Genomic DNA, 72,089 nt, shown 5'->3' with positions numbered 1-72,089 from the left:
ACGGTGATGACGGCGACAAACGTTTTGAGTAATGACCGTGCCGTTTATATATCCTCCGTAAGTGCCGCATTAAAAAAAAAAACTTGAATCATCACAAAACTTAGCAAAGCCACAAAACACATGACCTAATTTGACTATATTTTCGACTTAAAAGCTGTGTCTGCTCACGACAATACAGCTTTAAAGTACGATGTCATTTATTTACAGATATCCACAGTGCATTTAATTTTGGTTGTGTGTGTGTCGGGGTAGACATGGGATTTGAAACTTGGAATTGTAATAAGGACACTTAGAAGTGGTAACAAAAAGAAAATTCCAAGGAGCATAAGGAAAATTAAAACCAAAGCGTTTGCTGAAGCATCCCTTAAAAGAGGGCGTCATTCTTAAGGACAGGTGCGGAAATAGTTTGTGATTTGCGAGCAAAGGAATGTCAGAATACATCGGCTGGACAAACGGCATCTGATTGAGATGTCATGAGCTTCTCATGGGGGTGAAGAAAGCCAAGGGAAAGGCGCTATCCTCATCCCAGAGATTGATATCGGATGTGCATATGGTTCCATTATACCCCCTGGATTATTTTCCCCTGCATAGTCAAACCAAAGTTGGGGGGGGGGGTACGTTTTAACAGCCGATATGTGGGGGGGGGGGGGAGCGGTAGTGCAGCGGCCAACACCAGTTACGATCACCTGAATCCGTCCTGGGCTTCCCCTAGGTCTACTCGGCCTCCAATGAGTAGCTGGCGCGGTGTATACACAACGCCACTCAGGAGGCAAATATCGGCCGGGCGTGGTGTTGCACCCCCCCCCCCGCCCCCCTCTCGTGTGCCGTGCTGGCTTTCGTAGGTGCTCGCTGACAGCACTTGCTCAGACAGTCTGTTGAGGCTATACGGAGGATCTTTGTCTTGGGAGCAGATTTGTTTAAATTTATGGTCACCAGCCACAAAGTTTGGGATGCGGTTTTCTTTCCCGAAGCATCTGATCATAATGCAAAGTCATGATGCGTTACATGAGGTATTATGGGTACAATACGCATACATAGAAATTATTTGTTTTAGTCCATTACCCTATCGCCTTTTCAGAAGAATATTATCGAACCGCATTTGTGTCAGCAAGCAAACGCTGCACAGGTTTTGACCGCCTGGATCTCATCAGCAGCGTCAGACTTGTCAAACTAATCCTGCTTAATTACAATATGTTATTGGCAAGAGTGCAATTATTACATCTGGAGAATACGGTGAGAGGAAAAGACCCTGAAATGTCTCAAGAGTAACATTTTGGTTGGAATTACTTCATCATCATCATCAATTAGCCATGATCGATCCACTGCTGGATGAAGGCCCTATCCATTCCTTATTTACAATGATTGATGGGGGAGGTTGCAGAATGTTAAATATGGCTGGATACTGATATGTCTCAATATTGATTTTGTTTCGCATGACTTCATCTGTATCTGCGTCAGAAGCATCAGCAGCAGTCACGACCAATCTACTGCCGGATGAAGGCCCTGTCAATTATTCAAGCTATTGAAAAAGAGGACTTTACAGACGGTTTGACATGATCGGACGCTGAAATCTCTCGATATGAATGCTCGGTTGGAATGACACCATCGTCAGCAGCACGCAGCATCCGTGATCGATCCACTGCTGGACAAAGGCCCTGCCCAATTGTTGCAGTGCAGGTAAAAGGTGAGCCGATGGCTCTGATGACTGTCAAGAGTTTCACTCTCAATTGATCCATCTCGTGGCCCGGCATCTTAAGGACACTGGGCGCCACGGGCGCCACTCTGCCATCGGTTTGATGTTTGCCCACGGGGGACTGCTTTGAACTGAAGAAGTCTTCTTTTGATAGTCATGTGTGATTACATCAACTCAATGCAATGCATGAAGCCCACACACGTGAATGTGTGTGTGTGTAGAGAGAGAGGGGGGGAGGCAACGTAGACGTTCAGCACACTCCACTACGAACCCAGTGATCCGAGTTCGTTTCCCGCTCACGGCCAGCACCAGTGACGATTATCTGAACCGGTCGTCTAGGTCGACTCGGCAGCAAATGGATACCTGGGGTGGTGTGGAACAACATCGCCACTTAGGGAGACAAAGGCGGTCGGGCGCCGTGCTGGCCACCCACTCCCTCGTGTGCCGTGCCGGCCTTCATTGGTGCTCGCTAACAGCACTTGCCCCAACAGTCCTTTAAGGTTATACAGGGGGTCTTTGTCTTTATATATGTAGAGAGGGGAGCGGCACACTGCGCCACAAAACCGACGACCCGAGTTCGATTCCCGCTCACGGCCATCATCCGTGACGATTATCTAGATGGGTCGACTCATCCTTAAATAAGTACCTGGTGCGGTGTGTAAAAATATCAGCACTGGGGAGACAAAGGCGGCCTGGCGGGCGTGGTCCCAGCCAAACCACCTCTCGCGTGCTGTGCCGGCCTTCATGCGTGCTACCCCGCAAACAGCACTTGTCCCAACAGGCTATTAAAGGCTATATGGGGGATCTTTGCCTGTGTGTATATATATAGAGAGATGGACACATTCTAGAAGAGCCGGTTGTCAAAGTTCACAAGTATATACGCATGTAGAACATGTGCGCGCGCGTGTGTGTGTGTGCACTGGTACCTTAATTTTTAATTACAATTTTTGCCAGTGACCTTTTCTCGGCGAGTGCCGCGAAAAAGGTGACCGCGAAAGGATAAAAGAAAACGATGCGTCGGAGTCGTTGTCAACGTGCGGTTTGCTCAAAATAAATATAAAATAAACGTGAAATAAATGTTGGACATCGTTAATACTCTGGCCGGATGAAGGCCCCCCCCTCCTACCCCCGCTGAATGAGACGTTGGTTATGGTGGGGTTTTTTGTGTGTGTTTTAATGACCATACTTCACCACGCTGGTGAGTGTGGGTTGGTGAGAAGGGCTGGGAGAGGTGGGGAGGGGCTGACACCGCCGATGTGATATCGCTTGCCATAGATGTCAGCCGTGGCTGCCATTCGCAGTGCGCACTGCCTCCTCCGCCCCTGTTAAATCGGGAATCTTGACACGAAGCCGTTAAAGCCATCGATGCGCAGTGTTCATATCACGAGCGCGGCAAAGCAAGAATGATTCGGCGATGCACCGTTCACCCCCCCCCCCCCCGATCGTAATTTTGCTCTGCCCGCCCGCAAATGCTGGCGATGATTGCGAGCGGGATGGAGGTAGTGGGGCAATCTGTGACTCGTCGTCGGATTTCCCCAGGATGAATGAAGATTGTTGCGTCTGTACGCATTGGGGCGTACAGACGAAGCGAATTTGTGAGCTGTAAAATATATGCCGTCTTATTGCGGGAATACAATGTTTACAATGAATTTAAGATGCACATTTGAGATACTTTTTAATGATACATCACTGTACGGTGCAATGCACCCACAATTTAGGCCCTTAAATCTTCTGAGCAATTGCCTAAAAACTCCTAATATTTTGCAATGCAGTTAAACTAGCGTGCCCTTGCTATAAAACGTGTTATAATTTGTATATATAATGCATTAAAACACGTTGCTGTGTGCACTACAGTGTATAAACATAGGGTTGTGTATGCTGTACACTGAAGGTAGGGCTAAACGTTTGATGAAATTATATATACACAAAGTCTATTTTAAATCCTCAATCATGACCATGTACCCGTAACACATATATGCCGTGTATTTTACTCGCACAATTCTACTGAGAGATGTTTTTTTTTCGGGACAAATTATAGCCACTCTATTTGTTCGTCGTGTATCAAGTCTGAAAGGCCGTGCAGGGTAAAACGACGACTTGTTCGTCACTGAATTTGGAAGCCAAGGGGGTAGCCCGCGGAAGAGGACTACCGCGGCACAGATGGATTCTTGCACGGCGAGACGACCACAGTTATTGCGACTGTGGGGTGAGAGGAGGAGGGGTGGGGGGAGGCGACCTTCATCCAGCAGTGGAGAGAGCGTGACCAACGACGACGATGATGGTGGTGGCGGTGGCGATGCCTGGTCAGCGATGTTGCTGCCACATCTCGATTCTCCCCATTCCGTTGTGTAAGACGCGGAAGAACGTCATCGGAATTAAACGACAGGGGGGCAGTCACGATCGACTCTTTAAGTCTGCACTGTTAGATTAATAACGGACGGATCCTGTGCGTGCTACGATTACAAAGCACGCTGTTCATCGACTCTGGACGCCTTTGGGGACCGACAGTGACACAGCGTTAGTTCCCCGCAACGTTGAAGAGAAGTGAAACTCTGAAGCGCGGGTTGGACTTGTGAGTCTCATCAGCCGGGTTCGCTATAAGCCTGCGTTTAAAACAAATGCCCCTTCGGTTAGCCTGATGATGTCCTCAGGAGGTAAGAGCTTTAAACTACCCCACCAACGCCGTGAGGGGGCCGATGTGTAGTGCAGTAACAACAGCAAAGTGGTCCAGCGAGTGCATTGGATGTTTATTTAGCGAAATTGAATTTAAACTACCAAGACCTCGCCATTTAGCTTCGGAATATATTGCTGCCCTACGCTTGAATAGAGTTCTAGGCCTATCGTATATTCAATCATAGCGCAGTATACAAAAGAACTGAACATTGGCAATTTGCAAAACGTATTTGTTTTCGTCTGCAGAAATGTCGACACACTTATTATTCCCTACCTTTGGTTTCTGCAATTGACATTCCAAATGGTATTTTCTTAACTGCACCGATCACAGCAGCAGCAGCAATATATTTCGTCAGAGTAACAGACAACATAATTACTGTCATGTATACTGACTGCTCGCATCGCACACGCACGCACACACGCACGCACAACTACAAATATTCTCCGTGTAGCCTTCAACAGAATGTTGGGGGGCAAGTTCCTCTTCGAGAGCACCTTAACAGAGACCAGCAACGGCACAGGGGCTTGGTGATGGGTGGCCAACACCATGCCCAGCCGCCTTTGTCTCCCCAATGGTGATGTTTTACTACACACACCGCACCAGGCACTCATTTGAGGCCGAGTCGACCGCGGGAGAGGCCCAGGACCGGTTCGGATAATCGTCACCGGGGTTTGGCCGTGAGCCGGAATCGAACTCGGCTCTGCCGGGTTCGTAGTGCTGCGCGCTAACCGCTGCACCACCGCTCCACACACACAAAGTAAAAAGATCCCCGTATAGCCTTCTAAACTGTTGGGGGTAAGTGTTGACAGCGAGCATCGATTAAGACCAGCACGGCGCACGAGAAGGGCGATGATGTTTTACGCACCCACCCGGGCAATAATTCAAGGCTGAAATCGACCTAGGGCAGAGAGACCGAGGATTGATCCGGATACCGCTCGCCACCGATGGCGAGACGAGTCGGAGCGCTCACCGTTGTTGGCCACCGCTCTCCGCCGAACGCACGCAAACGCACACACACACACACGCGTGCGGGACGCATATCGCACCCCCGCTCCCCTGTACACGAAGACGATCGCGCGCACCCGCAGGGGTCCGCAAGAGCCGGAGCGCCAACCACGGCGTCACTGTTCCCCGAACGCCAACGCAGAACGCCCGCACCGCCGATGAGCACGGTTGGCTAGGTAAGGTGCGATAGAAGGTCCGCAATACATGCGAAGGCCATCGCGTTAGGGGGCGCGCTTACCAACTGCGCCACCGCTCCCCAATACACAAATACGCAAACTCATCACGCCGCCGGGTTCGTAGTACAGTGCACTAACCACTTGCGCCACCGCTCCCTGAACAAACAAATGCACATCGCACGACAGGGTTCGTACCGCAGCGCGCCGACCACTGCGCCACCGCTCCTTAAACTGAACACGCACACACGGGAAGGCGCCGCTCACACATCACAACGCAGAGTCCACGCGGCAGCGCGCCAACCACCGCTCCCCACACAGCAAGCATGCACGGGGACACGAGCGGCGCACCGCTAAATGGTATGCGCAGCAGGGATTCTATAGCCCACAGCAGCAGGGATCCTATAGCCCACAGCAGCAGGGATCCTATAGCCCACAGCAGCAGGGATCCTATAGCCCACAGCAGCAGGGATCCTATAGCCCACAGCAGCAGGGATCCTATAGCCCACAGCAGCAGGGATCCTATAGCCCACGCAGCAGGGATCCTATAGCCCACAGCTGTAGGGATCCTATAGCCCACGCAGCAGGGATCCTATAGCCCACAGCAGCACGGATCCTATAGCCCACGCAGCACGGATCCTATAGCCCACGCAGCAAGGATCCTATAGCCCGCAGCAGCAGGGATCCTATAGCCCACAGCAGCAGGGATCCTATAGCCCACAGCAGCAGGGATCCTATAGCCCACAGCAGCAGGGATCCTACATCCCACACAGCAGGGATCCTATAGCCCACAGCAGCACGGATCCTATAGCCCACAGCAGCAGGGATCCTATAGCCCACAGCAGCAGGGATCCTATAGCCCACAGCAGCAGGGATCCTATAGCCCACGCAGCACGGATCCTATAGCCCACAGCAGCACGGATCCTATAGCCCCGTTGCGTCGTGCAATCTGAATCTCCGTAAACTCAAATTCGGTTCTTTAAGCTCGCATTTTTATAGCAGCAATTTAATTGGCTGTTGTCCGAACGCCTTCTCCTTAATTGCCTCTGCACCCGACAAAGCACGCACGGTTGGTCGCCGCCGTGTCCGCAAATAACGGGATAATTATATAATTAAACTGATCGCGGTCATTAAAGGGTAGTTGGTGGGGTGGGGGTGGGGGGAAGAAGTTGTTGGGGGGGTGGGAGAAGCAGTTGTTGGGGGGGGTAGGGGGAAGCAGTTGTTGGGGGGGGGGGGTGGGAGAAGCAGTTGTTGGGGGGGTAGGGGGAAGCAGTTGTTGGGTGGGGGGAAGCAGTTGTTGGTGGGGTAGGGGGAAGCAGTTGTTGGGTGGGGGGGTAGGGGGAAGCAGTTGTTGGGGGGGGGGGTGAGAGAAGCAGTTGTTGGGGGGGGGGTAGGGGGAAGCAGTTGTTGGGGTTGTGGGAGAAGCAGTTGTTGGGGGGGGGGGTGGGAGAAGCAGTTGTTGGTGGGGTAGGGGGAAGCAGTTGTTGGTGGAGTGGGGATAGGAGAAGCAGTTGTTGGGGGGGGGTAGGGGGAAGCAGTTGTTGGTGGGGGGGGGGAGCAGTTTTGGGGGGGGTTAGGGGGAAGGGGGGGCGAATGAATGAATTGGGGGAATGTGCGCTGCGTTAGGAGAAGCGTGGTTCTGTGAATACAGACCGCGGACTCGACACGCAGCCGCTTAGGAACTTCACTCGTGGATGAAGGCCTCTTCTACCGTTGTTTTTTTTTGCGTTCAACCGAGTGCCATCGTTCATATCGAGTGCTCTCGCCAAACACATACTAAGGCACGTGTTCATCCTGCGGGTCCTTCAACGGAGGAGGAGGAACAGCAAGACGACGCGAACAGCAAGACTACGCGAAGCAGTTGTTGCGAACTCTCTCTCCTCTATAGGGAGCGGCAGTGTGGCGTTTAGCGCGCTGCGCTTCGACTCCCGGCCAACCCGAGTTCGACTCCCCGTGTCACGGGCCAACAGCGGTGACGATTTTCTCTGACCGGTTCTGGGCCTTCTCTTAGTCGACTCGGCCTCAAATGATGGCCTGGTGTTGATGTGTACAAGCATCGTTGCTCGGGAGACGAAGGCGACCCGGGCGTAGTGTTGGCCACCCATCCCCTCTCGCGAACAGCACTTGCCCCAAAAAGTCCGTAACACAGGCTATACGGGGGATCTTTGTCTTTGTAGGGCAAGTGAAAGAAGAGAACACGCAGTCGGTCGTCACGTGTTCCTCGGAAGTTGTTCGTTGGCAGATTTTCCTTCAGAGAAACCAAACATCTGTGGTTGCTAAGATGTTTGGTTTAACAATATTTTATGTAATATATTTTTTGTTTTAATCCAATTAAAAATAACATCCGTTTGGATCATGCCACGTTTGCAACTCAATGCCCCGTTGTTGCACCGCTTAAAGTGCCCGCACTTTACAAGTTTATTTCTGGATAGAAATATTAGCCAGCATAAAAGCGTCAAAATTAAATAATCAAGTCAGCACAGACGTATAAAAGTGAGACCAAATTAAATCTAATTTCCATGATGTTATTGCAGCAGCGTACTCAAATATGTGTGTTCATTATATAACTCGTTAATAAATAATGATCTACAAAAAAAATCTTCCATGAATTTCCAGCCCATGTGTCAATCCACTGCTAGATGAAGGCCCTCCCTATACCTTGTCCGCTCACAGGCATTGCAACTCGGCAAGCCTGGTTCAAAAGTGCAGTGCGCTAACCACTGCGCCACCACTCCACACCTTTAAAGATAAAAAATAATGGACATTACCAGACGTAATGTATAAACTAGCAGGATTGCAAACTATGTAACTCTGTAATTCATTTTGATTTAAAGCTGGTGATTGCTTGTGATGCAGTCGAAACGTCGTGATAATTGTATTGCTTTATATTTTTATTATTTTATTGTTTCCCTTCTACGTGACTTTACCGAAAGAACCAAAAATATCTGTAATTCATGTAAACTATTTGTTTTCGCGCGTGAGTCATTTGATGTCGGGCATATATGTAACACGTCCTTGTTTTTCGCGACTATTGTTTGGATACATTAATTATATTTGTGGTCGGCCACGTTTTGATCTGACTGAAATTGTGCCGGCCTTCATAGGTGCTCGCTAACAGCACTTGCCCCAACAGTCTGTTCGGGCTATACGGGGGATCGTTATCTTTGTAACTACGTGTGTGTGTATATGACTCTGTATTTTGTGTGTGTATCGACGCTATGTAAATCAAAACTTTATTGTGAGCAGTGTAGACTACATGTATGTATGCTGTATAGGTGTACTATGTTACTATGTAAATATGCATCTACTGTGTGTATATGTAACTGACATTTATGAACAATGCGTATGTATGTTCAGGATTCCCATGCCTTATGCGGCTTCAGGTTGCGCTAATTCGCGTTACACGCGGCACAACTATTGCTCCCCAAAATTCGCTATATGCGGGTTTAATTCGACCATGCTATGCGGTCGGACGTGGTAACGGCATTGTGTAGTGTGTGCACTGCGGCGCGATGCGGCAGGAAGCTGTCTTGTGCCGTTTCGCTTTGTGCGACCCTTTTTTTGGAACGCGGCTGCTACCGCATACGGCGAGGGCATCCTGTGTATATACTAGACGCAGTGCCGGATTCAGCTAGTGCGGGGCCTGTAGCACATGTTATAAAGGGGCCCCAAATAAAAACAACGTAAATATTAAAACACACATTTTTTTTACTTGCATAGTAAAGTAATTCTATTTTTATTTGCTATACAGCCAGATAATACGACACATCGATAACCTTAAACACATCGATAGCCTTAAACACCCAGTCGTTCATCAAAGTTGAAGGCACTATAGTACTATAGTAATAGAGCAAGTGCAGAATCACTGAACCGGAATTGATAGCTTGAAAGCGTTTAGCGTTGGGCCCTTGAATGTGCGGGGCCCGTAGCATGTGTAGCTACTTTTACTACTAGGACAATTCGGCACTCACTCGACAGTGATGCTCAAGCGAAGATAACAACACATTCAACACATTCGTAAAACATAACTTTGGCCTTAAAATTACAACGTTTCGGGGCATCATCCTTCTGCATAGCACATGTATTTACTTGGGTTGTTAAATGTTTTTTTACATAATGTATGCGTGTTGAACTTGTGCAGTATTAAACCGTAGCAGTAGCGTTATAAAGGTTATACAGATGCGACTGACCGCTGGCGAGCGAGCGACTTGAGTGAACGGGCGCGCGTTTCTATGTACGCACGTTGAACTTCTTTCGCACCGTACGTAGCCAACCGTCCTAATCGGAGGTGCGGTGGACGGACAAGAGACTAAACAGCAACTGCAATAATCGATGAGCGCAGCGCGCTCAACTGCCGGGCCACCTGCTCCCCCAAATGTGTGTACACAATACTGTAAACGCGTGTTATAAGACGCCACACGGGACAAGCTTCTGTCTCTCCGCGTCCAGCTCTGGGCAGCCCACGTGTGTTTGTGCAATGCAGAGCCACCTGCCTGTACACACACACGCACACACGCTCGGACACTCGCCTCGGGAGAGAGCCAGCACAAGACCTAATAACGCACTCGCGCGCGTGTGTGAGTGTGCGTGTGTATTGGGCAGCTGTGGTGTAGCGGTTAGCGCGCTGCGCTACGAACCTGGCGAGCCGGGTTCGATTCCAGCTCACGGCCAACACCCAGTGACAATTATCGGAACCAGTCCTGGGCCTCTCCTAGGTCGACTCGGCCTCAAATGAGTACCTGGTGCGGTGTGTAAACATCGACCACTGGGGAGACAAAGGCGGCCGGGCGTGGTGCTGGCCACCTACCCAATCTCGTGTGCCGTGCCGGCCTTCATAGGTGCTACTCGCTAACAGCACTTGCCCCAGCCGTCTGTTACAGGCTACACGGGGGATCATTGTCTTCCTCTTGGTGTGTGTGTGTAGCCCCAAGCTAACACGACTTTAACTACTACGACGACGTGTCGACACGGCCGTTTATCTTGTTAAGTCCTCCACGCTTGTCTAAAAATGAGACAAATGTGATCTCTTTATTTGTATTCGCGGTGGATGATGTAGAGGCTGCCACGTGCGTGATGGGTGTTGTGGTGAGGCTACGAACCCGGCTTACCCGAGTTCGATTTCCGATCACGGCCACCAACCAATCACCGGTGACGATTATCTGAACCGATCCTGGACCTCCCCCTAGGTCGACTCAGCCTCAAATGAGTAGCCTGGTGCGGTGTGTAAACATCGATAACCTGGGAGACAAAGTCTGTTAAAGATTTTCCCAGGGCGATCTTTGTAGATAATTTCCAGGACGTCTGCAAAAGGAGATGGAGCGGTGCAATCAGCTCGTGCGACGGCACCGCTGTAGATGCATCCTTAATTCGCACGTGTTTTTTATTGTATAACTCGGGATTGATTGTATTAGTCGATTCGCTAAGTTATGCTTTACGCGTCATTCCGTACAGATGCGTTCTTACACAACTGACCGTGTACTTCATATTAACGAATCGACGTATATATCCTGCGTTGTTTTTTTCTCTCCAAATATTAAATTCAGCCACGTTATTGCTGGTGACCGACTGAATTGAATAATAAACGAACAAAGATGAAGTGCCACAGGCTTCTTTGCGCACTTTGCAGCGTCACCACCACCCCCTCCCCTTCAGCAAGCACCTCACTCCATTCACGTTGTCTGAGTCGATATTTCTCAACCACAGTTTTGTGAAAGCGGACGACAACACGCCTGAGGGCAATGTGTACAAACCAGTGTATATATAGAGAGAGATAGAGGTGCGTGTTGCATTCAAGAACGTTCGTGAAAGTTAGAGACGTCGACGCATCAACCGCGAGTCACGACTGGTCATTGGCAGTCGGAAAAATCCGCCCCCCCCCCCCCCTCCGTAGGCAGGTGACGTAGGTACGTCGAACTTCTTTTGCACCGTACGTAGCCAACCGTGCTCGACTCCGCCGAGCAGATGGGGGTGGTTAGAGCAGTGGTTCTTTACCTGGGGGTGCGAGATGCCCTTTCTGGGGGTGCAAGACGTGGCCAGCTTTTGTTGGAAAATGCAAATCATCGCAACAACAAATTAAGCACGGACACGTAAGTAACAACTACTTTGTTTCATCAAGCTTATATTAAGATTGTACTTTTTGTTTACGATTGAGAGCCAAAGGGGGGGGGGGGGGGCAGGCTGCAGTGTACGGGTTACGAACCAACGTATGAGATCTAGTCGCTTGCAGGGAGCTATGGTTGGATTGTCGCTACCTGCGTGATCGTGAATGACGGTGCCGGATAAGGGGAAGGCAATCGTCCAGCAGTGGATCGGTCGTGGCGAATGACGCTGAGGATGTTTGAGAAAAGGCTGTGTCGATCGCTCGGTCAAACTGACAGAAAAACAACAACCCCAAACACAAACACCCTCTTGTCTTTAATATAAACACACACACACCTTCTATAGGCTGGGTGTCTGAGGCTGTTGGAGACTTTCAAATGACTTTCAGAAGTGTCCCTGTGACATCACTAGAGCTCTTATTCTGGCCCGCGTGGTCACAACATGAAAGTAGTTTACAGCAATTCACTTGATGAAGAATTAGACCAAATGCATGATGGAATCAGCCAACTCCATTGCTCAATAAGGTCGGGAATTAAGGTCGAAGGATCAGCCTGAGACTCACGTTCCTTTGGTGCCATCTGCAATATAACAACTGTTTTTCTTCGGGTAGTGAATTTATTGCACTGCACCAGCCACTCGCTCACCTCCTTATCACTCTTCTATCGCTACTGCTGCAAGGGTTACTGTCCCCGTGAAAGCCACTCATTGATTGCTCCACCAATGTTGAAAACTCGGTTCTTACCAAACCACTTGCTGTTTCGTCTCATCTATCACACTGTGTTCGGCCACCACACTGCAGATTACAACAAGACTCACTCACCCATTCACACACGCACACACTCGGCCACTCACTCCCACAATCACTAACTCAAGACACCCGCTCGTTCATTCGCTCACCCGATTACTTACTCACCCATCACCACACTGCAGGTCGCAACACTTTCTCTTCCTGATTTATTTTTTTCCCGACCACTCTCCTTCGCTATGGAATTCCCTTCTCGTCATCTTTCCCACCCGAGTTTTGTGCAGCCTTGTTCAGCTAAGGAAACGCGTTAAACTCTTCTCGATTACAACCTTCAAAGGGCGCTGATTGTTGCTGCCCGCTGACCCTTTTGCTCAGATCTCGTGATCTTTTTTTCACGGGAAAAATATATAAATAACTAACACCACTTGTGGGATTTCTCAGGGCAAGCACGCTGAAATATTCCCACAGACACACACGACAACAAAAAAATGCAAATGAATCTCCCGACAGAAACTGGACAAAGATCCACAGCAGGATTAGTCCTGCTAAATAAATATCAAATAATTCGTGAGACTCGGGGCTTTCCTGGATGAATAAAGACATTATCTCGACATTGTTATTGAGACCGCTGCCAAACAAATGTCTCGTGTAATAAATCACATGCTTCATTTCGTTGGCAGGGGCACATCCGCTGAAAGAAAATGAAAAAACTCTCCCCCTCCCCCCCTCCGATTGAGACGAAAGATTTACAGACGTCTCTTCCTGCCAGAGATGGGGGTGCGTGACCATTTTTTGGGCCCTCCAGTTTCGCTCCGGATGACGCTGCAAAGTATTATCTGTATTTTGATTTAGTGTGCTGATCTTAAAGGTGCATTGAAAAATGTGATACTCCGACTGATGCTCCTGTTGTTGTGGAGTGACTCATGCAGCCAGCTATGGCTCTAGGGTTTGGTGTTACATGTTATTTATGTAGTTTATTGTTAAAAATTTGGTCACAGTTCCTATGATCACTGTTACATTGCATTTATGCCTTTATTTTGGTGATTTCTAAACGTTTTTTGGTTTAGCCATGTTTTTGTTTATTGTAGTACGGAGTTAGACTGATGGCCTTAATCTAAGTTTTCTTGTTGTTGTTGTTGTTTGACTTGCATCCCACTGGGATTTTTGCACACAGCATTGGTGTACGGTGTTATTTCAGGAATATTTTGATGTTATTTCCTGGCTTTTCTGTTTGCACAGTCACGTAGTCACTTTAAGATGTTTTCTTGTTCATGTTTTTGTTTTTGTTTGTTGCGGTTGCACCCGATTCAAGAGCCGAATGGCTCACAGGGCTATACCAAATAAATGAAACTATGAACTACGAAACTATGAAAAATGCGTATCAAGTACGGCACAACCAAGAGTGCAACGCTTCGCAGGGTCGAGCGCAACTTCCGCGGTAACAACAACAACAAAGGAGGGCGAACATGTGCGGTTCTTTTTTTGTATCATCGCTCCCTCTCCTACACCTCACCTACACCTCACCGATGTCGCGTGACGCCATAACCCGCTCCATCTCCCTTCACAACTCACGCGTCTCTTGACCTCATCAATCCCTGCCGTGCAACTCACCCTGTGTCGCGTGACGTCATCGACCCCTCCCCTCACCACCCCCCGCGCCTGGTGACGTCACCCCCCTCTCCACACCAACGCTCTCCAAAATCTAGCGTGACGTCATGACCCCTATGCTCACAACTCACCTGTGTCGCGTGACGTCATCTACCCCTCCCCTCACCACCCCCCGCGCCTGGTGACGTCACCCCCCTCGCCTCTCCAACGCACCCAAAAATCTAGCGTGACGTCATGACACCTCTGCTCACAACTCACCAGTGTCGCGTGACGTCATCACCCCCCGTCCTCCTCACATCATCCCAGTGTCTGTGAGGTCATCAACCCGCCCCCCCTCTTCCACCGCAGTCCTATCAACCCCTCCCCTCGACCTTACCAGCGTGGCGTCATAAGCGCCTCTCCACACTACTGGACATCTGTAAAAAAAAGAGCTGTATAGCTCATCGAATTCCTCCGGTAAAAATTTATATTCTGATAGAAATTTCCAACAAGAAACACCAAAAAAAAATTGCATTGTGGGTAATGTTGTCTGAGATCACCTTCGTTTGTTTGTGTGTGTTAAGTCGTCCTTCCCCCGCACCTCCGCTGAGCACGGTTGTCTACGTACGGCACGAAAGAAGTTCAACATACGTACATCGAAATAAAATGGGATCAAATGTGAACGACGGCCAGCGGCAGTGATGCAGTGAGAGCCACACACATTGGAGAGGTTCGAGTTCAGGACAAGAACTCCCCAATTAGTTATTTTTTTTTGCATATGTACAAATGGATGTGTTCCCTTTTACACAGTTTTGCGTCTTGCTTGAAACGCTCTGGCTTTCTGGCGTGCACTATTATTTTGTCATGATGGAGTTTCCTCGTTATTTGCAGATCTGCGATTTGCCGATGGCGTTTAGATTTAAAAATCGATTGTTTCCACAAGAATCGATTATGCATCGACCTCAAAATGCGTTGGACATCAAATTTAATACAAATGAGTTCGTGGAGTAATACCTTTTTTTATTACAAACGGTTTGTCTGTTACTCGATATCCACTAATGGTATTCATATGTCTATTTAAGAACTGTTTTATCAGAAAACACATTAAAATGTAATTCTCATCAGGCCCCATGGTGTAAAGTGCAGTCTCCAACTCTTAGTACCCACTCTATTTCTCTGGCCTCTCGGTATATGTGCTCTTAAGATGGGTCATTGCCCGAAACGTCGCCTATTCCAAGTGTTTTGCTTTGCAGAGTTATTGACGAATGTGTTGACTTTTTTTACGTCACATGATATCGGCGCACGTACACACACGTAATCTATAGCTTCATTTGAATCAACGCTCTCTTTGATACGTGACACTTCTGTAGCAATCATCAGACAAGTGCAGCGTGTACCGCCTTAATTCCTATTTGAACGGAGGAGACTTGAGGCCGTGGGAAGGTGTTCCGCGGAGGATCGCGTGGACTGATGTTTTAGCATAACCCTGAAATATATCCAGGGTCTCTTGTCAGCTGGGAGAATCCGCAATGCTGTTCCTGTAATTGTCTGTACGCCACAATCGATATCGCCTTATATTGCCCTGAAATGTATAAAACTGCCGAGAGGATTATCGAACTGGATTATTATGGATCGGCGTGTCTTGTACTCGAGTGGCTGTGCCTTACACCAATAATCCCCTACTCCAAGCCAGCCCAGCAACAATTTTCGGGAAATTTCGAGTGATAGATGAAGCCCTGATTGTACCTTAGCGTCCACTTACGTGCGTAGCCCAAAAGGGACACCGTGGTGATTATTCCATGCTGGGTAACGTTAGGGAATGCCTGTAACGATATAATCTGAAGAAGGGGCCACTGCCCAAAACGTCGCCTATTATATATTTTTATTTTCTAACGTCGCCTATTATATATTTTTATTTTCTTTTAAGGCCAAGCCTCATTCTCCACTCAATTACCATATTATCCGGATCATAGGACGCACTCAACCCCACCGCCCACGCCCCCTATATTTTAAAGCACAGGTTCGAATCCGTTTCAGATCGGATTTGTGTACATTTATTGACACGGCACACAGGTCTAGTGGGCGCGTCTCATGTTTCTGGAAAATACAGTACCGTAGTGCATATGTGAGCGACTGAGACTGGCCTATGACCAGGGGCTAAAGCGGTGTAAAGCCCAGAGCAGTATTTGGATGGGCGACCGCCAACCAAGGCTTGCCAGGTGTTGTGAGCGTGTGGCCAGGAGGTGGCCGTGCTGTGAGTGTCAGCTCCCTCACTGCGCGGGGGGTTTTCTCCCGGGCTCTCCGGTTTCCTTCCACGCTAAAGACCCCCCACCCCCCCCCAAAAAAAATAAATAACACGCACATTCGTGGCATTGGTCAAACATCCCAATGTGGCAGCACCCTCCTGAGAGAGAGAGAGTGTGTGCTTGAGACTCAGTTAGTCTTTTTCTGGGCAAATAGCATTATTACTGGACTATTATTAGTCATTATTATATTGGGTGGGGTGGGGGATGCGCAGAACGTGCAAGCCAAATTGTATATTTAAAAAAAACCCGATCGCCTGCCTTGAGACACAGCTATCGAGTGTGCAGGCGGTGCAACTGCACAGGCGCTCAACGGGCCAGGGGGAGTGGAGGGGGGATTCACTATCGGCATTCTCATTTCACAAGGACACGCGTGGCAGCGTCAAACGATAACGCGACGGCGTTATCATCAATCTCACACTTTGGGGGGCTTGATAGTGGCAAGACGTGGCCCCTGACAGACTCCCACACGGTCCCGTACGCGGTGGCGAAGGGGGTGGGTGAAACAGATGAAAATTAAATTTCGTGAAATGAGGATTTGAACCTCATGGCGGGACCCAGTGGTCACCGAATAAACTGAAGTCAAAAGCGTAGTTAATAAATTCATTTTTGGCGACTCCGTCCCACAGCGCACATAAACGCCGCGACCCACCAGAAATCAATCCTCGTGTTCTTCACCAAGCACCCGGGTCGTTGCTAAAATTACCGTAGTCATAAACAAAACTTTGAAACTTTGATTAGCGCATCGTGTAGAGCTCGTCGAGAGGAAAAGATCGCCGTGTCGTTCGCCTTCAACAGGCGTAAAATGACGTCGCAACGCAGTTTATGCGAGAGCCGGGGGCCTATGGGACCCCGTGGTCCCGCCATAATATTCATTTATCGAATCGCGAAACCACCGGTGGTGTTTCTCTGCCGGTAACGCGTCGGTGTTTTGTTTTTATAATAGGCGCTGCGTCATCGGTCTCGGGAGGGGTGTCGGAGTTTAGTTTTTGGTGTCGGAACCTCTGATGCCTCGGACATTTGCAATGAATTGCAATTATTGAGGAGGTTTTTTTTAAGGTAGACCGTGGGTAACGTTTTGAATTCGGCATTTTGTACAAACAATGCCGGGCTTTGTTGTATCTACGTACGTACGTTGGACTTCTTTCGCACCGTACGTGGCTAAATCGGAGGTGCGGTAGCGGGCAAAGAAGTGAACCCATTGTTAGGCTGTACTACATCTCCAACGTCTATGCTCCCCGCCTTCGCCAACCCGCATTGACCAGCTCGGTGAAGGTGTGGTCAATTAACCCCTCGCCAAGTATAATAATCAACACGTTGACAAGTTCGCACCTTTCTCATAGCCGTTTGAACGCGGGCGATTCTTTAAAATGAGCTTCACGTTCATTCGGTCTTTCTGTTCATTGTGATCCTCATCATGAGCCAAGGTCAATCGATTGCCGGATTTAAACGGTCGGCTGTTCAAGTTTAGCACGGCAGTATATCTCAATATCAACACTTTGTTTGGCTTTGTGTGGGCTGGTGTAATGAATACAAAGGCCGCCAGGCGTGGTGCTGGACCACCCCACTTCCATCCACTCGTGTGCCGCGTCTGCCGTAATGGGCACCACTCGCTAACAGCACTCGCCCCATGCAGGGGGGGGGGATCTTTATGTTTGTACTTAAGTGGGGGGCGGGGGGGGGGAGGCTGTATCGATTAACCGACCACCCGAGTTCGATTCCCGATCGCAGACGAACGTTAAGTGACCGAACATCTGAATCAGTCCCGAGGCCTGCGCCCTAAGGTCGACTCAGCCTCAAATGATTACCTCGTAGCGCGGTGTGTAAACCATCAGCACTGGGTGGACACGTGCCGACGGGCGTGGCTGCTGCCCACCAACACAACCCCCTGGTGTGCCGTAGCGAGCCTTCATAGGTGCTCGCTAACAACACAGTCTGTATGACTGCAGGGTGTGGAGACCGTGGGTGGGGGGTATATGGATTTGTGTGATTGTGTATAGTCTTTGTATACACGGGCGTGCGCACACACACACACATTCGTGACACTGAACAGCAGCACGTGGCCTGCAACTCAACATGTGTGAGCAATTTGCTATGGGCGCACACGAGGGGCGGGAGGAAATTCGCGTGAACCCAATTAACAACCTTCCCCGCGCAACAAAAATTATCGATTCTTAGACACGCGCGATTCTACGCATGTAATAATAATACATTTTATTTGTGAGCGCTTTTCTGAATACTCAAAGACATTTACATAAAATCATAAAAGCAGCAAAAAACAACATCAAATGGTAAAAACACTAAAAACACATCAAACTTAGCTAAACATTAAAATCAATTTTTAAAAGGTGAGTTTTAGTCAATGATTTGAACGCTGGAAGGTCGGTGCAGTCACGGATTTGTTTTGGGAGAGAGTTCCAAAGTGAGGGGACAGCTATAGAGAAGGCTCTGTCGCCCCAGGTTCGATGCTTAGTCCTGAGAGGTGGAGTCAGGAGGTTGGCGTCAGATGAGCGAAGGCTATGGGATGGGTTGTGGCGGTGGAGCAGGTCAGTGAGGTAGGAAGGGGCCTGGTTATGAAGGGCTTTATGTGTGAGGAGGAGGATTTTGAATTGAATTCGTTGTGGGACCGGGAGCCAATGGAGCTTCTTGAGGACAAGGGGTAATGTGGTCACCGGTGCGGGTGTGAGTGAGCAGACGAGCTGCAGTGTTCCGGATGTACTGGAGTTTATTTAATGTTTTGGTTGAGGTGCCGTAAAGGATGCTGTTGCAGTAATCGATTCTGGAGGTGATGAAGGCGTGGATGGGTGTTTCTGCAGCGGAGAAAGAGAGTGATGGGCGAAGTCTGGAGATGTTTTCGAGGTGAAAAAATGCAGTTCTGGTGATTTGATTTACGTGGTGTTCAAAGGAGAGGTTATTGTCACAAATGACTCCAAGGTTGCGACTTTGAAGGGATGGAGACAGGGTGAAGGTGTCGACAGTGACGGAGAAACTGCGAATGGATTTAGTGATAGATTTGGGACCGATGATCCTATCTGTTTTGTCGCAGTTAAGTTTAAGGTAATTGGTGTGCATCCACGATTTAATGTCAGCGAGGCAGTTAGAGAGAGTGGAGTGGGTGGCGGAGGTGATGGATTTGGTGGAGATGTAGAGCTGGACATTATCGGCATAGCAGTGAAAGTTAAGACCATGGTGGCGAATGACGTTGCCAAGGGGAATCAGGTATAGTATGAAGAGCAAAGGACCAAGCACCGAACCCTGGGGGACACCTTGGGACAATGGAGCGGTGGAGGAGGTGCAGTTGTTGATGTGGATGAACTGTCGTCTGTCAGTGAGATAAAATTGGAGCCAGGAGAGGGCGGTGCCAGTGATGTTGAGGGTAGATTTGAGGCGAGAGAGAAGAATGGTGTGGTTGATAGTGTCAAAAGCTGAAGTGAGGTCCAGGAGGATGAGGATGCTGAGGTGACCAGAGTCTGCAGAGAGGAGGATGTCGTTGGTAACTCTGAGGAGGGCTGTTTCAGTGCTGTGTTGTGAACGGAAGCCGGATTGAAATGGTTCGAACATGTCATTTGAGGAGAGGTGGGTTTTGAGTTCTTTGGCGACAGTGCGTTCCAGTATCTTAGACAGAAAGGGAAGATTGGAAATGGGCCGAAAGTTTGACATAATGTTGGGGTCAAGTCCAGGTTTTTTGAGAATGGGAGTGACAGCAGCCAGTTTGAGTGAACGTGGGATTGAGCCAGAGCTGAGAGAGGAGTTAATTATTTTTGTGATGAGTGTGGAGATAGCTGGTAAACAGTCTTTGATGAGGAGGGATGGGATGGGGTCCAGGACACATGTTGATGTTTTCATCCCTGTCAAGATTTTAAACAGCTCCCCCGGCGACACTGGGGAGAACTGAGGCAGTGGCTGAGAGGTGTGGTGGGGGGGGGCACATGATGGAATGACAGAGCAGACAGTGGTAGCAGAAGAAGAGGACAGGTTGGTGTATATGGTGTCAATTTTGGTCTGAAAGAATGATAGAAAGGTGTTGCATTTATCAGTTGTGAATGAGTTGACGACATTGTCACTGGGTTTGAGAAGTTTATTTACTGTGTAGAAAAGAGCCTTTGGGTTGGTAGAACCAGAATGTATGAGGTGTGAGTAGTAGGTGGACCGGGTAGTGCTAAGACCTTCCTTATACTGCTGAAGGTAATCTGTGTAAGCTTGTAGATGAACAGTTAAACCAGTTTTATTATGAAGCCTTTCAAGCTGACGCTTACGGGATTTCATTTTGTGCAGAATAGGAGTGTACCAGGGAGCAGAGTGAGTGACTGAGACAGTTTTAGTTTTGATGGGAGCCAGATGATCGAGACTGGTGGAAAGTGTTTCATTGTAGTAGTCGGTGAGGTCGGAAGGGTTGTCAGTCACGGGTTGGGGGGAGGAGGATATTTTGCTGGCAAGAGAGGCTGAAAGGGCAGGACTAGAGATGGATTTAAGATTTCTGAAAGAAATTGTCCTTTTGTCCTTGGTTGTAGAAATGGGGAGATCAATGTTCATGGTGATTGCCAGGTGGTCCGAGATGTTGAGGTTGTGGGGCTCGAGGAGTGGTACAGTGAGACCAGTAGAGCAGATCAGATCCAAAATGTGACCACGGCTGTGGGTTGGAAAGTTGACATGTTGGGTGAAATTGAAGCAATGTAGCAGTTCCAGGAATTCAGTAGCAAATTTACAGTCAGTGTCAATGTGGATGTTGAAATCTCCCAGGAGCAGAACAAAAGGTGAGATGGCAGATAACTGAGTTAAAAAGTCAGAAAAGTCAGAGAGAAAGGAATGATTTGGCTTGGGGGGTCGGTAGATTATGGCAGTGACCAGAGGAGTGGGACCAGGGAGTTTGAAAGTGATGTGTTCAAAGGACTGAACAGCAGGGATGGAGATGGTGGATGTTTTAATGTCCTTTCTGTACACTGCAGCGACACCACCTCCCCGCCCCTCAGATCGGGGTTTGTCCATGTATGTATATCCTGTAGGTGTAGTCTGGTTGAGTGCGAAATAGTCCATAGGTTTATGCCAAGTTTCAGTGATACAGAGAAAATCCAGGTTATTGTCAGTAATGAATTAATTTAAAATGAGGCTTTTATTGTTTAGTGAGCGGGTGTTGAGCAAAGCCAGTTTCAGGTGACTTTGCTTCGTGGTGAATTGAGAGGACCGAGGGATGGGGCGGAGATTGGTTAGGTGCACGTGTCGTATGTTGTGATGACGTATTAAGGAAGTCGTGAGGCGCAAACAGGACCAGATTGATGGAATGGAGTTTGGGGTTGAGTAGTTGTAATTGAACATACGACCAGAGCCTCTGTGAAGCGGACGGCGAATTAGTCCAGTTTCTCGGTGAATGTCAATGCAGTCCAAATTAAGGTGGTTGTTGATTGAGTGAAAGTCGGTGGTGGAGTGGAGCGGTGGCATTATCCAGGTGTGGAGCTAGCACTAGCTTGTACCCAGATGCCCGGTGTCTTGTAAATGGGAGGGCGTCCACGGCTCTCAGGCGCCGCTCCGGCTTTTCGACAGTGGCGCTGCGAACGCTGCATGACGGGAGCCGTGGGAGCAGCTCAGGTAGACCCGGGAAGCAGCAGCTCAGGTAGACACAGGGAGCAGCAGCTCAGGTAGACCCAGGGAGCAGCAGCTCAGGTAGACACAGGGAGTATCAGCTCAGGTAGACACAGGGAGTAGCAGCTCAGGTAGACACAGGGAGCAGCAGCTCAGACAGATACAGGGAGTAACAGCTCAGGTAGACCCGGGAAGCAGCAGCTCAGGTAGACACAGGGAGCAGCAGCTCAGGTAGACCCAGGGAGTAACAGCTCAGGTAGACCCGGGGAGCAGCAGCTCAGGTAGACACAGGGAGCAGCAGCTCAGGCAGACACAGGGAGCAGCATCTCAGGTAGACACAGGGAGTAGCAGCTCAGGTAGACCCGGGGAGCAGCAGCTCAGGTAGACACAGGGAGCAGCAGCTCAGGCAGACACAGGGAGTAACAGCTCAGAATAATCGATTTTATTTATTGATTAATAGACACGTCAGTACAACTATAATTGACTTGCGCATGTGTAAGCGTTCTAAATGCAGCGTCTTAAATGACAAAATTTCAGTCAATTTAACACGCAGTAGATTTTCGTGACCAATGTTATCCATAATAGAGGTTTTTTGGGGTTAGATCGCGTACATATATAAATGTGTCGTTAAACCCGCCACCACCTGACACAGCCAATTCATAAGGTTTGTCATGGAAATAGAACATGCCAATTTGGTACTAGTTCAGCTAGCATCAACAGGCGATACTTCGTACCCGAATTGTACATGTTGTGGGTTTCCTCTCCAACACACCGGTGTGCTGTACTAGTGACGAATTGGCCACGTTCTGTTTACGTGATGGACCTTACTAGTTGGCTGTGTCGGGTGGTGGCGGGTTTAACGGCACATTTATATATTTACGCGTTCTAACCCCCCCCCAAAACCCATCTATAATAGAAGTAAATTGTTCAAATCAAACACCTTCATGTCCCACTGCATGTGGTTTAAATCGCGATTTGGAACATTCATCGTCAAAATCATCTACCATGATCTATCCCCTGCTGGATGGTCCCCCCCCCCAAGCCTTCGCCACCTCTCACGGCTCGCTCCTGCAAATGAGCTGACATTCCCCCTCCCTACGTAGAGTTATGTACACAGTATATAGACAGTGAGAGAAAAAAGTATTTGATCCCCTGCCGATTTTGTACGTTTGCCCACTGACAAAGAAATGATCAGTCTATAATTTGAATGGTAGGTTTATTTGAACAGTGAGAGTATAACAACAAAAAAATCCAGAAAAACGCATGGCAAAAATGTTATTAATTGATTTGCATTTTAATGAGGGAAATAAGTATTTGACCCCTCTGCAAAACATGACTTAGTACTTGGTGGCAAAACCCTTGTTGGCAATCACAGAGGTCAGACGTTTCTTGTAGTTGGCCACCAGGTTTGCACACATCTCAGGAGGGATTTTGTCCCACTCCTCTTTGCAGATCTTCTCCAAGTCATTAAGGTTTCGAGGCTGACGTTTGGCAACTCAAACCTTCAGCTCTCTCCACAGATTTTCCATGGGGTTAAGGTCTGGAGACTGGCTAGGCCACTCCAGGACCTTATTGTGCTTCTTCTTGAGTCACTCCTTTGTTGCCTTGGCCGTGTGTTTTGGGTCATTGTCATGCTGGAATACCCATCCACGACCCATTTTCAATGCCCTGGCTGAGGGAAGGAGGTTCTCACCCAAGCTTTGACGGTACATGGTCCCGTCCATCGTTCCTTTGATGTGGTGAAGTTGTCCTGTCCCCTTAGCAGAAAAACACCCCCAAAGCATAATGTTTCCACCTCCATGTTTGACGGTGGGGATGGTGTTCTTGGGGTCATAGGCAGCATTCTTCCTCCTCCAAACACGGCGAGTTGAGTTGATGCCAAAGAGCTCAATTTTGGTCTCATCTGACCACAACACTTTCACCCTGTTGTCCTCTGAATCATTCAGATGTTCATTGGCAAACTTCAGACGGGCATGTATATGTGCTTTCTTGAGCATGGGGACCTTGCGGGTGCTGCAGGATTTCAGTCCTTCACGGCGTAGTGTGTTACCAATTGTTTTCTTGGTGACTATGGTCCCAGCTGCCTTGAGATCATTGACCAGATCCTCCCGTGTAGTTCTGGGCTGATTCCTCACCGTTCCCATGATCATTGCAACTCCACGAGGTGAGATCTTGCATGGAGCCCCAGGCCGAGGGAGATTGATAGTTCTTTTGTGTTTTTTCCATTTGCGAATAATCGCACCAACTGTTGTCACCTTCTCACCAAGCTGCTTGGCAATGGTGTTGTAGCCCATTCCAGCCTTGTGTAGGTCTACAATCTTGTCCCTGACATCCTTGGAGAGTTCTTTGGTCTTGGCCATGGTGGAGCGTTTGGAATCTGATTGATTGCTTCTGTGGACAGGTGTCTTTTATACAGGTAACAAGCTGAGATTAGTAGCACTCCCTTTAAGAGTGTGCTCCTAATCTCAGCTCATTACCTATATAAAAGACACCTGGGAGCCAGAAATCTTTCTGATTGAGAGAGGGTCAAATACTTATTTCCCTCATTAAAATGCAAATCAATTTATAACATTTTTGACATGCGTTTTTCTGTATTTTGTTGTTATTCTGTCTTTCACTTCAAAATAAACCTACCATTAAAATTATAGACTTATCATTTATTTGTCAGTGGGCAAACGTACAAAATCAGCAGGGGATCAAATACTTTTTCCGCTCACTATATCTTGGGATATGTAATATGTAATGTCCCAAGTTAGCAGCTGTAAAGGCCCGACCGGCACCCGGCTGCCGCCGTCTCTCGCGAGTTCTGTCGTGCACAGCTACTCGTCATCATGGTGAACCTACTTCGGAGAGGCCTCGAATGCTGGAGATCCGGCCGCCGCTTGCCATTAATGGACGCAAGTGCCCAAACCAGTGCCCCCACCGCTCCTTGCACACGAACACAAGGAGCGTCATAACAACCCAGCAAACAACAACCGCCACGCGACGCGAAATGAATGCAGGTGACGTTAATAGCGACGTCCGTGCCACGCTAGGTGCACGGGTGCACACACAGTGCACGGGCACACGGACACGGCAACAACAACAACCGCCATTCGTCAGGAAGTGGCGGTGATGTCACCACGGCGCTTGTGCCAGGCAACGTGCACGTCGAAGCCACGTGAAGTGTGGAACGCCCGCTGGCAGGAGGTCACGGGACAGACCCAGGTGCCGTGGGTCGACTGACTGAGATGACAGGCCGAGCACGCACACGCAAACTCACACACACACACGTGAGCACACAAACTCACACACAGACACACGTGAGCACGCAAACTCACACACACGTGAGCACGCAAACTCACACACACACACGTGAGCACGCAAACTCACACACACACACATGTGAGCACGCAAACTCACACACACACACGTGAACACGCAAACTCACACACACACGTGAGCACGCAAACTCACAAACACACACACGTGAGCACGCAAACTCACAAACACACACACGTGAGCGCGGACACGCAAATTCACACACACACACGTGAACACGCAAACTCACACACACACACGTGAGCACGCAAACTCACACACACACGTGAGCACGCAAACTCACACACACACACGTGAGCACGCAAACTCACACACACACACGTGAGCACGCACATACCGGCTCACATGCACAAGAAAACACTCAGACTTACACACACACAGCGTGCTCTCTTACACTCACACACAGGCTCGCACTCACACAAACTCGCACACACTCTCTCTCTCACTGATGCTCCACCACGCAAACTCACACACACGGCCGCGCTCATACACAACACAACCGCCGTTCACTCCGCGGCGGTGACGTCACAACGGCGCTTGTGCCATGCTAGGTGCACTCTCGAGGCCACGCGAAGTGTCGATGGCTTGCCGACAGGTCACGGGACAGACCCCGACGGGCCGTAGGTTTGACGGACTGAGAGGAGGGCGACTGCCCCAGCAGCAGCGTCCTTCACGAGCCTCCTCCACAGAGGCCGATCTGGACACCGCTGGTATCAGTCATTGGCAAGTCTACTCAGCTCCCAACATCATTCTGTACACCACATCAGTAATCATCTCTTCTCTAGCCCTTTCCGCGCCCGTTTCGCCCCCATCTATTTGACCGAAGAGAAGCCGCTTAGGGCATGCGGTGGCTGGACATGCGGGCTACATGACCCAGCCAACACAGCCTCGCTTTGCGGAGGAGCTTATTGATGGGAGCGTGTCCAGATCTTTCAAGGCTATGTGAACTCACACAGTCCAGTCTGGTTAAACCAGGCAGGCTAGCCTGGATGTTGCAAACCGGCTCATATGTTCGTTTCAGAGGGTCGCCTGTTTCGCAAGCGGAAATAATGGAGGGCATAACTTGTGGCCGAGAAGACCCAGAGCTTTGTATGGAGCGACATTCCAGGTAGCTTCCACACAGCGTTAAACAGCCGATGAAAATATGCACAGCGCATACATACACACATACGCACACTCGCGCACACATTCGCGAGTAATAATGGCTGGATCGGCCCCGGATTAAACCACGCGCTTTTACGCACGGGCGCAAAGTCAAATTTGGGTCGGTAGCTCACGAGCCCAGTTTCTCCCTTCCGCTCCCTTCTCCCCTCTTCCTCCATCCCCCCCTCCTCCTCCTCCATCCCCCCCTCCTCCTCCATCCCCCCCCTCTCTCCATCTCCTCCCATCCAGCCCAGCCCGGCTTAGCCCAACTCAACCCAGCCCAACTCATCATCTCAACCCCTCCCTTGCCCACAACACCCTCCCCACACCCAAACGCCCCGCCACCCCAAGGCAGCCCTCCCTCCCTCCCTCCCGCTCTGACCCGGGGGGGGCGGAGGGGGGTGGCTGGCTCGCCTGTCTGCGGCGGGACGGATCGGGCGCCAGTCCTCAAGGGCGCTTTGTTGGCCCGCGTGCCCGGGCGGACCCCAGCGCGCGCACACACTCGGCAATTTACATTCCGCGCCCGGGGGCAAACTGCGCTTTTGTAGACGGATTTCTCAACGGCATCCATTATATGCGCCGCGCACGTCCCCAAGGCGGGCACCGGGGGGACTGGCTCACGCCTCTTTATCAGCCAACGCATGGGGAAGGGGGGTGGCGGTGTTGGTGGTGGTGGGTTGCGCGAGTTTGTGAGTGATCCAGCCAGCTGAGTTAGTGCGTGGTTGCGCTACGGCCAGCATGTCAGCCAGACCCAGCATGTGGCGTTGTTGTTATTGTTGTTGTTGCTGCTGCTGCTGCTGCTGCCTTTTTGAAGTGGGTTTTTGAGGATCCAGTAGCAACCGCCCCGTAACTTGACCGAGCCAGCGAGGAATAGTCGAAGCGATCCAGAGTTTCGTACTATGAACCGCGTCCCGCACAAACCACGTTAGCAGAAGTGGATACTTGATCACGACGACGACGATGATGATGCACATTTGCACAAAAAACATAAAACTTTCCGGCAGCGTGGGTATACTGTGGTCACCACCCAAGAACGGAGCCGCGGAACATAGAATAACTCAATCGTCATCACGGCGATGCACTCTGCTACTCCTGACGCAATTCTCTGGCTCAACCACCTCGTTGTGATATTATTATAGTCGTTGCTCTAAACATCTACATCGGCCGTACAAAGAAAACGATCCCAGAAACGGTCCTGCAGCAAGCTCATTGTTAATTGTGCTTGTGTACACCACTGCAAACGCAGCAGCAACATCACCACCATCAAATCGTGTTAAATCATTAAGACAACAGCTGCGAAATGTGCTTTGACGATAACCGATTTTTAACGGACCCCCCACCCCCACCAAGGATCCTATGAAAAAGGGTCGTTGCCCGAAACGTCACCTATTGCATGCATTTGTTTTATCATTCTAAGGCCACGGCGTTACTGACGAATGCGTTAGGTTTTTGAAAGCGACTTAACACAGCACTCTTAAAAGTGTTCGAAAGGAACTGAACACACTCTCGGAGTGACTGACGGCCGTGGCGTCTATAAATTTGCGGCGAATGCTGCGGCGACTACTGCCGCACAAAGTTGTCCCGAAGGTTGTTCTCAACAGTAGAGGTGCCCCCTCCATGGCTCTTTGGAACGTGGCGACGGGAGCTTCTCTAGATTTGAAGCTTTCGTGACTGCAAGGATCCATACTCTTTGGTTCTATTCGGTAAAGTCACGTAGGTAAAAAAATAAAATAACAAAAATCACGACGTTTTGGCCACAACACAAGTGGCCTTCATCAGGTGAAGGGACCGTGCTGTCATGAGGACAGCGTTGGAGTGAAAACAGCCAAGCCCAGGTAGCGTCCTTTAAGCTGTGTGGGAGGAAGCAAAACGCTTTACAAAGGAATTAGCATAAAAATGAGCATAATGTACGTAGGAGGTGCATGGGCCATGATGGACCAGGAGCGGGTAGGGACCATGACGGACCAGCAGCGGGGGGGGGGGAAATGGAGTGAGTGACTGGAGTGAGTGAGTGGAGTGAGTCAGTGGAGTGAGTGAGTGGAGTGAGTGGAGTGAGTGGAGTGAGTGAGTGGAGTGAGTGGAGTGAGTGAGTGTGGAGTGAGTGAGTGAGTGGAGTGAGTGGAGTGAGTGGAGTGAGTGGAGTGAGTGAGTGGAGTGAGTGGAGTGAGTGAGTGTGGAGTGAGTGAGTGAGTGGAGTGAGTGAGTGGAGTGAGTGGAGTGAGCGAGTGGAGTGAGTGGAGTGAGTGGAGTGAGTGAGTGGAGTGAGTGGAGTGAGTGGAGTGAGTGAGTGGAGTGAGTGAGTGGAGTGAGTGGAGTGAGTGAGTGGAGTGAGTGAGTGGAGTGAGTGAGTAAGTGGAGTGAGTGAGTGAGTGGAGTGAGTGAGTGAGTGGAGTGAGTGGAGTGAGTGAGTGAGTGGAGTGAGTGAGTGAGTGGAGTGAGTGGAGTGAGTGGAGTGAGTGGAGTGAGTGAGTGGAGTGAGTGAGTGGAGTGAGTGAGTGGAGTGAGTGAGTGGAGAGAAATAAGCAGTTGTGAAAGTTTGGGATACCACTACTTGAAAAAAAATATATTGTGCAACGATACCGTGTTGGCTTGCAGAAGTCGTGGCGTGGCACGACATTCATTTATCTGAGAATCATCATTTTTATTTTGTACGGGAGAAATCCGATGAGCTATAAAGCGTTTTCTTTGTTTTCACTGACGTCCAGTAGGGGCGGGTCAGAACGTCCCAACAGCAAACGATACAAAAAAACGCGATAGGAGTGAAAATTACAGGAAAGGTAAAACAATGATTTAAAATATGTACAAATAAAACTAAACATTTTTTTTTATCTTACCAGGTAAATCCCACTGAGCTATTAACTTATTTTTTCAGAAGCGACCTGGTCACGAATGATGGCTCAACAAATTGGCTTATCATGTGGACATTTATAGCAGCAACATATTCTTAACAATCTAGCGGTGGATTGACAATGGATGATCGTGGTGGTGATGCTGGTGAATTCGTCCAACAGACGGTAGCTAATTCACTGTGTAATAAAAAATAATCGTCCCTGGGTAGTAAGTGTATTTCCTAATTTCTTATGCCTAAAAAGTACATAAAATGGATATTATTCCCCACAAACTTTGCTTTTGTGACCAGGGCACAAAAGAAAAGTAAATAATCCACTCGATTAATAACATTGTGTGAGGCATATGCCTCAAAAGTGCAGAAAATGGCTATTATTCCCCACAAACTTTGCTTTTGTGACCAGGACAGTGATATTTTGAAATTGACCTATTTTCAATGAGAAAACGTGGTGTGCATTCGTGTCATTCCTCCACATAAAGTCCTGGTCACACAAGCAAAGTTTGTGGGGAATAATAGCCATTTTCTATACTTTTTAGTTATAAGCAATTAAAAAATAACACTTACTACACAGGGACAAAAACCGTGTTACATCGTGTGATTGATGATGAGAGAGGACTTCCCCAACAGTGGGTAGACAAGAGAGAGAGAGACGATGGTATTAAGACAATTAATGTTGAGTATTGGCATGGCCGATGGAGATAATGGTAATATAGGTGGTGACGATAATGATCATCATTGTTTATTAATAGCACGTACTATCATTAATGAATGATAATTGATAATTATCATGAAGACAATGTCTGCTGCTGCTTATCATGATGACTTATACTGTATATAAATACATCAGCTGTTCAACATCTACGGATACTGTACGTGGCTAATTGTACGATCCACCACGAATTAATCTTCCAACTCAGCGACAGAAACACAAAGATCCCCCGTATATTCTAGATTTGAAGCTTTCGTGACTGCAAGGATTCATACTCTTTGGTTTTTTCGGTAAAGTCACGTAGGTAAAATAAAATAAATGAAAACAACTAAATTAAATCACGACGTTTCGGAGGCAACACAAGCTTCCGTCTTCAGGTGGAACAGACACAGCAAAATTAGCTGTATCAAGTGAACAGCTCTGGGACACACGGGTTTATATACAGGTTAAGGGGGGAGGGGAGTCAGGGAGGGACGATGGGTGGGGAGGGAGGGACTAAGTTAAGCCGCCTTCCGTTATTCTGCAGGGGGTTCTGGGGGAGGCGGTGGTGTACTTGCACGTAAAACCACCGTTTGTTATGCTGCAGGGGGTTCGGGGGGAGGGTGATGGCGTGCTGCACGAGAGCGAGTACAATCCTGGTAGAAACGGAAATGGCTGTACAATTATAAGGCAGCTAAAGTTTGACTTGGTTGATGACATCTTTGCAAAAGTTGCTCAATTTGAAACCATCCTCTCGGTTGCAGTTGTGTATATGTTTGTATATTTGGATGGCTTCATGGACAAATGTTTGGTAATAACCGGGAGGTTTGCTTAGTACTTTGGTATCGGAGAAAACAATGTCATGAGAACCCGCTGTGTTGAGACAATGATCAGCCACGGCCGAAGAATTCGTTCTGCCGTGTTTCAAATCTGATTTGTGCTGGCGAATTCGGTCAGAAATATGTCGTTTCGTCTCCCCGATATAACAGTCACCACAGGTACAACTCAATTTGTAAACACCGGGGTACTGTAAGTCAGGAATGACAAGCTTGTGTTGCCTCCGAAACGTCGTGATTTAATTTAGTTGTTTTCATTTATTTGATTTTTCCTACGTGACTTTGCCGAAAAAAACAAAGAGTAAGTATTCCCCATATAGTTTGTCACAGACTGTTGGGGCAAGTGCTGTGAGGGAGCACCTAAGAAGGCCGGCACGGCACACGAGGGGGTGAGTGGCCAACACCGCGCCCGGCCGCCTTTGTATCCCCAGTGGTGATGTTTACACACCGCACCAGGTACTCATTTTGAGGTGGAGTCGACCTAGGGGAGGCCAGGGACCGGTCCAGACAATCGTCACCGGTGTTGGCACGTGAGCGGGAATCGAACTCGGGTCGCTACCCGCTACACTACCGCTCCCCATAAACACACGCGCGCGCGCTCGCAACTACAACCGACACGCGTCTGTCCGTGTGTCATCACTGCTCCCTTCCAACGTTTCTCCCCCGTCTCTGGACGCGGAGGCGCGGTGCTCGACTGCTGAAACGCTTAAATTTCGACTTAAAGCTTTCGTGACTGCAGGGATTCATCTTCTTGGTTCTTTCGGTAAAGTCACGTAGAATGGAAATTAAGTAATAAAAATAAACCATTTCGGTTCTTAATTGATTGTATTTTACGGTGACTTTCAGACCACAGTCCATTCGCTGGCACTGCCTCTTAATACCTTTCACACGACGGTCAATGGTATGGTTTATAGCATGTTGTATAATAATAAATAGTATAACAGTGTAATGTTTAACATAATTCATAAAGCAATATATAGTATCGTAATTATATAGTGAATATACAGCAGTGTGGTATACAGTAGGGTTGGTAGAATAATACATAGTGTAATATTACAAGTCTAATATTTTACAGTCTAAAGTATAGGGTAGTGTATAGTAACGCATTGTATAATTCAAGGGTGGGTTTGTCTATGGCAGTGTATATTACGGTGTATAGTCGTGTAATGTAGAAAAAAGCTTAGTTGGAGACATATCAATATAATGCATAATGTTAGAGCTTACATTGGGCTGCGTATACGATATTATACAATGTAGTTTAGATTGGAAGGTATAACATTGCAATGTATAGTAGTCTAGTTTATAACATAGTTGTAGCGCAACACAGGACAGAGCAGCACATCGTGGCTGTTTCTCCCCCCTCCTCCGTTCCGAGCATAGATGGACTCGTCCGTCTGAACAAAGCTCTCCTGTTGATATGTAAACTCCTTTGTCAAGGCGCTCTGCTCCTCCCACCCAGCTTAAAAGACGCTGCGAAGCTTAGCAGCGTTCATCGAAGCGCTGTCGTCCCGACAGTTCTGTTCCTTCGCCTGAAGGTGGCTACTTGTGTTGTGGCCGAAACGTCTTGAGAATTTAATTTTATTGTGCTTTATTTTTATTGTTTTATTTCCAATCTACGTGACTTTACCGAAAGAAACCGAGAAGATGCTGAAGCGCTGTTATTGTTGGGCACCCGGCAAGAGGGCCTCTTCACCGTAGCACGCGACTCGACGGTCGTATCTCATTCAAATCCTGCCTTACAATGCAGCGCGTCTCGTGCCTGCCTAATAGCTCGCCTATGCCGACCCCTGCTTAGGGTCGCCGGGTGGCGGTTGCGGCTCAGGCTGCGCGTGGCTCGCCCGCGCGGCAGGTCCTCGTTTGACGCGGTAGATGCGTTCATTGAAACGTGCGGCGTTGAGCGGAAAACGTGTCAGGCGAAAAAAGCGGGTTTCTAGAAAACAAACAAAAAGAATGTGACGATAACGTCTGGCGAGATGCGACGCACACACGCGCACACGCGCGCGCAGTGAAATGACGGGGACGAATATCTGTGGGTTGTCGCCGCCGCCTCGCTCTAGCATTACGCGTACATTGTTACTGTGCCACTCAGCCACGCAGCTCAGGAAAGCAGTTCGTCGTCGACCGCTCAGAAATCGCGTCACAACGGAGCGCGTCACGCGTCACAACGGAGCGCGTCACAACGGAGCGCGTCATAACAGAGCGCGTCATAACGGAGCGCGTCATAACAGAGCGCGTCATAACGGAGCGCGTCATAACGGAGCGCGTCACGCGTTACAACGGAGCGCGTCACGCGTCACAACGGAGCGTTTCACAACGGAGCGCGTCACAACGGAGCGCGTCACAACGGAGCGCGTCACGCGTCATAACGGAGCGCGTCACGCGTCACAACGGAGCGCGTCACAACGGAGCGCGTTCCGCGTTCTCCAAAGTGCTCTCGAATGGAAAGAACCGCGTCATAGCGAAATCGCGTTGCGTGAACACCGTGCGTGAACACCGCGCGTTAAGCGTGGACTTACCGCTGATAATCCACAAGTGCAGAGGCAGCAGCGAGGGTTGGTGGATGACACACGCAAATGCTGTGAAACTCCCTTCGCGTGGGAGTCAAGGAGGTGCCTTCTGTTGGCACTGTTTTTTTTGTATTCGCGCGTGTTTGGTTCATGACCGTTAAATAGCTCGTTAATCGTGCAATATCCCTTAAGGATCCGGTTCTCGTTCTCTGAAATATTGATGTTTTTTTTGTCTCTGTCTTGTTGTTGCTGTGTTTACGCTCCACGGATCTGCCTTGTAAAATAGCCGGGCAGCTGGCTAAGCGGGACCATCACCCGTGTGACAAATTGGGTAAACTCTAAAGGGAGAACGCAGCACACCAAGCGGATTAATCTCCATCTGTTTCCATGTGTACGGGGATAGAGTGTTTCACCCTCGCACAAGTCGTGGGTTGCCTCCGGGTGCTCCGTTTTCCTCCCACGAGTCAATAACAAACACAATTTGTCATTGAGAAATAAGAATAGGTTTTACCCTTTCTGACAGTACAAGAGCCTCAGAATACAAGGCTTTTTTTTGGGTTAGATATCGTAAATATATTAATGTGTCCTTAAATCGATACAAGAGGTGTTAAGATGCTAAACCACCAAATCGATCACTTTTGCAAGGAATCAAACCACACGTACTTGCGGTGACAACGGGTCGTACCTTACCACAAGTACGTCTGGTTAATGCAGACTTTATTCCTTGCAAAATATATCTATTTGGTGTTTGAACATCTTAACACTTGTATCGCCACAGGGGGGACTGGGTGGGGGGGGGGGGGTTCAGCCCCCCCTGAAATTTTGGGAAAGTCGGTAATCGGGATAACCTGATATCCGGCTGCTGAAAAATGCTGCAGGCTGCCACCTTGTGCTGCCCTGCAGGCTGTCACCTCGTGCTGCCACCTTGTGCTGCCCTGCAGGCTGCCACCTTGTGCTGCCCTGCAGGCTGCCACCTCGTGCTGCCCTGCAGGCTGCCACCTTGTGTGCTGCCCTGCCGGCTGCCACCTCGTGCTGCCCTGCAGGCTGCCACCTTGTGCTGCCCTGCAGGCTGCTTGAGCGGCAGCCTTTCGAACTTATCGAACTTATTAGCTACATCAGCAGCTCCGACCTATTAATAAACTCCGCGTTCGAATCCAATAAAATTTGTTTTATACATTTGTGGCGCCCACTGGAAAACATAAACACTGGATATCTCAGAATATTGAAGTCAGCCCCCCCAAAGTCAAAATCCTGGCTCTGCCCCTGGTAAACCCTACTCTTATTTCTCATATTCTTGGTTCTTTCGGCAAAGTCACGTAGATAATAAAATGTAAATTATTATTTACAATTTTTATTTTATCTTTTGTATTTTCTATCTACACGTGACTTTACCGAAAGAACCAAGAATATGAATTAATGCAGTCACGAAAGTTTTAAGTCAAAATTTATTTCTCATACTTTGATACCACAAAAAAAAACGCCCACGATACATCTATCGTTGCAGTCATTAATTGGCTGAAAACATCTTTAAACAAAAATTAAATCCCAATGCAGCGGCGGCGGCGGCGTCGGCAGGACCCTCCTGAAAGAGAGCCATGCGACTCGGCGTGTCTCTCCCGGACGTACGAGTGAATGCGTGCGTCCAATGGGCACTCTTGGCGAGACGCGAAATACCGTCGTCAACCACGCGGCGATGATGGAAACTCTCTCAGCACCCCTCCTCCTGCCGAGGTCTCCCGCACGGCGACACCCGTGGGGTTCCATCTGTCGGCGCGGCGGCAGTTGACAGCAACGGGGCGCTCAGTGTCTGAAACGCCCCCACCCAGAAGTGTTGTTGTCGTTGTTGTTGGTTTCCTGGCACTTTATGTTTATCGGTGGCGTTGGGTAAACAGGCAGGACGCGCCGAGGCGATCGGCGGGTAGCTCGGAGTGGTGTAAAGTGTCGCCACAGTGGAAGAGGAGGCCAATGTCCCCTCCAGTTGGATTCTCCCAGAGCTCCCAACAGCAGGGTTGTTTTTTTTAAACTAATTTTCAGAGGGGGGTGGGGGGGGGCACTTTTTCGCCGATAAGACATCGTCAAGTGGGAGGGCCGCCACACATTTGGAACCATTGGGGGTTTGACAGCAGCACGATGATGATGATGGGATGGAGAGGGGGTGTTTTCACTCTTTAAGTATTGTCAGGGGCCGCACTAAAGAACATCAGGGGCCGGCAGTGGCTCTCAGGCCTTGCAATGAAGAGGCCCTGCCCTGCAGTGAAGGCCATGACGCCAGAAGCCAGTTGCGTGAGTTGCGAGCTCCAGGTGCGCCACGGTGGCTAGCAGACGTCTCCCTCGCCTCGTGTGCACGAGGTCGTGATTCCGATTCCGACCCTGACGCCTGCTGCTGTATATTTGGAGTTTGCGCGTCTGTTTCTCTCTCATCATCATCGTCACGGTGGCTAGAAGATGTTAACTCCATCGTCCGGTATGCAGGAAGTCGTGGGTTCGATCCCTACACTGACTCCTGATGTATATTTGGAGATTGTGCGTCTCTTTCTCTATCTCCCCGTGGTCGCGTGGATTTTTGTCCGGGTCCTCCGGTATTTCCCTCCACATTGAAAAAATCAACATCACGCGTTTAGAGTATTTGGCCGCTATAGATTTCCACGTGATAAGCCACTTCGTTGAGTGGCCAGGTCGCGTTTGAAAAATAGCTAGAAAGCTCAGTGGGCCTTACCTGGTAAAATTCAAATAGTTTCATTCATAGTTTTAGTATCCCACACTGATTAAAGTACTGTATACAGTATACATTTAGGCGGGATGATTGTACGGTTGGCTACGTACGGTGCAAAAGAAGTTATATATACGGACACGCGATGTATCCCTCATCCTCTTCGTCTGCACGTTACCTATAGAGTACAATCTCCGTGGAGATGGAGTGATGAGATCAGTTTAACGTGCAGTGGGGTGAGATGGATCGTTGCATCGCAAATCCGACTAACTCCAGACTCACGGGACACGAGCTTTCCTCTGAACGTTGTATGTCTGTTGAACTTCATTCGCACCGTAGGGTAACCAACCGTGATCAACCAAACCCTGAACATAAGTTCTCATTCAGGCGAAGTCTCTTCCCAAAACCGTGCCAATCACGACGTTTTGAGCTTAACGCAAGCGTCCATCATCAGGTGGGAAAGCATGGTCTGCTGCTAAGGCAGACCTTTTAAAACAGTCTGCCTCAACAGCAGACCATGCTTTCCCACCTGATGATGGACGCTTGTGTTACGCCCGAAACGTCGTGATTTATTTTATACCTACGCGACTTTACCGAAAGAACCAAAGAGTATGGATTCCTGCGGTCACGAAAGCTTCAAATCAAGATTAAAACCGTGCAAGTTTTTTTTCTGCGATGAAGTTCAACACAGCGCGATTGCCGGTGCCAGACGGAGATCGGCACAAATCAATTTCCGGCCGCCACTCGAACAACCGATGCCCATTCTCCCGGACTGTTGGGGACAAACCCCGAACCGGTGGCGAACCTTGACCCGAACCCTAACCCAGGAACTCGTGACCTAGCGTGGAAGTCGTGACCCCTTAGTCCGGCCCGAGGCGACCTCGTCGTGACCTCGCCGTGACCCCTACGCCACGCGGCCGACCCCGCGTCTCGACGATGCCTGAGTGTGCACACAACCCGTCGCTTGTGGCTGCGGGCAGAAAGGCGGCCAACATTCAAAAGTTTTAGTTGCTTTAATATCATTACCGTTATCATCATCATCATCACCACGGAAAGGAAATAAGCTGGACGTTCCACCCAGCAAGTTTTTTTTTTCTTTTATGAGACGTATGTTTGTTTTAAACGAGTTCAATTCTTTTGGCGATGCTGTTCCTGCTGCTGCGTCGGCACAGTTAACAAATTAACGCATTCATCATTAACACTCTTACTTAAAACGCAACGTATAAAAGGCACCGGTTTGGCAATGGCTCTTCTTCGTGCACGTGCTATGAAAGGCCATTGCCCGAATCGTCGCCTGCTATAAATATGTGCTCTGTAGAAGGACCATTGTCCGACGCGCGTCTAGATTTATTTTCGTTTTAAGGCCAGGCAGTGTTATTGACGAATATGTTGAGTTGTTTATACATTTATTTATCATGGGTTCTGAGGACGGGCCCATCAGGCCGAGAGGTGAGCAACACACCGTGATAGATGAGAGGAAATACTTTCTTTTTGGAGTTGAGCAAGGTTATTAAACAAAAAAGTGAGCGAATTCCACATACGGGATGAAACAGTCCGTCTGATAGGCACTTTTCAACATGGAAAGAGGAATTCAAAGAGCGAAGTGCTCGGGCAAAGTAACCGTGGCAGTAGCGTGATGAGAGTTTTACGGATGCGATTGACCGCTGGTGAGCGAGCGACTGGAGCGAACGGGCGCTCGATTCTATGGGCGTACGTTGAACTTCTTTCGCACCCTACGTAGCGAACCGCGCTGATGGGAGGTGCGCGAAAAGGATAGCAAATTAAACAGGAGAAAAAAAGCAGAAATACGTTTTCATTTTTGATCAGTTTCGAAAAAGAGACGGGGATAAAATGCAGAGCCCCCGAGTTGGATTCCCGACCACGGCTAACATCAGTGGCGAGTGTTATCTGAATTGATCCCCCACTCCCTGCCCCCCCCCCCCCTATCATCAACCCGTACTGACCAGCCTGGTGAAGTATGGTTAAAAGCCTACATGAACGACTGTGGGTAGGCCTTCATACAGCAGTGGATCGAGAAAGGGCTGGGAATTATTTATAATGGTAATTAACGAATGCCCGTGGCATTTAAAGTTTCTTATTCCCCAATGACTCCGTTGAATATCATATCGCGTCATTCATGTTAATTGCATCCCATAACGCTGTACATTAATTATTTAATGTATAAGGACCAAATCCTATATGCAGCTACTACTCAGCAAATGAAAACCCTACTTAAAACTTTCATGACTGCAGGAATTCATATTCTTGGTTCTTTCGGTAAAGTCACGTAAATTGAAAATAAAAATAAAATAAAAATGTAAAATAATTAAAAGCAAAAAACCCACGACGTTTCGATCGCAACACAAGCGGTGTTTTATTTTTATTTTCTATCTACGTGACTTTACCAAAAGAACCAATAATATGAAAAATACTACTACTACCAATGAATAAACAAGTAAAGAAATTACGTTAAAAAGAAAGGCACAACCAACAACAAAATTTATCATAATATCTGGAACAGATGTGTGGATGTGTAACTGTGTGTATATAGTAATATATATGTGTTTACGTGCATTGTGTCGGTTATTTTTAGGACGCTGAAGCTTTGTACCTAACCAACCCGGTTACATGCACACACACACACGCGAGTCTGACATTTCACGTGGCCTCGAAGTGCACCTAGCCTGGCACAAGCGCTGTTGCTCTGTTGACGTCTACTTCGTATCAAATGGAGGCTGTCGTCGTTATTGTGTGTGTGCACTGAACCGGTCCTGGGCCTCCCCTAGGACGACTCAGCCTCAAATGAGTGTTTGGTGTGTAAACATCACCACTGGAGAGACAAAGGCGGCCGTGGGTGGTGCTGACCACCGACCCCTTCGTTTGCCTTGCCGGCCTTCATAGGTGATCGCTAACAGCACTTGCCCCAACAGTCTGTTAAAGCCTATACGGGTGATCTTTGCCTTTCTTTTGGTGAAGTATGGTCAAACGACCCTAATGGACCGGCAAAGTGCGGAGACGCCTACAGTCTAACCACATTGACAAAGGGTTAACACTCTTTTGTTTATTATAATAGTAATTGTTATTCTTAACGTTTAATATTATTTTCCTCTTGTTTACTCATGTTTCCAATTCCCATGTTTGCGTCATTCCAATGATGTAAAGCAACAAGAATGCTCGCGAGAGCAACACATGCATATATATAATATATAATGAATTACTTCCTCTCTTTGGCACATGCACAGGATATATATACACTCAATGCAATCACAACTGGAAGAAAGCCATTCAAATCATACCCCTCGACTTTTTTTAAGGATTACATGGCGGGTTTATTTATTTATTTACAAATATTCGTTACATCAAATGCAAGTTACCGTCACATACAGGCGTCGTCGGTGTACGTGGCAAGGTAAACCTGAGCTCTTGGTACTCGAGGGTGGAAGAGTAGGCCAAAGGACCTTTGGGGGAATGGAGTTGGGTTATGGGGGGGGGAGAAGGAGGAGGGGGGGGGGGGTATTGTACGTTGAACTTCTTTCTCACCGTACGTAGCCAACCGTGCTAGCCGTTACTACAGAGTTGCCTGCGTTGGAGGCTCTACCGCCAGCAGTGGCGTGGACGGGACCTTTCGGTGGCTGCGCCTTTTACCTTTGCGATAGCAACGTCATCGCACCAACAGCAAGATGCAACATTCCCCTCCCCCTCCCCGCACCACCGCATTGCTTTGCGTCGACGTGATGGCATGAACCTGAACCGTTTGCCTGATGTCATCGATAGCACTGGAAGAAAAAGAAACACAAACCTCTGGACAGCCACATTGTCAGTTTCTTTGACGATTATCTGCGGAATAAAATACAAAGGGAGCTTACTCTCCAGGGACCACACCTTGCACCATCCCCAGTACAGTTGTTTCTAAAGAATGGATTAAATTAAGGCGAGAGTGCAATCCACAACCCAGTAAACATGCCAACGTTGGTCCAACGTTGGCACGTGGCGGGGTACCGTTGGCCCAACGTTGGTTCAACCTTAGCCCGACGCTCCACGTTCACCGGGCAGGACTGAACTTGTGCACATTACATTAGGAGAGGGTGATGCGTTTGTAGATACCCTCACTAAAATGAACGGGTCGAGTAATTACTGTAAGCCAACACGTTTACAGCCTACACTGGCCTCCCACCAATCTCCAACACAGTCCGCTTGTATTATTACATCAAAGAACACTCTCCTCTGCGAGATACGGGGCCATCACTTTCACGAAACAATATTCAATAAGCCAGTGGGGTATCTATAAATTGTTCACCATGCATGCATATATACACACAATATATATAATAATATTCGGCAAACATAAACACACACACTCACAACACCTTGCGTCAAATGACATCAATCATAACTTAACGGACATTTACATCGGCTCAGCGCGGGAGGGCACAGGGCACGTGGAGAGACGCAAGCTTCGTAGGTATTGGAACTCAAGAGACAGGACAGGGACACACCACACACCATCATGGCCAGAAGGGGTAACAGCAGCCGATGGCCAAGGGGGCGGGGGGGTGAAAGAACGGAATTGGCACGTGTCTGCGACAGAGGATGTCAACCGACAAAATCATCTCATGTCGAGGCACTTAGGTGGATTATTATTACATCGTCGGAGGTGGCGGTGGGGAGGTGGTGGTGGGGAATGGGGGGGGGAGCGAGCTCTTTCATCCAGACTTGGATTGAGCTTGGCATATGATGACGAAGCTTGGGACGGGCACAATTCACGGAGAAATAACCAGACGTGGATTGAGCTTGGCGTACGATGACGAAGCTTGGGACGGGCACAATTCACGGAGAAATAACCAGACGTGGATTGAGCTTGGCGTACGATGACGAAGCTTGGGACGGGCACAATTCACGGAGAAATAACCAGACGTGGATTGAGCTTGGCGTACGATGACGAAGCTTGGGACGGGCACAATTCACGGACCAACGTAGAGACCCCCCCATGTGTTGTGATTTTACCTTTTGCCGAGACCCAAGACGTGGATGATCTCTGGGAGATTTTCTTCTTTAAATTGTGGATCTCAGGACAAATCGTAATTAAAAAAACGCCTCTAACGTAAGCACACACACACACATATAAATTAAGATAGTTCTCGTTACGGCTGATGGCAAATAAAACAAAATCCCTCGACTTAAGAATGAATGCGTAAAACAAAATCAATATATGGCACGAGCACTTCAGTGTGTCGACAGCACAGTACACTACAGGGTTAAATCATCCGGCTCATTGTTTGTGGCTTTCTGGTAGGTGCTGGTGTATGCATATATGTTGAACTTATTTCGCACCGTACGTAGCACAACCGTGCTAATCGGAGGTGCGACTGGGCGGCGAGCGGGGATGAGACAACAAACTAAACACAGACAAAACAAAAGCAGTTCTGGTGGATGGCAGGGCGCGTCGAGGTCCAGCAGAATGGATCGCGATGCTAGGTGTATTGGAGAGAATTATCTGGAACGTTGCGCACGCGGGCGCTGAGCTGCCGTGCAAAACGTCATTCTTTGTTAGGGGAAGGGGAATGGGGTGGGAGCCCATAAGGTAAGTGGGCCACACCACATTGCGCACGATGTATAAATGTGTATAGATTTAAACACACCAGGGACGGTTCAAATAGAACGCTGGACTCGCTCTTGACACAGCCATTAGTTGTAATCAGAAAAAAAAGAGACTTCACAACAGCGGTATTGTGGTCGTTTTTCGTGCGTATTTTTTGTGCTGCCCTCCGTGTGACCCCCTCCCCCCACCACCACCACTGGCGAGGTCTTTCACTCCTCGGTTAGAGAAGGGCATTTGTGCTTTCCACGTGAGAGTCACTCACAACTCTGCTTGGTCACACACACACACCACAAACACACGCGTACAACACAACACGCTCCCAAAGACAAAGATCCTTCGCAGAGCCAAAGTAGACTTTTGGGGCAAGTGCTGTTAGCGAGCACCTATGAAGGCCGACACGGCACACGAAGGGGTGGGTGGCCAGCACCACGCCCGACCGCCTTTGTTTCCCCAGTGGCGATGATTCAATACACCGCACCGGATACTCATGTGAAGCTGAGTCGACCGAGGGGAGGCCCAGCACCGATTGAAATAACCGTGAGCGGGAATCGAACTCGGGTCGAAGGGTTTGTAGTGCAGCGCGCTAACCGCTGAACTACCGCTCCCCACAGTACACGCACTCACATGCGATGCACAAAATGCGGATACGCTCGCGCACGCTGAATACAAAGATCCTACAGACTGTTGCTGAAAGTGCTGTTAGCGAGCACCTATTAAGCGGAGGTAGACGAGGTGATGGTATGGTCAGAGTCACGCCCTGCCGCCTTTGCCTCTCTCCCAATGCTGACGTGTACACGCCGCACCAGGCTGAGTCGAACTCGGGTAGACCCAGGGAATCGGGTTCAGATGTCAATTTTGCCATCGAGGTCAGCCGTAGACTGGAATTGAACCAGTGTCGCAGGGTACGTAGCACAGTGCGCTAACAACTATGCTACACACTCGCCCGCGATAAACACACCCCCACATACATCAAGACAAAGACCCCCGTATAGCCTTCACAGACTGCTGGGGCAAGTGCTGCGAGTGAGCACCTATGAAGTACGGCGCGGCACACGAGGCTGTGGGTGGCCAGCAGGACCCATTTGAGGCTGAGTCGACCTAGGGGAGGCCCAGAACCGGTTCCAATATTCATCACTGGTGTTGACCGTGAGCAGGACTCTGTTCGCTGGATTTGCAGCACAGTGCGCTAACCATTGCGGCACAGATACCCACATGCGTATAGCCTTGACGGACTATTGGGGCAAGGGCTCTTAGCGAGCACCTACGAAGGACGGCACGCCACTCAAGGGAGTAGGTGGCGATGTTTACACACCGCACCAGGTACTCGTTTGAGGCTGAGTCGACCTAGGGGAGGCCCGGGACCGGTTCAGATAATCGTCACTGGTGTTGGCCGTGAGTGGGAATCGAACCCGGGTCGCCAGGTTCATAGCGCAGCGCGCTAACCGCTACACTATCGCACATACATACACATACAGACCCTCCCACCCCCACCACACACACACACACAAATACTGGGTATATACCGTATTCTCCGGATTTTAATGCGCACCCCAAACATTTGCTTTAACATACAGGGCAACGGAATAGGGCGTCATATAATCCGCAGAATACGGGGAATAAATGAATACCGCTGGCTTGGCAATCGTGCTGGAGACAGTTGTAAGTCACCGTATTTGACCCAATTTTTCCCGACTTCACGTTTCTGATTATAGCAAAACAAGCACGCGTGTGGCCGCACTATATTAATCATAATAATAATACAACCACCCCAGTAAGGTGAAGGTGCAGCCCTGCAATTGCTAGCGACCACTGCTGCTAGTGGATGGGTTTCCCATCAGGGGTCTCTCTAGTGGACGCACTTTGCCCTCTTCTCCCTCCTTCCTGCGCTGGTCAGCAAAGCCACCCAGAGGTTGCTGGAGGTCCCTGGGCAGAAAGCCACGTGGGAGTCCCCCTTGTTATCGGGTTGCCGCGGGGGACCCATGCTAGTGTGAGGTTTGGGGGGAAAATTCTCCACGTTTGCCCCCCACCCCCCCCCCAAATCTCTCCGCCCCCCACCTCCAACTATGAGCGGCCCTTCTTGACCGAGACGTCTTGGAATGGATGGGAGAAACAAATGTAACGGCAGGGGAATTCGATGGCACATTCCCCGTGCGTTGCTGTGTGTAATCTAATTGCGGTGGGTGAACTTGTGCGCAACTCCTTTGGGAATCTTTTACGCAATCCTTGCGGAATTCGATTGCCCTTGCGAAACGCTCCTCCTTTTTACGGGGGGGTGGGTTGGGAAAAAAAGCCAAGTCGTTTGCCCCCCCCCCCCCCCACACACACACACCCCCTATTAACCAAATTCTGTTTAACCAAATTTGTGTTTCCCCCCACCCCACCCCCTCTCTCTCTCTGTGTGTATATAAATCGACAGGCGCGAGGATGGAACGAGCTCTCGCGACGCCCGTTAAGAGTCGTCGCACTCTGCGCCGAGCGGGCACGCAAAGGGTTTAAAGGCGCAGGCCCCGCAATCGCCGGTCACGCCACTGCTGACAGAAGCTCCCTCCGCTCAAGGGGATCTCTGGAGAGAGAAAGGGGGGAGGAGAAAGTCACCCACCCACCCCCTCCTTCTCCCTTGTTGCAGCGCGATTTGCTGATCATCGGCTAACTGTACCCAGCAGCTGTGAGTGGAGAATTATGGATAGATAAATAAATACATGTACACAAGTATATTTTTTGCGTAACTCCGCCGCAGACAAATAATCATTGATTCAGTCCGTCCGCTTATTGGCCTTTCTGAGACGTAACCCCTAACCAGCGTTTTTTTTGTTTAAAACGTGCACCGGCTTTGCCCTTCTGGGTCTCATCATCAGCAGAGTCCCAATAACGATTCGGTAATCCGAAAGCATTTGTTTAGCACGTCTGACGCTTGCTGATGAGTCTCAAAAAGGGCGAAACCAGTCCAGAGATTTGCCCATTTAAAACAAAAAAGCGTGCTGGTTTAGTGTTCACGATGAAGGTCGCTCGCTGGGGCCGATGTACTCACAAAAATAATAATGACTTTGAGATCCAGAGGTTGGTTTTGATTTATTTAACTTGGTTAAAAGTGGTGTCTATGAAATCACGGCATTGATTGTAGGCACACAGCAAGCTTTACGAGTGGAAACAAACAGTTACACAACGAAGATAAAGAAATGGCTTATAAATATTTGCATCTTTGATTCTCCCTACCGGCTATGAAAAAAATAACTTCATTCCAAACATGCACCACCAACAACATCAACAGTTCGATACACACTCCCGCACGCCACAGTCGCGTGAGTCATTGTCTACTGCACACTCTCTAGAGCCTTCGAGAACATTAATCAATCAACATAGGTTACACTACGCGATTACACACAACACACACACACACGCAAATGGTGTATACGAGATCGTAGTTTTTATATATATACCCTTGGATATAATCTTATAGTCATTAACCCTTCCCTATAACCGTCGCAAATTTTATGTACAATATATTTAATTACTGGCCTCTGTGTGTATATATATACAGGATAAATTCATTGATAAGGCACTCAAACAACAGCTACCGCCGTGATACTGACGTCACCACAGCAGTTGTGCCAGGCTAGGTGCACTCACGCACATTCACACACACACCAACTTGAATGTATAGGAAGACGATTACTCGTCGCTGACGATTTCGTGTGCTTTTTCTCGTCCGTTTTTTTTGTTTGCTAAGTGGTTACTGTGCACAGTAACCACAACCATGGGTGAAATCGCCAACGAAGTCGCTGTGTTTACGACTTATTATCAGGACCTTTTTTTTTTAATTCGGAAGAGACGTGCATTTTCGGCCCATGCATCGCAAAAAAAAAAACGTGGCCCCAAGATTTTTTTTTTTCACAACGACGGTGATGTCTCCACGTTTCCTCTTCTCGGCGCATCGTCTGCTTTGGCAGTCAGTCAACGTCCACTAGCACGCGCGGTGCCGCAGTGAGACGGAGCGACGAACATCGACTCGCGTCGCACTTGCTGCCGCGGGCGGTGCACGCATTGTTGCTTGCACCGTCGCAGCAATGGATCGTGATTGATGGCGAGAACTTCATCCAGCAGCGGAGCAATCGTGGCTGGTTAAATTGACGATGACGATGATGATGATGCGCTAGTCGTAGTAGTACTGAACAGGGCACTTGAAAGTGCTACCGATGAAAATTAAAAAAAGGCTCGGTATTGATCCATCGCAATCGACGTTGATCAGCGCCGCATCAATAAATGACCGCGGCGCTGACAGCAGCTCCACCGCACAGGGGCTGCATGGCCGCGGCGACGGCAGTCGAGGACGGAGGAGCAAAGGTCGAGTTGTGGGGCGGCCGGTACCACGGCTGGTACGTCGACGAAGAGGACGACGACGACGATGACGACGACGACGACGACAACGACGACGACGTGGAAGATGCCGTGGGAGTCGACGACGGCGCCACGTGGACTTGCATCAGCGGCGCGTCGTGGTGCGCCCGCGTCGGCGACGGGGTGCGCAGGCCGAGCGCCGTCGACGGGGTCTGGAGACCCCCCGTGGGGAGGCCCTGCGGCGCGGGGGCTCCGTGGGGGATCGCGTCGGACCAGGGGGCCGGCGAGGGAGGGGAGTCGCAGGTCATGGAATCGCTGGCCCCGGGGCTGTGCTCCGAGCCGAGTTCGCCGCTCTTGACGAGGCGCTTGAACTTGGAGCGCCGGTTTTGGAACCAGATCTTGACCTGCGAGATTGGGGGGGGGGGGGGGGCGGGGGTGGCGGGGGATGTCAGAGCGACGATGATGAGACACGCGCGGAGATGCTCGTTGATGGTATGCGCACTCTGGGTACGTCGTCGTGATAGTCATCATCATCGTCGTCGTCGTCGTCGTGATCATCATCATCATCATATTGGCCATGGTTATCAGTGTGACACTCGACGTTATCATCATGTCGATGGTCTTTCCCCCACACCTCCGATGAGCACGGTTGGCTATGTACGGTGCGAAAGAAGTTCGACACACACACACGTCATCTGCTGGATTCATCATCGTGAGTTCTCTCATCATCATCATAATCATAGTCATCACTCCAGTCATCGTAACGATCGCCATGATCATCTTCATCACCATCCTCATTATGATCATCGTCATCGTTGTGATCCAGCGCTTTGGAGTTAGGAGTTGGTGGATCACGTGGAGATTTATGGAACTCCCAAACCCACCCAGCCACCGAGCCGAGGTGCGAGGTGGCCTTGAGTTTCGAGTCGAGCAAGCGGGCTCGTGAACCCGTCTGTGCCAACTTGTGATTGGTATCTCCTCGTATGCGACATCAGGTTTCTCCACCTCGCTCTGAGTTCTCCACACACCCAAGCGAACTAAACTAAACACATTTTTATTTATTATTTTTGCCAGGTAAGGCTCACTGAGCTATACAGTATAGATCTTGTTTGGAAGCGTCCTGGTCAAAAATATTAATAGCTCAACGAAGTGGCTGATCATAAGCGCCTTATTGAAACAAAAATAACATTTGTCAAACATCGCATCTCATGGAGCTTATTGCAAAAGTGGCTTGAGAATAAACTGAATGAGGCACGGCTGGCTAAACGGAGGCCATTCTTGTCATCGTTATCGTAATGCGACATTACCATAACACAGGTAGAGACTCGCAATATCCAATGCGTGTTTGTGTACATTATATGCACCTTATGCAGGGCTACCATAGTACCCCGGCTCTCGCATAATGTCCGTGATGCAGTCATTTTTAGTCTGTTGATGGTCGGCGATTCGGCAATCGACCATCTCGACGAGCTGTACACTATGAGCTGTACTCACGATGCACCACTGTGGTGCGTACGAGCGTTCAGGGTTTCGGCACAATCGTCCTCGCTGCATTTCGACATCGCGGAGTAGCACCACCGATTTCGGATTGATTGGTAACCCCAGTCGCGGAGTGAAGTACACCCCTGGGAAAAAAATGTGTCCTAGAAATTAAATATTTAATTGCCTCGGCCATTCTGTGTTATTTGAAACCCCGGGGTACCGCCATAAGGATCATCATATATATAAAAAAGAGCTGTAAACCATTGATACGATTTAAAACGTTACAACACAACCCATTTTATTTACAGCTAGAAGTATTTAAAACGTAGCAAACTACAATATATAAGATAGCACGGACGTATGTGTGTGTGTTTATGAGTACGCGTGTATATTGTACTAATTGGGCCTTTATACGTGCTATTCGCTAAGAGCATTTGCCCCAACAGTCTGTTGAGGCTATACGGGGTATCTTAGTCTTTGTGTGTGTGTGAGCGTGTCTGTGCATGTGAGCGCACCCGTGCACCTAGCCTGGCACAATCGCTGTGATGACGTCACCGACCCTTGTATATGATTTGTGTGTTGTGAGCATGTGAGTTGTGTATACGCGTGTTTGTGTATGTTTGTGCCTGTGTGTGTATATGTGTATGTATATATGTTTGCGTGCGTGTTTGTATATGTGCGTATTTGTGTGTGTGTGTATTTGCGTCAGCTTATTCATGTGCGTATATATATATCCCATCACTATGAACCAATTCAATCATGAATTTACTACATTTAAAAGTATATATCACCATCCATACATGAGCAGTGATCTCGCGCATCCGCTGTGTAAGGGGCACGTTCATTAGCATGTACAAAATCCCATTGATATAAACCTACATTGGAATACAACAACAAAAACTATAATTCAATGAACACACCAGTACATTATATTGAGAGTCAACATAATTTAACCTGCAATATTTAGAGACCAGATTGCAGCTGTACCACTACGTTGTGCTGTAGGATATAGCCCACCCCCCACCTACAATGTATTTTCGGGTTGCAACGCCCGCTGTTCGATACGATGTCTGACGCTTCGCTCCACGTGCCAGCGTGAAGAGCTATATTGTAGCTGTGCTTTACGCGTGCGCTGAACAAGGATCCGTTGCGCATTAAGCGACGGTGGTAGCTATTTCTCTGTTAGTGCGTGAACTCTGTCTACGTGTGTGTGTGTAAGTGGGGGAGCGGTGGTGCAGCGGTTAGCGCGCTGCGTGACGAAACCCGCCCCCACGAGTTCGAGTCCCACTCACGGACAACGTCAGTGGCGATTATTCTGAACCGGTCCTGGAACTCCCAGAGGTCGGCTCATTCTCAAATTAGTACCTGGTACGCTGTGTGGGAAGACAAAGGCGGCCGGGTGTGGTGCTGATCAGCCCCCCCCCCCCCAACCGTATTTTCTGTGCCGGCCTTCATAGGTGTAACTCGCTAATAGCACTTGCCCCAACAGTCTGCTAAGGCTAAACGGGGGATCTTTGTCTTTATTATTATTCTCATAGGACACATATAACAGAGTGTGCCGTGGTTAGCGCAACTGCAGCATGCTCACGGCTGCATGAGTTCCATTCCCGGCTACCATCAGTGGCGAGCTGCGACTGAACTGGTCGTGAGGTGTCTGAACTCCCTCCTCCTCCCCCTGCCCAAACCTCACGAAATCCGCTTTGACCAGCGCGGTGAAGTATGGTCAAACAACCCCCCATGGCCCGAGGTCGCGTGAGGAGGCCTTCATCCAACAGCGGATTTGTTAAAAGGTCATGTAAATTATTATGGTTATTTGTATGGAATATAAAACATGTTATAGTAGTGCAGCCATTTATGTTGTACTTATGTCTATACACACACACACAGCAGGCCTATATACATATATATTTATGTGAGGTAATACTTAACTATTTACGCACGTGTGTAATTACCGTACGTTTTATAAAGGTTCCAGTAACGTTTCAGCTCTTTGTCAATCCACTGCGAGCTGAAGGCCCTCCTCACGCCGCACTGATGTTAGCCGTAATGCGCTAACCGCTGCGCCACCGCTCCCATTCGTATGTTGCGTGTAAACATACGTGTGGAATGTAGCGTAAGCACTGCCCTCGGTGTCTTTATATACAATATGTATACTCACAACCGATAGCAAAACGTTGCATTCTGAAAGTAGCGCGTGTAAATATATTTGCGTGTCGACGTCGGGCCGATGTTTGGTGGTGGCTATAATCATTCGTAGCGTGACGTTCCTAAGCTCTGGGGCTATGTTCCGCGTATCATTTGGTAATTATACTAACAGCAGCCTATCTATCTGCAGCAATCAATCAAACCTGGCCCAAAACCCATACTTTATACACCTTTTGAGGCTGACAGCTTTGACGTGTATTGCCCAACGCGTGCGTAAAGTCAACGGCGATGACTCGTGATGCACGTTTTAGTGAAGAGAGCGAGAGAGCGAGAGAGCGAGACAGAGAGAGAGCGCTCTGGCAATTTACCACAAATTGTAGTCGAGTGGTAGTCTAATAGTCACAGGGAGTCGGCAGCTCTTGAAGGACCGCTCCGTGACCGTCGTCTGTTAAAGACCACCGTCTCGCATTCACATTGCAGTTGCGACTCTAGAAATATCAACGAATGTCTTTTCAATTTTTTACCGAATTCAAACAACAAAAAATGGCTGTTCTTGTTATTTCGGGTTTCGACCCCTGGTCTATACCGACAACAACAACACATTTTGAAAACCACGATTTCATATTTAGGCTGTAGCTAACATCAGTGGCAAGTGTTTAATCTTGAGCCTGTGCTAGGCCTCCTCTAGGTCTACTCAACCTTAAATGTGTTCTTGGTGTGCGGTGGGTCAACGCAGCACACTGGGGAAGACAAAGGCGACAAACCAAACCCCATACGCGCGCAGTTCGGCCCTAAATAGGTGCTCGCTAACGGTACTTGCCCCAACAGTTTATAAGGCTACACGGGGGGGATCTTCAGCTTTGTGTGTGTTTGTAATGGTCCGTTCTATGCGATCTCAGATCATAAAGACGACGCTTATATATGTACAGTGGTGGCGCTACGGTGGCTAGGAGATGTTAACTACCTCGCCTGGTATACAGGAGGTCGTGGGTTCGATCCTGACCCTGACGCCTGCTGCTGTATATTTGTGAGTTTGCGCGTCTCTCTCTCCCCGTGACCGTGCGGATTTTTCTCCGGGTCCTCCGAGTTTTCCCCTCCACGTTTATAAACACGCGTTTAGAGCATTTGTCTGCTGTAAATTTCCACGTGTTAAGCCCACTTCGTTGAGCCCACTTCGTTGAGCTGTCAGGTCGCTTCTGAGCCTCACCTGGTCAATTTTAAAAGTTTAGTAGTTTTGTTGGCAATATATAGCCGTACTTATACTGCATAGGTGTACTTGAATGGGACTCTCTGTCGAGTACTCGACATTTTTATACCAACAGAGTTATGTCTAGCAACCCATCGAGTACAAACCCATTAATCTGCTGCTGCCCGTGTACCCATTAATCTGCTGCTGCCCGTGTCCCCGCGTGCACACGCCACTGGTACACATTCAGCCAGTATATTTTATATATATACACAAGAGCACAACTTTCACTCATCTATCAAGATCCTTCGTATTTTGCATTCGTTGACACGTGTATCCGTCCGTCTCTTCGTCCATCGGTGGGATGGCATGTTAAATGCGATATACGGTACGCCCTTGACTTTAAAACTACACGCTTTATTAAACCACTTTTTTGAACACCCTTTTTAAATGGGTCCGTAGTCCCTGCGGGGAGAGTGGGACAATGGGGGCGGCCTTCATCCAGCAGTGGATTGACAAAAGGATTGTAAAGTATCACAATTAAAATCATCGTGCGTTAGCAAATACACATCAGCAGCCATGGTCAATCCACTGCTGGATGAAGACTTATCCCCAAGTCTCCTCCACCTCTCACCAGCTGTTCGTTGGGAATTGCGTGTGCGTGTATATTATATATAATAAGATACAGTATATATTATGTATAATACGATATAGTATATATTATGTAATACGATACAATATATAATAAGATACAGTATATATTATATATAATACGATACAGTATATATTATATAATAAGATACAGTATATATAATAAGATACAATATATTATATAATAACATACAATATATACGCATGAACGTATTCCACAAGGCAATATAATTGATTCGATTATAAAAAAAAAATCCGTCTTCCATAAAAAAACACATCAAAAGGGCATCGTTCGTGTTCCGAATGGAAACGCACTAATTAATATCGGACCCTAATGAACTAGGTTCCTGAAAGCGCGATGTTTGATGTATACATTAATTTTCAAACAACAGTAAAATATCACTCGACAGCCGAGTGGTTATTTTTTTTTGGAACGCATTTGCTCGCGGGTCCACGCGCGCAAATGAAACGGCCGACATTTGATCGACTTGGCGAATTGTTCCGTGTGTAATTAATTGCTGGTCTAATCGCTGTGTTAATTAGTGTCCGATTTTTATTCGGGTGTCGCGCGCTTCCGCGAGAAAAGGAATAAAAAAAATCGGGCGCAAAGGAAACATTGGCCAACATCGCGAGCAGTGGGATCTATAGATTCGTGTGTGCGTGTGTGTATGTGCCCTATCTGGGGAGCGGTAGTGTAGCGGTTAAGTGCGCTGCGCTGCGAACCCGGCGACTCTGGTTCGATTCCTTGCTCACGGCCAACGCCAGTGATCATTATCTGCACCGGTGCTGGGCCTCCCCTAGGTAAACTCCGCCTCAAATAAGTACCTGGTGCGGTGTGTAAAAACATCGCCACTATGGAGACAAAGGAAGCCGCGGGCGTGGTGCTGGCCACCCACCGCCTCGCGTGCCGTGCCGACCTTCAAAGGTGCTCCTCGCTAACACCACTTGCCGCAACAGTCTGCTAAGGCTATACGGGGGATCTCTGCCTGTTTGTGCCCTACATGGGGAGCGGTAGTGTAGTGGTTACCGTGTTGCGCTACGAACCCGGTGACCCGAGTTCGATTCCCGTTCATGGTGAACACCCAGTGACGATAATTATCTTCGCTCATGTCGACTCAGCCGTAAATGAGTACCTGGGTTGGGTGCGGTGTATAATACATCGGCACTGGGGAGACCAAGGCGGCCCGGACGTGTGTGGTGCTGGCCACGCACCTCCTCGCGCGCCGTACGGGTCTTCATTGGTTTTCGCCAACAGCACTTGCCCCAACAGTCTGTTAAGGCTATACGAGGGATCTCTGTCTTTGTGTGTCCTGTCTGTGTACGGTACACTGTACGTGTGACGGTATCATAAAAAAAACACATTTTCTTCATAACAATAATTCACGATCATAGAAGGGAGAGATGGTAGCAGATGGACCAGAATAATAACGGGGTGATAGCTCAGGAATGGATCGCATCAGAGGGAGACGGAGCAATGAAATCAATTCGTACCGGGTGAATTGTTACATCCCAGGCTCGCAAATAACCCCATTTGTAAAACGAAATAAATAATTACAAACCTTATACAGCCGCTGATTGACAAAGGGCTCTCCTACTTTATTATGTATCACTATTATATATCTTCTTTGGTTCTTTCGGTAAAGTCACGTAGAATGAGAATAAAATAATAAAATAAACCAATAAAATTCTCACGACGTTTCGGCCACAACACAAGTAGCCTTCTTCAGGTGAAGGAACAAAACTGTCGGGACGACTGTCGGGACGACAGTTTTGTTCCTTCACCTGAAGAAGGCTACTGTGTTGTGGCCGAAACGTCGTGAGAATTTTATTGTTTTATTATTTTATTCTCATTCTACGTGACTTTACCGAAAGAACCAACGAAGATGAATCCTTGCAGTCACGAAAGCTTTAAATCACTATTATATAATTGAGTCGACCTCCCTAAATAACTTACATTAAATATGAACAATAGCATAACCTGTATTTCTAGAAACTACGTCGTAGTAACCATTAAAGCAAAAGGATTTGCATTGACAAATGACTGTAAATGATTACCCATCACCACCACCACCATCATCAGCCACATATGTTCGTTGAACTTCTTTCGCACCCGTAAGTAGCCAACCGTGCTAATCGGAGGTGCGGGGAAAGGACAACAAACTAAACACAAAGAACAGCCATGGTCGATCCACTGCTGGATGAATGCCTCCGTCAGCCGCCGCCACCCTCTCACGGTCCTGCGATGTTAACGATCCACCCAGCGCCTCCATACGGACTGATCTCATTGCTCCATCACGTCGGCAGCTCCGAACTCTCTCGAATGCGGTTCCATTCCTTGGCTGCCACTCCGTTATTATTCTTGACCGTCGTCCATCATCCCGACTAACAAGCGACGTCTCCCGCCCAAGCCAAAACTAGTCTTTCTTTTTTTTTCTTCACGGTTTGAGCGATGCCATTACCCTTAGGAACGTTCCACAATACACGTGGCTCCTCTCCCTGTCTCTCAATGTCATTCATCACCCGTTTTCGAGTTCGTACAGCGGGACACCCCGGCCTGAACTCGGTCCAACTGCCCCGCTATAGTGACAACGCCGATGCGACCGGGTTAAGCTGTAAAGACCTCAGCCCTACCGAGCGTGTACCCGCGCGCGTGTGTGCGTGTGTGCGTGTGTGTGTGATTTTATATTGACGGGAGGGTAGTGTATTCTTGGTTCTTTCGGTAAAGTCACGTAGATTAAAAAAAATGAAAATAATAAAAGCAAAAAACCCACAATAAAAATTAAATAGTAAAAAATAAAATGTAAAGTTAAAATAAATTTAAAATAATAACAGCAGTAGTGGTTAGCGCGCTGCGCTACGAAACCCGGCGACCCCGAGTTCGATTCCCGCTCACGGCCAACACCGGCGACGATTATCTGACGCGGTGCCTGGGCCTCCCCTAGGTCGACTCAGCCTCAGGTGAGTAGCTGGTGCGGTGTGTAAACATCGCCACTCGTGAGACAAAGGCGTTCGGGCGTGATGCTGGCCACTCACCCCCTCGTGTGATGCCCCTTCATAGGTGCTCACTAACAGCACTTGCCCCGACAGTCTGTTAATGCTATACGGGAGATCTTTGTTTTATCATATATTTAAACACATGAATGTGTACTTCAAATTCCAGTACCCTGACCAATATATATTACGAATAGCAATGCGCATTGCATGTAGCTGTTAAATATATAATTTAATTCACAGTACATTCCGGTAGTTTTTGTACAACCAGTTGCGTTTCAACGAAACATTTTTTTGGTTGTTCGTAAATACACTATTTAAGCCACAGGTATGACTGCCGACGAAACTGAAGAGGGCAAAAGCCGGAATACAGTTAGTCCATTTAACCATTATTGCTGATGGTTCACGTTACCCTTAATGTGCAGCGCGAGGCCGAGAGGCTAAGGGACATTGCATATTTACGTTGAGATACGGAGCAAATATATACTTGTCTTTTTTAGAATAAGAATCTTCATTTGTCCTGGCGAAGTCCGATGAGCTGTGAAGCTCTTTTTTCACAGATGTCCAGTAGTTGCGCAGATGCCCAGTTGTATCTAATGTATTACCTTTAGAAAGATACTTAATAGCCTCAACGGGATATCACCTCCTCTCAAATACAATACATCCTTCTCACTGTCACGTTTCTTCCGCTTGATGTATGTACATTTGGAGGCTTTCATCCAACAGTGGATAGACTGTGACTGATAACAGCGATGATGATGATCATCATGATGATGGTCACCATGATACTGATGGATATATGTTATTGGCGTTCAGCGCGTTCCAGCCTACCGTGAGCCTCTGTAATTCTGCAGGATTAGCCGAGCTGACGATCTGAGTCAAGTTGGGAGAGTCTGTGCTCTCTATACAGCTCATTGAATTTAAATGTTCCACCGCGACCAGTCTTAGGGTGTGATCTTTTTTTAATATATATTAATACTGAATACAAATGCCCCTAAGACACGAATGTTCTACCCCGCCGAGAACATCTTGAGATGTTTAAAATAGTAATTTGTGTTGTTGCTTAGTGATGATGGGTTTCTTTTATTTATACATGTACACGAAGATATATATGTAGATGTTATATATTTGTGGTATTTTTTTCATTAATTGGCTTCCGTTCGTGCTACTGGCGTCATGGCACATAGGAAACCCTGGCAGAGGAGTGGGGAAACTGAATGGCCCACAGAAGTGGATATCACTGAGCTACTGCTGCCCCTGAGATTCCCTTTCACGTTGAACTTTGTGGTGGATTAGGGGGTTGAAATTTGTATAAGCTTCTGAAATATGATGGCCCCTTTTTGTTTTAGCAGGCCACGGCCCTGCTGATGAGACTTAGAGAAGGCAAAACCGGTTCGGAGTTTGGTCACTTGAACGTAAGCTGCTGAGGAAAACATTTATCTGGAAGGCTGATTGACCAAAAACAATGATTATTTCAGCTTAAACTTCACACGTCGTAGCACGTCGATGATTCAACTACTTGCCAAATTCGGACGAAGACGCCAGCACAAAAAATGGCATGCTTTTGTGAATGACGTCAGCACAACGTTGACGTCATAGGACTGTATCACGTGTTTTAATACACGCGTGAGTATTGACCAGGACGGCTACTGGAAATCAAACCGTGAACCTGCGCAATAATACGAGGCAAAACGCGCTGCCGCTAGGCCACACGACCACGCTGTGTGTAGTCTGGTACATTTCGAGTCACAGGCCTTACACAGTTTAACACGAAGGCTTTCGCGACCGATATCATCCATAACAGAGGTATTTTGGGTTAGATCACGATCAAAAAAACCTCTATTATGGAGGCCTTACACAATTCAATTAGAGAGGGCAGACCGAGCGGATGATTATATATAAATGTATGGTGCACTGTCATAGAATTAGTGACGTGGTGGATTGCGCACCGCGCTACGATGCAGGCCACGTGAGTTCAATTCCCGGTCACGACTAACTTGAGTGGGGAGTGATATCAGAACCGGCATTGGGTCCAACCTTCTCCGGCAAAGTCCCGCATTGACCAAGGTGGTGAAATGTGGTTAAAACAAGAGCGCATCATGACCGACACGGCGTGGGGAGGCCTTCATCCAGCAGTGGATTGACACATTGCTGTACATCATCATCATCGTGTATTTGCAAATACGATATCATCATCAGCCATGGTGAGGTTTTTTTGCCCCCCCCCCCCGGCACGGTTGGCTACGTAACGGTGAGAAGGACGTTCAACATATGTGTACATTAACTGCTGGATGAAGATCTCTCTCCCAACCTCCCGCGATCCTGGCAATGCATCCATAATATACGTTTTTGGGTTAGATCGCGTAAATATATAAATGTGTCGTTAAAACCACGCCACCACCAGACACAGCCAACTAGTAAGGGTTGTCACGTAAACAGAACGTGGCCAATTCGGATGATATTGGTCGCGAAAGCCTACGTGTTAAACTGGCAGTGCAATACTCCACTGAGCACTTGCACAAGGACTGATTCCGCAACTCCATCTCGTCGGTGGCAAAGCAACCACTCCGAATGAATGCACGCACATGTCGACGATATTCACGCTGACATTACTGTTGGGGAAACATTGTTGTCGGTGTTGTTGAAATGGGCAATAACGCCGTCGCTCATGTTGACATTGCAAATCGATGTTGGTGACGTGATGTTGATATGTTTGACGATTGTTGTTCACGTGAATGTTGTCATTTCATTGTTTTGCTCGTGTAATTGGATGGAAAGTCAGCAGGCAAAGTGTCATTGGGATAAACGAATATAGCTTGCACATACGAGGGCAGCGCACGAATGGAAGTTGGTAGACCTTGCGGTGTTGTGGATATGTATATAGTGTCAGACTGATACTGTTTATTAGCATCAAGGGGGAGGGGTGGGGTATCATTACTTGGCTCTTAGCCCCTTAGCGAGTGGGGCTGTTACCGTGCGTGGTCGGTGCCACGGGAAGTATCGCGGCTTCCACATTTGGTGGCTCGGTTAAGTGTCCGTTAATGCACTCATCATACTACGTGAGAAAAAAAGTTTTCCTGGCTGGCTGGGTTCCTGGCCGGCTGGCTGGAGGGAGGAATGGGCGGATGGTCACGTCCATAGGACGTTCGGGCTTCTAGTTATAATATAAACATATTTGATCACTCACACCTAACCACCGTTAATGCGCTCATCATACGATATGAGAGAAAACGTTTTGCTGGCTGGCTGGGTTCCTGGCTGGCTGGATGGGCGGACGGATGGTCACTTCCATAGGACGTTCGGGCTTCCAGTTTGATCACCACCACTGCACTTTGACCACCGACACTCCCCCCCGCCCCCTCCACCATGTCCAACATCACCACTACCACCACTGCCAGCACCGACATCATTTACTAACACCAATCAAAATATGTAGGTGACGAGAAAACTCAGTATCAACATCATCATTACTACAGAATCACAACGTACGTATAAACACGACGCACAGAGAGACGTGTACACATTGAAACTCGGCTTCTGTGCATTGTGTGAAAAACCATCAACGGTTCACGAAGAACTGCATTGTGGTCCTCTTAGTTTGGAACTGTTTATGTTTTTTTGCATAATGCACTAAGGCTGAGTACTTTTTAAACACGTGTCCGCGTGTTGTTTGATAATTACTAGCACCACGACGATCACCATCACCACCGCTGTCACAACCGCTACCACCAAGACTACCGCAGCTGCTACAACTAACAACACCACCCCCCCACCCCCCCCCCCCCTATTCAGCGCCATTGTCAGCACAAACATCACCACCACTACCGCAACAATCACCAGCAGCGTCACTACCACGACAATCACAAGCATCGCCACTACTGCCAGCACCATCGCAAATATCACAATCACCACCACTACCACGAGCACCACCACCATCAAAACCACAGAAAATACGCCACTACCACCACCATCATCATCACAACACTACTACAACTATCACTGCTACCACAATCGTAGAAAACAACGACACCACCAAAAACAACAGTCACTCCAACGCAGCACTACCACCACCTCAACCACCACCGCCAACAGCATCACCACCTCACCACTTCCTGACACCACCCCAAACCCACGTTGTACCTTCTTCTCCTCTCACCACTCCCCCACTCACCACAAAGACAAAGATCCCCCGTATAATCTGAACAGGCTGTTGGGGCAAGTGCTGTTAGCGAATAGCACATTTGAAGACCGAAATGGCACACGAGGGGGTGGTTGGCAGCACCACGCCCGGTCGCCTTTGTCTCCCCAATGTCGATGTTTACACACCGCACAAGGTACTGATTTGAGGCTTAGTCGACCTAGGGGAGGCCCAGCACCGGTTCAGATCATCGTCACTGGTGTTGTCTGTGATCGGGAATCGAATTTGGGTCGACCGAGTTCGTAGCACAGCACGCTAACCGCTATACTACCGCTCACCCGCACTCACCACCCCACCCACACCACCCCCACTCACCACCCCACCCACACCACCCCCCACTCACCACACCAACCCACACCACTCACACCATCCCCCACTCACCACGTCACCCACACCAGCCCCACTCACCACCCCACCCACACCACCCCCCACTCACCACACCAACCCACACCACCCCCCACTCACCACACCAACCCACACCACCCCCACTCACCACCCCACCCACACCACTCACCACCCCACCCACACCAGCCCCCACTCACCACACCAACCCACCCCACTCACACCATCCCCCACTCACCACCCCACCCACACCACCCCCCACTAACCACACCAATCCACACCACTAACACCATCCCCCACTCACCACACCAACCCACACCACCCCTCCACCCACCCCACTTCCACACCAACTCATCCATCCACTCCCTGCTTAAGCATGCGCCCCGGGGAGGAGAGAGGGCCGGGAGGAGGGTGTTGAAGATGTGGGGGGGGGGGGGGGGGGGGAGGCTTACCTGTGTCTGCGTGAGTCCCAGAGAGGCCGCGAGCTCGGCTCGCTCGGGCAGGGCGAGGTACTGAGTCCTCTCGAAGCGCCTCTGCAGGGCTGCGAGCTGGAAACTCGAGTAGATCGTTCGGGGCTTGCGGACTTTCTTGGGCTTGCCGTTCACGAGGCGCGCCTCCGGCTCAGAGTCGTCCTTATCTGCCCGTCAAGACGCGCGCACGGCGGAGGCAATGCTCAGCAACATGGCCCTTATTCTTGCTTCTTTCGGTTAAGTCACGTTGAAGGGAAACAATAAAATAATAATATATATAAAACAATAAAAAAATACAAACCGCCACTTCTTTCAAATGTTCTTGCCGTTGGTTTTCACACCTGATGATGACTGTTTGTGTTGCAGTCGAAACGTCGTGAGAATTGTATTGTTTTATATATATTATTTTATTGTTTCCCTCCAACGTGACTTTACCGAAAGAACCAAGAATATGAATCGCTGCAGTCACGAAAGCTTTAAATCAAAATTTAACACGGCCCTTGTTGGCGAATTCATGTTTTAGGGGAGGAGGAGGAATGTGCAGCCTGGTTTACGTAAGGGATGCGTTTCTGCAAGGCGCGACGTTCGACGCATATCGAAACGACGTTCAATCAAAGCGGTTTACGGGGTAGGAGCGCTGTGCTGCGCGTGCAAATGCCAACATTCGACACGAAACAAGATGAGTCAGTCAATCAAGAGATACAGCGGCAGGCCGGTTGGCTTCGGGGATGCGTTCCTGACAAGTGCGGCGACGACTGATGAATACCGAAACGACGCAGAGCAAACCAGAGCAATTATTTTCCCAAATCACCAAAAACACGTTAATGTACTAGTAATAGGTTTTTACCCTTTTATCTGGCACAAAAACTGACACCTTTATACAAGGGATCATGTTTGCAATAACCACAACACAAGTAGTCAAAATGCAAACAAAAGAGACAACTCTGATAATAATATGCACTGTCCTTGAGTTTGATTGGTCCACACCCGAGACGGCTTTTCTTAGAGCCTAGTCTCCACTGGTGTTGGACCAGAAGACGCCAAAAGGCGTTGTACCAAAAGGCGTTGTACGCCTTTTGGCGTCTTCTGGTCCAACACCAGTGGAGACTAGGCGCTAAGAAAAGCCGTCTCGGGTGTGGACCAATCAAATTCAAGGACAGTACATATTATTATCAGAGTTGTCTCTTTTTATTTGCATTTTGACTACTTGTGTTGTGGTTATTGAAAACATGATGCCTTGTATAAAGGTGTCAATTTTGTGCCAGATAAAAGGGTAAAAACCCATTACTATATCTTGTTACTGGCAAAGGAGGTCTCACAACGTTGATGCACGTACATTATATATTGTGCTCTACAGGAGGTACATTTCCCGATGTGCGACGCACAACCGAGTTCGCGCATAGCGGTGGCTCTTAACTTTGACTGCAGCCTTGCACCCATTTTGTTTTCAATCGTCAACAAATGTAATAATGTTACGTTTGATGCAACCAAGTAAGTTGTGCTTGCGTGTCCGTGCTCAATTTGTGTTTTCGAATTATTTACATTCTGAAAAGAAAATCTGCCCGTGTCTCGCACCCCCCAAAAGGGCACCTCGCACCCCCCCCCCAGTTAAGAGACCACCGATCTAGAGGTTGGTGGTGGTGGTGGGGGAGACGAAGGCTGAGGAGGCGATGGATACACGAGGCAAGGACGGACGGACGATGCTGTCGGCGACGTCAAGTGTTGGTGGGGGGGTGGGGGGGTTGAAGCGACGTAAATGGAGTCGCGGTGTTAATCATAAAGCAGTGACGTATTTGCAAAACGACGTAAAACGGGGGTGGGGGAGACGTAAATGGGGGTATTGATGTAAACGCAAACGATTAACGCATGCCCCCCCCCCCCGCCCCCCTGTGGAGGATACACAAAGGAATAGGCCACGATTTGAGCAATGACCCTACATTTGAAGGAGGGTCATTGCCCGAAACGTCGTCTATTGTATTTTGTATGGCCCTGCTATGAATAAGGTTAATTCCCCGAAACGTTTCACACACATATGTAAACATTATAAGCATACAATAAATGACGTTCTGCGCACTGAAACTGCAATGATTAACGACAATTCCCCGAATCGCCGCAAACACATCGTATATACACAGCACAGAATATATAAATATGACACGTGACATTTCGGGAAATGACCCAGCTATAGAGAAGGGTCATTTTCTGAAACGCCGCCCCTATGTGTAGAGAAACCTTTCCTAAACTCCGCTTGTTCCCGTGGCTGGCTGGCTTCTCTCTACCTTGTTTCTTACCTGAACTTTGTGACAACATATACAGGTACCACGTATACACGCACAACGTATACGCGTGCAATGTATACACGCACAACGTATACGTGTGCAATGTATACACGCACAACGTATACGCATGCAATGTATACACGGACAACGTATACGCATGCAATGTATACACGCACAACGTATACGCGTGCAATGTATACACGCACAACGTATACGCATGCAATGTATACACGCACAACATATACGCATGCAATGTATACAGGTACAACATATACGCATGCAATGTATACACGCACAACATATACGCGTGCAATGTATACACGCACAACGTATACGTGTGCAATGTATACACGCACAACATATATGCGTGCAATGTATACGCGTTGATTGTGTACGCGTGCAATGTATACGCATGCCATGTGTACACGCTCGTTTGTGTACACGCGCAATGTGTTCGTTCGTGTGCAATGAGAGAGGCGAAATAAGGGCTGCCAAGTTGTGCTCAGGATAAATACGTGCGACACGAAGTTCGTTGTCGTACGATAATAAAAATGTGCCGTTTCGGGAAATGGGCCTACTGTGAAAAAGGGCCATTGCCCGAAACGTCGGCTATTCAGGTCGTAATTCGTCGCCTACAGTGCAAGTGCTACTGACGCATGCGTCGAGTGTTTGTCTTGAGAGCTTGTGCAAAACGCAGACTCACAATTCGTTTTGTATGTACAAAGACAAAGAGCCCCCGGATAGCCTTAACAGACTGTTGGGGGCAAGAGCTGTTAGCGAGCAGCACCTATGAAGGCCGGCACGGCGCATTGAGGGGGTGGGTGGCCAGCAACCACGCCCGACCGCCTTTGTCTCCCCAGTGGTCGATGTTTACACACCGCACCGGGTACACATTTGAGGCTGAGTCTACCTAGGGGAGGCCCGGGACCGGTTCAGATAACATAATCGCCACTGGTGTTGGCCGTGAGCGAGATTCGAACACGGGTCGCCGGGTTCGTGGCGCAGCGCGCCTACCGCCACACCACCGCTCCCCACAGTACACACATACACAGTACACACACATACACAGTACACACACATACACAGTACACACACATACACAGTACACACATACACAGTACACACACATACACAGTACATACACAGTACACACATACACAGTACACACACATACACAGTACACACACATACACAGTACACACACATACACAGTACACACACATACACAGTACACACACATACACAGTACACACATACACAGTACACACACATACACAGTACATACACAGTACACACATACACAGTACACACACATACACAGTACACACACATACACAGTACACACACATACACAGTACACACATACACAGTACACACACATACACAGTACATACACAGTACACACACATACACAGTACACACATACACAGTACACACACATACACAGTACACACACATACACAGTACACACACATACACACACAGTACACACACATACACAGTACACACACATACACACACAGTACACACACATACACAGTACACACACATACACACACAGTACACACACATACACAGTACACACACATACACACACATACACACACATACACAGTACACACACATACACAGTACACACACATACACAGTACACACACATACACAGTACACACATACACAGTACACACACATACACAGTACATACACAGTACACACACATACACAGTACACACATACACAGTACACACACATACACAGTACACACATACACAGTACACACACATACACAGTACACACACAGCACACACACATACACAGTACACACACATACACAGTACACACACATACACAGTACATACACAGTACACACACATACACAGTACACACATACACAGTACACACACATACACAGTACACACACATACACAGTACACACACATACACACACAGTACACACACATACACAGTACACACACATACACACACAGTACACACACATACACAGTACACACACATACACAGTACATACACAGTACACACACATACACAGTACACACATACACAGTACACACACATACACAGTACACACACATACACAGTACACACACATAGACACACAGTACACACACATACACAGTACACACACATACACACACAGTACACACACATACACAGTACACACACATACACACACAGTACACACACATACACAGTACACACACATACACACACATACACACACATACACAGTACACACACATACACAGTACACACACATACACAGTACACACACATACACAGTACACACATACACAGTACACACACACATACACAGTACATACACAGTACACACACATACACAGTACACACATACACAGTACACACACATACACAGTACACACATACACAGTACACACACATACACAGTACACACACATACACAGTACACACACAGCACACACACATACACAGTACACACACATACACAGTACACAGTAAACACACACAGTACACACACATACACAGTACACACACATACACAGTACACACATACACAGTACACACACACACATACACGTTACACACACATACACAGTACACACACACAGTACACACACATACACAGTACACACACACATACACACAGTACACACACATACACAGTACACACACATACACAGTACACACACACACATACACAGTACACACACATACACAGTACACACACATACACAGTACACACACACATACACACAGTACACACACATACACAGTACACACACATACACGGTACACACACATACACAGTACACACACACACAGTATACACACATACACAGTACACACACATACACAGTACACACACATACACAGTACACACACACACATACACAGTACACACACACATACACAGTACACACACAGGACACACACGTACACAGTATACACACAGTACACACACATACACAGTACACACACACACATACACACACAGTACACACACATACACAGTACACACACACACACAGTACACACACATACACAGTACACACACATACACAGTACACACACATACACAGTACACACACAGTACACACACACACAGTACACACACAGTACACACACACAGAGTACACACACATACACAGTACACACATACACAGTACACACACACATACACAGTACACACACAGTACACACACGTACACAGTATACACACAGTACACACACATACACAGTACGCACGCGGTATGGTGATGTAAAGTGGCATGCACGCGTGCTGTCAACACATCAACCCTTGCACGTGTGGTCGCTACTCTCAAGCAACGAAAACTGGAGAGAATGCGAAAATGAGGCATGGAGAGAAGACGCAAACTCGTTTGGAATAGATATTCTTCGGTTCTTTCGGTAAAGTCACGTAGATAAAAAATAAAAACTGACGACGCTTCGATCGCTTGTGTTGCGATCGAAACATCGTGAGTTGTTTTTTTGTTGTATCTCCGTGACTTTCTTTTGGAATAGCATTGCGAGAACGACAACAACAACAACAAATCGAGAAGCGCATTTGAAAGCGCACTCCGGTTAAAGGCGTCAATCACACTGTGCACTTGGAGCAGAACGCGCCAAGGATACGCACTATGTTGAACCTCCTTCACACCGTACGTAGCCAACCGTGTTAATGTACGCACGTATGTTGGACTTCTTTCGCACCGTACGTAGCCAACCGTACTATTGAATGTGCGTAACGCATGTTGCACTTTCTTCGCACCGTACGTAGCCAAGCGCGCTACCGCGTGCACGCATCGTGAATTTCTTTCGCACCGTACGTAGCCAACCGTGTTATTGTACGCACGCATCGTGAATTTCTTTCGCACCGTACGTAGCCAACCGCGCTAATCGTAGGTGCGGGGGCGAGAGGGCTCCCCCTTGGTCAAGAGTGGGACGACTTGGCGTGAAACGTCGAATCAACCTCCGTGGAGTAAAAGTTACGAGTCTTAGTTTATTGATGTTATTGTAGTATGTGCATTAACGAGTTCAGCTGTCCACCACCCTTTTTAGAACATCGTCAGAACCCCTATCAATCGGTCACGTCCGTCTCCGTGCCCGCAGCCCGTAAAACCACGTTACTAATCCCGTAGAGCCGAGTTCCATTCACCCGATCACCACCACCACCAACCACCCCCCACCCACCTAGGTTGACTCAGCATTAAACGAGCAGCTGGCAAAATGGTGCGTTGCAAACGTCAGCAGTCTCATTGGCACAGCCGAGCTCTTGAGACGATGGCACCCGGGAAGTGCGTGCAGGTGCTAGGCCACACCACAACACCACCACCCCCGTCGTAGGCCACGACGGCCTGCCTTAATAGGTGCTCGCTAACAGCACTCGCGCCAACAATCTGCACGGCTATGCAAAGGGATCTTTTTTTTTTAGATGTGCACATGTGCCGCTTATGAACGCGTATAATGTACGTGTGTGTGTTGTGTGTGTGTGTTGTGTGTGTGCAATACCATTTAGCAGCAAGGACAACTGGGTACATTTGTATGCACCGATGACTGTGATCATAAGGTGCACATTTTATCCGTGATTTAAAGCAAAAGTTGGGGGTGCGTATTACTATCCGGATAATTTTTAATGGATATAATCAGGCTAATACGGTGGAGCATTAATGTTTTTTTTAAATCAGCGTTGGTGCGTCCAACGTGTTGTAAAATATGTAAAATTAATTATACTATACGTATATTGATTCGGGAATTGGCCTAAACGTGCCAATGCAGGACTCTCCTCAAAGTGAGTCTTGAGACTCGGCAGTCCTTAGATAAACATTTCGGGAATGTGATATCTTAAACCAAGCGTTTCGCTATGATTTTACGAAATTTTGCTATATTCTAAAACAGAACATGTTGCTATATTCTAAAGCAGAATATGTATATTACGCGTTAACGATATGTAACGTAACGTCATATGTAAACGTACGTTTATTTTATGGGTCTACGTACCTATATAGTAATGCGGAATGTTGTTTATGTGCAGTTAATTACGTTAACATAATTCCTCTAAGTACTTAAGCCAATGTGAAATTGACTTTAACTACATATTTGTGGTTTGGAAACGCAGTTAAGTGAATAAATTAAACGTCAAAATATTCGATAATGTAGTTGACTTCTCTGATAAAAAAATAATAATTAAATGTAATTGCAACAACGTAGCTTATGATAAATTACATCATGCTCAGCCCTCCTTTTGGGGAACGGTGGCGCAGTGGTTAGCGCACTATGCTATGCTGCCTCGAGTTCGATCCCAGGTCATGGCTGAAATTGGTGGCAGTGGTGAAGTATGGTCAAACAAACAACCCCGGCCCACACTTGCATGGGGAAACCTTCATCCGGCAGCGGATTGACTAAATGCTCTAAATTGTTGTTCGTTTAACATCACTATATTGGATAATTATAGCAACTTCCAGAATAAGATTAAATATGAAAGTATTTATACGTAACATGAAAGTACGACACCATGTCAGATTGAAAGGAAAATGACTAGGCAATCCAGTTGGACGACCCTCCTGAAAATGTATTCTCGAGGTTATATGAACACGCTGTTATTATTATTCGAAATATATATATTTGTTTTAAAAAATACTGGATACATTAAAGTAGCAGCAGTTGTCGACTTGAAGATTCGTCTGTGTAGCGAGGTTGTATCACGTGGCTTCATCGCCACTCCTCCACGTGTGTCCCCCCCCCACTCTCTCCCAGCACCGTGGAGCGAAACGTCAGACACCGTGTAGAACACCACGCGGTACAGGCCCGAAAACACTTCGGAGAACAGCTCGGAGTTAAATTATTGATGCCCATCGCGTTTTCCAAACAACAAAGCACCCCCCGTGGCTTTAGTGTGCGTGCACGTGTGTCTGTTTACCCCTTAGGGAGCGGTAGGCGCAGCAGTTAGCGCTACGCTGCGCTACGAAACCGGCGACCCGGGTTCGATTCCCGCTCACGGCCAGCACCGGTGACGATTATCTGAACCGGTACTGCGCCTCCCCTGAGTCGACTCGGCCTCAAATGAGTTACGCGGTGCGATGTGTAAACATCGCCACTGGGGAGACAAAGGCGGTCGGGCGTGGTGCTGGTCACCCACCCCCTCGTGTACCGTTCCCGCCTTCATAGATGCTACTCGCTAACAGCACTTGCCCCTACAGTCTATTAAGGCCGCCCGAGTTCGATTCCCTCTCACGGCCAACACCAGTGACGATTATCTGAGCCGGTTATGGGCCTCCCCTAGGTCAACTCAGCCTCAAATGAGTATCTGGTGTGGTGAGGCAAAGGCGGTCGGGCGTGGTGCTGGCCACCCACCCCCTCGTGTGCCGTGCCGGCGTTTATAGGCGCTCGCTACCAGCACTTGCCCCAACAGTTTGTTACGGGCTATATGGGGGATCTTTGTTTTTTGTTTACCCTGTGTAGCGGTTTAGCGCGCTACACTACGAACCCGAATATCCGAGTTCGATTCTCGCTCACGGCCAACATCACTGACGATTATCTGAATACAGTAGTTGATCATAGTCTCCAACGATTATTATCAACAATTGCTATTAAGAAGGGACATTGCCCCAAACGTCGCCACATATATACTTATTGTTAAGACCACAGAGTGTTATTGACGAATGTGTTGAATGGTTCATTGTTGCTGTTGAACATTCATTTGAAAATTTGCGTATATGTTATGAAGACGTCGTATTGGCGAGAAGGGTTTAATAAATGTTTCCTATTAACATGAAAATATATTTCTTATTTTGAACACCGGTGTGCTGAGGCTGTAACTAATTGGCACGTTTTGTTTACGTGATAAACCTTATATTCTTGGTTCTTTCGGTAAAGTCACGTTGAAGGGAAACAATAAAATATATATATATAAAATATATATAACAATATATTTTATTATTTTATTGTTTCCCTTCAACGTGACTTTACCGAAAGAACCAATAATATGAATCACTGCAGTCACGAAAGCTTTAAATCAAAAGTGATAAACCTTACTTTAATTTAAAAAAAACCTTACTCATTGGCAGTGTCGGGTGTTGGTGGGTTAAGGAACTCGTATAACCGGGTTCCTTCATTATATCATTGCTCGCAAAAGCCTACGTGTTACATTATTATTTTTTTAAAAATCACTGAGACTCTCGTTCATTTTTTTTGGCCGATGTTCCATTCCGTGCGATTCTTGGCTTCCACCCGCGCTGAAGTCTCAATCGCCAACGACTTAAAAACATTTTTTGGGGCGAATTCCCAGAACGATGGGAGCGTGTTTTCGATTTGGCGTCCTCTGCCGTCATTCGCATGTGTGAGAGAGGGAGAGAGGGAGAGCAGCTGACCACACACATGATTTGTGTAACAACACTACTTCCAAAAAGTCTTGTCGGTTAAAAAAAAAGCATCTTCTTTGGTTCTTTCGGTAAAGTCACGTAGAATGAGAATAAAATAATAAATTGATAAAATAAAATAACACAATAATATTACCGAAAGAACCAAAGAAGATGAATCATTGCAGTCACGAAAGCTTCAAATCGAAACAAAAAAAAGCAATTAAAATTTCAATGGAGGGAGGACGATGGCTTTTCAGGAGTTTGGTAGAACGATTTACTGCACGCTCTTGCATTTACCGTACCTCCCTCACCCTTATGTTGAACTTCTTTCGCGCCGTACGTAGCCTAATCGGAGGTGCGTGGGGTGGGGGGGACAAGCTAAACGCAAAAAAGCAGTTCTAAAGAAATGAGTTTTCAATCTAGATGACTTAAAAGTGCACAGCTTCCAGTGGTTTCCTAATATGTGCAGGAAGAGCGTTCCAGACGGCCGCAGAAGCGCATCTGAAAGCGCGCGATGCGGTGACCACCGCCGTCTTTGTTCGATGGCTTAGCAGCCAAAAGCCGCCGCTGCTGTTGCGGCTGCGAGGATGGAGATGGGCCCCACTGAGGCAGGCCGGGCCCGGCTACCCTCACACACCCTCGGTGGGTCGGTATCTCTCAGGGGCAGCCTGCCTGGTGGATTAAAGTGAATGATGATAGTCATAATAACAATAGTAATAATGTATGGCTGAGAGCGATGATGGCAATATTGCGTTGTTGTTGATGATGAAGTTAATTGACTCTCTGCACCTCCGATGAGCACGGTTGGCTACGTACGGTGCGAAAGAGGTTCAACTTACAGGACATACAATGTATGCTCCGCAGCCAGTTACAACCACTGTACAATATTTAATAATACTCATAAAAAGTTTAGATATTTATGGCTATACTATGTACCATGGTATAGGAGGGTGATGATGATGGTGGTGGTGAAAGTAAGTTAATTATGATGAGTGTAACTCATGGTGGTTAATGTATGCTCCGCAGCCAGTTACAACCACTCTGCAATATTTAATAATACTCATAAAAAGTTTAGATATTTATGGCTATACTGTATATCATGGTACAGGAGGGTGAAGATGATGGTGGTGGTGAAAGTAAGTTAATTATGATGAGTGTATTAATACCAACCAGTCAATTACAAATACGATAACTTTTAGCAAACGAATAACAACTGAAGCCATGTATAGTTATATTCCAATTTACGAGGCGGTGCTGCTGCTGATGACGACGAATTTAACGTGATGATAAATGAACGAATGCTCACCCAGCCAAACACATCGTCCGACATTGAATACAAAAGTTAATCCATCTGTGATTACAATGGATATCAATGTACGCGCAGCTGATGATGACAATTACGATGAACGTTGTTGATGATCAGAAAATTGTTGGTGATGTTGATGATGATGGCGCTCCTGATCATGTTGTTCATTCTACTACTGCTGATGATGATCACGACGTTGATGTTGCTGATTATGCTGACGCTGATGCTTCTGGCAGTGATCATATTGCCGCTTTCTGCTGATTATGTTGATGATGATCACCACGTTGTTGACATTATTGCCGATTATGTTAATTATTCTGCAACTGTCTATAATGATGTATCATTCGTTTCCCCCCAAAAGTATTTCTTGTTTATCAACAAAACAATTCAGGTTACACAACACAGAGGATATGAAAGGGTGGTTGTTGACACTACCACAAGCGCATTTACGAATCACCGTGCAATGGAAACCGACGATAAATGATGTCGACGACGACGATGATGATGATGATTATGGTAATTACCTCTGTCGAATGCTTTGCCGTCTTGCGCATCTCCGGCAGCCGCGTTATACCCGGGGTAGTCGCCGCGCTCCTTGGCGTCATAGGGCGCATCCAGTGCTTCGGCAGCCGCGTAATACGCACTCAACTGCTGTTGCTGCTGTTGTTGGTGCTGCTGTTGTTGGTGCTGCTGCTGCTGCTGATGATGGTGCGCGTGCTGCTGCTGCTGCTGCTGGTGATGTTGTTGGTGGTGGTGGTGGCTATGGTTTAAGTAGCTCCCTTCGCTGTAGATAGCCGGCTGGCCCTGCGGAGGTGGCGGGCCATAGAAGGCGGCTGGGGATGGCTGGTAAGCGGCGTACGGCGCTGATGCGTAAAATCCAACGCCCGTAGTCGCTGCGCTCTCGGGCTGTAGCTGCTGCTGCTGCTGCCGCTGCTGCTGCAGGTGCTGCTGCTGCTGCTCCTGCTGATGCAGCGGGTGCATGCCATGGAACGAAGAGGAAGAGGCGGCGGCGTGGAAGTTCCGCAACTGCTGCTGGTCGAAGCCGCCCGTCATAGTCCCGCCGAGCTCGGGGAAGAGAGAGAGAGAGAGCTCGCTCGCGTGCGTGTGCGACCAGCGTGTGACGGCGCAGTTGCCGACAGCGTTGTTTGATCAACAGAGTGACGCACGCGTGTAAGGCTGGTGGGGGCGTTGGGTGGTGATGGTGCGGGGGGGGGTGTTAGGGGTGGGGGTCGGGCTTGTGTGTTGAGGAGGAGGAGGGGCGGGGGGAGGTGTGAATTAAGAAATTAAGAAGAAATCACACTTCGCTTACAACAACAACAATTCAACCAATATCAACTCTAAGACTCCGGCGGCTCGCACGCTCCGCTCCGCTGCGCCTGTGATCGTTTGACCGCTTCGTTCCACGGTGCCAGGAGTCCGGGGTGGCCAGCAGCAGTCACCGACTGAATGACTGTGGGGGTCATGTTCCTCCACGGGGGGGGGGGGGGAGGTGGTGGGGGGGGGGGGGTCCCGCTTTGTACGCGGGCCATACAGCAGCCCCAGCGCCGTGCGCAGGGCCAGGCGAGGCGGGAGAGACGACGTCACGCAGCGAGGAGACTTATCTCCATAAAATCTCGGGCTTCTCCCCTGGAAACACAAAACCTCAAGCCCACAGAGTTACCCCCGATAAGTGCCCTTGTAAATAAAAAAAAAAAACGTGAAAAGGTAAAGGCGCAGCCCTGCAGTGTATTGCTCGCGCCACTGCTGGCTGAGATGGCCTCCGCTGCTGTAGACGGAGCCTAGGAGAGCCGTCGGTTAAAGGGTATTTGGCGCGCTCTTTCACGATGGATAGACCGTAT

General features: G+C 48.4%; 1 protein-coding gene across 1 annotated transcript; it reads right to left on the bottom strand.

Annotated features, from left to right (window-relative positions):
• Positions 1-44,558: 44,558 nt before the first annotated feature.
• LOC103091778 (uncharacterized) lies at positions 44,559-71,403 on the bottom strand. Its single transcript, XM_032957210.2, has 3 exons — positions 70,776-71,403; positions 59,291-59,475; positions 44,559-46,247 (listed from the first exon to the last, which is right to left on the bottom strand). Exons 1-3 carry the CDS (start codon positions 71,302-71,304, stop codon positions 45,762-45,764), a joined length of 1,200 nt encoding a protein of 399 aa, XP_032813101.2. The 5' UTR covers positions 71,305-71,403; the 3' UTR covers positions 44,559-45,761.
• Between the last annotated feature and the right edge of the window lie 686 nt (positions 71,404-72,089).

This window comes from Petromyzon marinus, chromosome 19 (assembly GCF_048934315.1).
Source record: "Petromyzon marinus isolate PM22_M1 ecotype Great Lakes invasive population chromosome 19, UKy_Petmar_22M1.pri1.0, whole genome shotgun sequence".
NCBI lineage: Eukaryota > Metazoa > Chordata > Hyperoartia > Petromyzontiformes > Petromyzontidae > Petromyzon > Petromyzon marinus.
The sequence above is the reverse complement of the archived record's forward strand: the minus strand, read 5'-3'. Positions and strand labels throughout refer to the sequence as shown.

Excerpts from the sequence above, each read along its gene's own strand:
- LOC103091778 (XM_032957210.2), bottom strand. The coding sequence starts at position 71,304 with ATGACGGGCGGCTTCGACCAGCAGCAGTTGCGGAACTTCCACGCCGCC. Across the intron at positions 59,476-70,775 it reads CGGCAAAGCATTCGACAGAG|ATAAGGACGACTCTGAGCCG; the intron begins GTAATTACCATA and ends CTTGACGGGCAG. Across the intron at positions 46,248-59,290 it reads TGGGACTCACGCAGACACAG|GTCAAGATCTGGTTCCAAAA; the intron begins GTAAGCCTCCCC and ends CCAATCTCGCAG.